Genomic DNA, 55,714 nt, shown 5'->3' with positions numbered 1-55,714 from the left:
AAGCAGGGAAGTTGAAGGTATATATATGTTTGTACTAAACAAGAGCCTTAGGAAAGGCTGCGTGCACGAGAGACAGGCAACACAATGGGGCAATAAATAATCAGTTTTTGTGTTTTGGTATTGGGACTAAATGTCTGTAAAAGAACTATGATTATATGGATCTCTTAAAGCTTTTATAAGAGCCGGGGATTTAAAGTGCACATGTAAATAATAGGCATAATGTAGGTAAGTTAAGAAAAAATCAAAGCAGCCATCGAACTAAATTGAACACACGTAAAATAGGCTGTAAAAGGTAAGAGGTTGTGAAAATACAGGTACATGCCATTTGGTTCTATTATTTCCTAAGTGTACAAATACTTTAGGACTGTATGCCAGAAGGACTAACTGAATTAATAGATACGATTGAAGTTTACTTCAAGCAAATAATAAAGTAACAATTAATAGATTTAACAATAAGATAATGCCAACGACGAGAAAAGGCTGGAAAAACTACTTTATATGTGTGCCCAATATTTACACAAACTGTGTGAACTAAAAACAACATGCATCTATATGATGTGGCAAGGGATCAGACAACTATAACTTGTCTAAGCGTGATTTACACGCCAACAGGACGTACGGGAGACATGTAAAGGTACCTAACCAGCGTAAATGTTAAACATTATAAAGATATAAATAGTAGGAACAATGAGGGAAATTGAATATACGAATTAACACAGAAATCTACAATAGCGCTAGTCATTACGGCTGCGTATCTACCATTTGGTATAATGAATGCTGTAGTTACCTGAAGGAGACATAAACGAAAGGTATCAATGAATATGTGGTAGATTCATAATTTCAATAACGGCTATAAATACGGTTCCAGTTCTTTGACTAGCGATAGGCTGAGGAGTACTAAAATTTCAAAATTGTTCGTCTTGTTAGTTAAGGTCCTTATATGAGCCTCATCTGCGCTCAAAGGCACCTAAATGATTTTGACTCATGGGAGACAGGAGCATCGCCTCATTCGATCGAAGAGGAATGCACAAATGCACAAATGGTAGCTAAGTGCTTCCAGCTATTATCAGTTCCAGGACACTTACGCAAATTAGACGAAGTAGATTCCGTTAAAACGTATTGATCCTGCAGCAGAAAATGTAATTTGCTAAAAATGAAATGAGTTTATTTCTATTGTATAGATCATATGTTCATTAATAAAGCCATAAATGTGGCGCGTGGTGTACACATCGAATATGGGGTTGATGGGGCAAATGTTCCACAAGTGTCTCAATGTCAATAAAGTACTTGTGTATATGATCCATTTGTTGCAACAGGCACCATTATTAATTTTTCTCCTAATAAATCGCTATTTTCAACTAATGGATGTCATTTACTGATCAGTTTGTTTCCTTAATATCTTAGCTATAATAACAATAATTACTAATTATTATAATAACAATAATTAGCTATAATATAATAACAACGACAATACGGTGTTGTTTAAAAAAGATTGATCGTATACCTATTTATATGGTCTCAAAAATCGCGTACGTCAGGTAGTGTGAATCGCCTCAGGTCGATGCTGAAATATCATCTGAAAGGTAATATCTGCGCTATAATAGAGCGCTAAAATTGTTAGAATGCCTTCGTTGAGAATGAATAAAAAACTGCAAAAATTCTTTATATATTACACTTCTATAACGATAAAGATAACAATGCTGCCCGGGCCTATAAAAATATTTTCCTGATTTGCGATCGAGATGCGTTGTTAGAACAAACGACCTAAAGATGATTCTGTGACTGTCGTTCTAGAATTTTCGATGTGAAAGATGTGCCTCATAATGATCGACCAGTTACCAAAAAAGCTGATGAAATTATTGCGAACGTTAAGTATTGGACTAAACATCTATTTGAAGAAAGCTGGCTAAAAAAAAGGTTTGATGTCTGAGTGCTACACAGATTGATACAAGCAAATTTACTGGACCGTATGTTCGCCTGAAAAACCTTCTCTCTCACTCTCTCTATATATACATATGTGTGCTATATGTATAAATATAGCGAAATAGAATAGATGGGAGTTGGATCACAATATATCGTGCAAATAGAAAATAATGTCCTATTTAATCTAAAGTAAAGCTAGTTGTGTTGTCTTACGTATCTGGTACAACTGTTAAAACTTGCAAAAGTTAAAGGAACTTATATGGAAAATTTTAATGCATTAACCGTATATCCCCGACCTGGCATTAGCAGACTACCACCTGTATCAGTTTTTGCAAAGCTCGCTTAATTTAGTTTTGACAGGGAGATGCAAAAATCATACGCTGCAATCTTTCGCTTATAATACACAAAAGCTTTACAGTGATAGGACTATCACTCTGTTACCGACAGAAGGTCATCGATCAATGATGGCGCATACTTAGTTTACTGGTATCACTTTATAATGTAACAAATATTTGCTTCACTGTTGACTTTGAAAGAGTCAATACTTTTTCAATACAATAATAGTTAAAACAAGGGCATATATCTAATTTCTTAGGATCACACCAGCACTGATGCATGATTAGTTATATATTCGTAAGCGCAGAAACAGCTTTCATCTGTATAATATTCTGGGTGAATGTCATATTTTGTATTTCATGCCTAAATTCTTTACGGTGGATTCTATTGTCAAATATTTCTTCATAGCTAGAAATATATATACGAGTCATTCAAATCCGATCTTTTTTTGGTCTAACGCATACCCAGTTTGTCTCTGCTGGCAAATATGCATTTTAAATACATAAAGCTTTTTGCTGTTCTGTTTGAATAGTGAAATGGTGTTTAATTTTGGTACCAAGGTTCTTGGCGAAACTCCCAATAAGCGTCCGCGTTTATCTGGTGTTACCTGTTTTGCTATACCAAATGTGGAATCTGATACAGTCATAGGATTAATTTTTAGTTGAAGATAAGAAGCCGTTTAAGCTAGGCCCGCCCCAAAGGGCAGATGCAATATGACAGTCGTTTATAGCTTATACAGCTTTATTGAATAGCCTATACTGTTCGACGTTCAACGCCTAATCAAGAATGAAAAATCAAATAGCTAAGCGCTGAGTGACTAGTTCAAGTGTTCCGTCTGATTATACGCGTAGCAGCTCTAAAAAAGTTACCTGATTTCTCTAACATCAAACATATTTTTCCATTGTTTTGGATAGTGGCCGAAGGCAACGCGTTTCAGCGCAGAAAATTCGCCAAGCCGACGCCCATTTTTCTTGCTCATATTCAACATAACTCACTTTTCTATGTAAACGTTGCGGAATTTACAGCATAATTACGATCTGCTAATCGCCTAGCTCCTGTTTCGCAGTCGCTACTAAAATCGAGTCGCTTTCTTTAGTTACTGTACACAATGTTCCTGTCAGTTGATGCTTCGTTGTGTCTTAATAAATGTATTGTTTGCTAGGAAATTTTAAAAAAAAAAACGAGGTTGTGCTTTATGTAGCGTCGATCTGAAATAGGTGCCGTCTTATTGTCGATTCTGCTCGACAGTGTTGATTGGGCATTCCAGCTTGCCGAACCCTGAGAACTAGTAACAGCTAAATTTACTAGTCGAAAAAGCTCCTTACGGCTTAAAGAGATCCTGAAGTATTTTCTATTCTGGACGATTGACTTGTCCAGTAAACTGCTGGCTTTACAAGAGGTGCGCGAACCTTAATGAAAGCATCCATCACATCGGAAAATTGCCCGTGTAAAGCTGCAGGTTTTTGCCAGGGCAACACTGATGGGTAAATTGAAGTTGGATAGAGTTGCGTTACCGAAAACATCGCGTCCTTCGCTTGGGGTGAAAAGGGCTTTCGTGTAATCAGTTTAGGCTTCCCATTTTATGGCAATGATAGTCTAGGGCCTATGTGAGCGAAGGAAGATTGAAGAAAACGGAGTATTTTGTATTCACTAGACTTACGAAGATTAATCGTTGTTCTTTATGTTATTATTTATCATTAATGACGTGGACGCGGTTATGTTATAAACGTAGTTTGGCGAAGAGCGCATATCAATACGGCAAATGTATTGCGTATATGAGTTTGCAGCGTTAACTTGAAAACAAAACATAGATTTAACATCGTGTCAACCACGTAAGCGTTGTGATTTATTGAAAGCTCCGCGCAGAGAATTGACCGTACTTGATTTACGGCTGGTTGTGAGCATGTATAGCGTTGTGCAAGCAATTTGGTAGGTAAGGCATAGAGATAAAAACAAGATATAGTACGGTTTATTTTACGATCTGCGATAGAGATGAATTCCGTGAGTTGTGCTTACAGATCTATTAAAATAAATATTTTCAAAAAACAAGTGAATAAATGAGAACAAACTGTGCTACATATAATTGTCATATCTAACATTTGTAACTTAGCGTTAAGCCTGATTTCGCCCAAAAAGTTCAATTTAGAAAAACGAAATACTGTCTAAGATAATTTTTACTTGAAAAGTGTACTATAAATAATTATAATTCACACATTATAACGGTACCATTTACTCGTTCGAAGACGTTATCCACCATGCATTTTTTCACACTATGAATATTTCGACACGTGGTATTCAGATATTCGAGTTTGACATATAGTTTCCTGCACCTGAGATCTAAAGCAGGCCTGGTTTTACCTGAGTTCGGGATCAGGTTTTTATTTTAGTCTTCTTCCAAAATCTTCGTTTCATTGTACCGTCATGATTTTCATTTTCTGCGTACAAACAGTTAATCGTCAGTAGAATCTAGATCTGTTTTTTAGCACTAACTAGCTAAACCACAGCATTTGGTATTTGCTTACTCAAAATTTGCGTACTTGCGCAAAATTTGCGTGATTGCTCAGATGGCGGTTTGGCTCAATTTTCTATTAGTGGCCAAGTTCGTGAGCTGCTTGCCCTGCGTCAGCAGTAAATAATTATTTCCATTCAGATCTATTATCGATTCATAAAATGGGTAACAGTTTTTAGAGATGCTTGGAAAAAGTCGACGCTATCTCCAAAAAATTCTGGTCGTGTACAAACTGAATTGTGGTTGAAACGGTACCACAGCAGCCTTCCCCAGCTCTTGAATAATATAATCGTGCAGAGAGCGTCATGCTCAACACCTCACCTAACGAGTTACCCAATTATTAGTTATGCGTTACACAGTTTATTCACGTTTACGTCAAATTGCTCGGCACAGTGTTTTACGAGTAAGTTGTTGAAGAGGCTGTGATTGAATGGGAAAGTAGGACAGCATGGCCGAGATAAAAGTATTCCAACTGTTAGAAGCTCTTACAACTTAAAACTTGAAAGGAGTTGAAGCTGTGCGATATCCTCAGTGTCCACAGGGTTTAGTTACCATCTGCGCGATTCTATCCCTGAACTTACATCTGCGATGCAAGTTCTGGAATAGAATTTTCACCTTTGTTCCATCATTTCCAGTTATGTTATTCTGTCAAATAAAATATATTTTATTATATCTGACCTAGGAACAAATATTGGAAGATGTAGAGAAGCTTTTCTTTCGAATTAATACAGTAAAACACCTCAGTGGATCTTATTTGGTAGTGTCTAATAACATTCCTCCGAAGATAACAGCTCGCATTATTTCAGGCCATCCACGAGAAAGAGTTCTTTAGACCCAGCTATTTCATTGCAAACGTCTAGACAATATAGCTGTTAGGTATTTTGATGCCACTAAATTTACGATACAATGAAGATTGCTAGTTCGTTAGTTTTCCAGACATGTTGTTATGATCGGTCGACGCTTTAAGACTGATGATTAATTATCAGTGTGCCGCCAATACCATAACGACATACTTAGTGCTTTCTCGAATATTTGAAATATATGGTCAGGTAAACCTTATTGGACGAGGCTATATGGCCACTTGTGAGTCGCCACAAAAGCATCTGTTATCCAACGATGGCAGTACAAGAAACAGCTCGGGTATTCCATGTATAGCGATTGAATTCATGACGTCTCATATCTCAGTGTTTTGCTTGTTCCTTATATTACATTCTATTTCTTCGTAAACCAACCGGTTAAAATGCCGCCTCGGGATCGAGTTGCCCGAAGTCACATTTCTTATAGTTACGCTAATTGACTGATATGGCTTGTCGAACTCACGAGACTAGTTGAATCCTGCTATCAATCTGGTTAGTTTATGTAGGCGAGCTGTCTCTGTGGGGTGCAAGATCAGCAGCGAATCGAGATGGACAACTAGCTAAGATTTAGAGCATGACTGTGTTGAATTTTAGCACTTAGCTTGCATTGAAAAAAAAGGACTGCACTTTGCTACCCTAGTTCGCTACCCTGGGTCAAATTTATAACTGATAGCGGTAATCGCTAAACAGTTAGCTAGTGCATATCAATATTGCTTTAATAGTTGGATAGAACGTGATGAGTCCTACTCTTTTTAAGAGTTCAGTCGACCTATCATTACGTTAGGGCAATTGCTTAACAGGTTTAGCGCCTTCAGAGCCCATAAGCATTTTTTGATGAGTTTTGCCGTCTTTGTACGTCTAGGCTTGTCGATCATATGTTTCACAGCTGAGATACGCAAAGGGAATGCATCTTGAAGGAAAGCAGATTTTCTTGTAATTCTTTCCCTCAAATTTTATATACAATATTGTTTCTCTGATATGCAGCTATTTATTCAAGTAACGGTTTTAATTTGCGATTTACTCCGATTAATGACATTTTCCTGCAACGTCCGTAAAACGAACATATAACGATAGGCTATATAATTTACGATATAAATTGAGTTAGTGGGTTTATAAACTACAATCGTTACTTATAAACTACAATAATTGCTGGCGTAAAATCCTCTACTGTTCGATTGTAGAAAAGTAGATGAGCCAGTACGTCCGCGCACTACAGCTGTGATGAGTAAGTTACAACATCTTCAGAGGAAAAGTTGAAATTAACCCGCGAAAATTGTATTATTTTACGTACCGTTAAATGGCTCGCAACTCTCTAAATATCGGTCACGTTTGACGAAACTGTTTGACAACCCTCAGCGGAATTCTCTATTATCAACAAAAAGATCGAAAACGTACATATTATATTTTTAGAGTAAATTGGTTCCTTTAAAAACTCGAGTGGTCCGCTTACCAACATTGTCTTAAATTAAGCAAGCTACGTATCATCAAGGGTGGTCTACTTGTTGTCTTGTATAATCTAGGCTGTCAATTTAGGTTAGCAAAGGCTGCCAAATTACGCTACCCTTAGCTAGTTAGTAGTTAATTAACCTTTGACATCTTCATCTTAACTTATAAACGAACTTTTTTATTAGTGGCGCTAATACTAAAGGGATGATAGTTTGTATCCCAAAGAGATCATATTAATCAATCGCACTTTTTTCAGAAAAGAAGGACGCAACTTTTCGCATACTACCCGCACCGTGGTCCGTTTCTTTGCTACACGAATCAATATGTACAGTATACAACGCTTCGGAAAAGACGCGCGAGATTTTAAATTAAGTTTCTACTGCAAAACTGCATGCAGAGGTCGTCTACACGCATCCATTATACTGCTGACGCGGCAGCGCTTGGCGCTTACAAATGCTGTTACATTTCTGGGCTGAATTAGTAGACCAAAAATAAGATCACTAATTACGAATACATAGACAATGATAGCGTTGTCAATATGTTGTTTAGCTAACAATCTGATCGAATTTTCCTACACCACTATACATTAAACGAAGCTTTTGATAATTAAGATTACGAATAAACGTAAAAAACGACAAGCAAAAACATGGGCCATTAGATAATGATGTCAGATGTCGCACGTAGACATCTATACCCGGTCATCATAGAATAGGCATGATCATAATTTTTATTCAAGAATTGGTTTTGTTAACTTTTATATACGATGAACATATTTTACCGATTCGCTGTCCTAACTGTTAAATTCGGAAATTCAGAAATCAATTCGAATTTATAATTGTTTGAATACATTTATTTGAGAATTACTACCATTAAGGAGCACCCAAGGACAATCCTATTCCAAAAATAATTAACCCTAATATTTACCAACGTCTGCAAACTTTCTAGACGCGTACATCATGTCAAGCAAAATATAATCGAAACTTAATCTCGTTATTTTGTTTTACTCAAAACGACAGAAATCTTGTTCTCACGAACAATTGCATTAGAGGTTTCACTGTTCATTGAGAAGTTGTTGACGATGAATCTCTTTATTTACCCACACAAACGACAGTAAATGTGCAATGATCTATTAAGCTACTTTCTAAAATTTATAATTTATATAAAAATACTTACTTAAGTTCCGTGCTTTGGAGCATGCACAAATCGAAAGATTAGTTATTCAAAACACTTGTTGCGGTAACTATAAAATCTTGGTCGTGAAGAGACTGATTTTCGATACTGTGTGAACAAGCCAACTTTTCTTTTTAATATCTAGCTTATTTTTATTAACGTTGTTTGCATCTAATTACTTGTGGTTTGACAGATCAGCTTCGTTGGTTAATAGCAGATGGTAACTTAAACAGTTACGGCTCTAAGTATAGAACAGCTTCACTGTATTGACGGAGGTGAAGAGCGCATGTATCTTAGGTCAACGTACTTTACATCATGCTGACTTGCTTGTCGTTCATAGTCTGTTCTCTGGTAAGCCAAGCACTCGTTGAAACAGACCTGAATTAGTGGTACACAAATTCAACGGATCCATAATATGTGCATAGAAACTGACTCTACATAAGTGGACTGATATATGTCAAATATGCGCTCCTGCGCAGATATATTTCGCTACTATTAAGTAGAAAACGTAGACGAAATGATTCTTGAATGTAGCCGCTTCCATTATCGTTCCACGTCTAGTGGAAGGAAGCGGCGAAAGGGATATAGTCTAATTTAAAAAAATACTTGCTGCTTTAGGAGCTTTAGGGAAAGCTAATTGGCACTTGTTAGTTCGGGTTTGGCGATAAGAGCTTCATAATATTGATGCCTATCAAAATGTTGAATTTTACCAATTTTTGTAAATCTTGAATCTCTAGTTTTAAGCGCACAGCTTAGCAACGGGAATGCCCTTAGAGACGGGTAAGATCTTCGAGCCGACTTTCTCTCCTGTCATCATTTTTGTATACTTCTTTTCAGCATGTGAGGTTGAATCAAGTCAATACCAGTTATGTAGTTTTCTTCTAAAAACTATATGAAATTTGTGAAAATTTCCAAATATCAATTTACAAGCTTTCGCCGTGAAAATTCTATCGTATTTGCTCTTCGAACACTGACTAAATAATTGCTACCGCAATTTGATTCATAATTTTTCCAGAGTACAATGAACAATGTCTTTTTTTTCAACCAGTTCGTTGCATCTTCTTTGCACTTTTTGCTGCATTTTGCCACTACATATTAAAACTGCATGTTCTTTTACACTCTTACTAATAGATTCTAGAAGAATAGGTAAGCTTAGTATATACGCGGTGCAACATACCGAGCCATTATCAACTGGTCCGCTTGAATTAGGATTTTTAAATGGACGATTTAAGCTGACATCGATTTTACTAGTGTTTTAGACGATGCGCTTAACGTACTGTCTGGGAACAGTTGCAGGTTCCCCCGCCGCTGATCACCGCATGAAAAAATGCAGAAAAAAGTTGATATCTATTATCGTGTGCCGGAAAGAAAAATCTTGCTTTCTTTTTTGTCTGTAGAAAACAGCAGATAGGACTTTATCACCGTTAAGAACTAGCCGAGCTAAAGGAACTGGCCAGGATATCGATGTTGAAGTCAGACACACTCAGCTCCACTGATGATGGTGACATTAAAGAATGTTATCCTAGACAGCTGAGCAAACCGTTGGAATAAGTTTTTTTGGTGGTCCATCACGACAACGAGCAGACGCGATATTCTAGCTGTTGTTTTTTTATTACACAGTAAAATGGTTGTAACAGTACTATCCCGCTTGCGTGCATAGTTTTAATTAGGTTCCATAGGTTTCTACATAGATCAGTAATTAATAGCTATTATTTTTATCAAATTGATGTACTGACTGTACAGCCTGTTCCCACAACACTTCAAAGGAAGAAAAATTTTGTTGTTATATTATCTACTCATTCAGCACTACGATGCGATTAGCCTATCGTTCACCCGGTCCTGTGTGAAAAAAAATTTTTGAGAACTTTCTGTATTAGGCAGACGAACACGTTGATCAAAAGCTTAAAACTGTTGTACTAACAATACAGGATGTGCATATAGATGTACTTAAAGTCATCAAATAAATTTATCAAATTTGCTTTATATATTAATAACGACAAAACACGATTCAATTGTTGTCAATTTTCATACAGACGTTCATCAGAAACACCTCCTGCTAATCTGATGCAAAACAAGAAACACTCGAATCAAAACTTCGAAACTTCGACTTCGAAAACGAGAAATTTTTGTCGTATTAATGCTTGATCATTTATTCAAATTCCATATTTGATATGCCGATACTTTCATTATTAACAACTCGGCCCTCGGGAATTATGGCCCGGACTCCGATAAACGAATTCACCACGCTCGCCTTTGCCCCGATGACACATCCGCGACAAATAATCGAATTAATCACCATTGCGTCATCGCTAATTTTGACATCATCATGCAAAACAGATGACGTAACCTAAATAGCGAAACGGGCGACAGCATAATTGGAAAACAAAATCGTAAGGTAAAAGGTTACACCTGTTAGCTTCATGTTCGAACAATTGACAACAGTTGGAAGCCTAGTATAGCATATAAGCTTCACCTAGAGCTGCCTATTGTTAGCTGTCTGAGATTTAAAAACAAATAAGAAACTGTGTGTAGTAATGAAATGTTGAAAATGTAAATAGAAATTACATTAAAACTAAAAATAAATGGATTCTGGCTTATCCCTAATCAATTCTCTAGTGTGACAAGATACAATTTAGTATCAGAATCGAGGGTCAACGTCTGTGGTCGTGTGTAATGAAATCCTTAAGCAAAACCAGTACAAACCTTACAGCCCTGGCCAATCGTCACTCTTGCACCCAGCACATTCTTATTCACTTTATCTCTAGGCCATGGTTGGGCCTCATCCTTCGATACATTCGCGCCCGGGCGGTATAGCTCCTTGAAGATATTCTGCACCTCGCCATTGGCAACCTTGTACGCTTGCAGGTTGTTAACCCTTAGAGCGAAACATTTCGATACTAGAGCATAACACCTATAAAAGGATAGCAAACAAAGAGATTACAAGATTTTTCGATATTGTGTTGATTCCGGGCGCCTATCATGCATCAACTAAAATAATCTAGCAGTAAAATGTATACGGCACACAAAGCGTAACCACATATATTGAAGCCAAAATATATTATTATTCCTATTGATAACTTGCGTGGGTATACAAATAAAGCCTGATAATCTGCTGGCTGACGAAGTGCCGTTTTGCAAAAAAAAAAATTATATTCTATTACATTTTAAATATGCCAGGGACTTTCTTAGCATACGCCGGAGTCACCACATTGACACAGCTTTCATAAAGTACCCACCTTAAACTGTCGAAATTATCTCCATCGGGCCGGTTCTGCTCCTTAAGGTCCTTCTTACTAAACTGCTTCAGCACGAGTTTTGGCAATACCTCGCCCTTAAATGTTGCCAGCAATTTATTCGTCATAATAAACTCTACAGCCCGAGGGTGAAGGGCATATACGTGACAATCGAGGAGGTCGGAGTGTACCTGTTATACGACGATCATACATATATGTAAAAATATGAGACATGAGATATCAGTGATAAGCGCCAACTAAGAAGCGATCCATCTTGCGCCAATCGTATTTCACTCGGCTTCGAGGGAGGGTTAATTTAGATATGCACGGAACGTGCATGTTATAGGTGTGTGCAATGTAAATGTTTCCGTTAAAAACTATATTTCTGCAGTCGATGGTCAATCAAGTAATCTCAAATAAACTCTATCAAATAATTTAAACTTTAAGCGTCGACTGAGCAGTACTAATACGAGACATTTTCAAGCATATTCTGTCATATGAAAGCGGAATTGTTCTCCTCACATGTCGATAAAACATTTTAAAATCGGTGTCAATGGATGTGGAATAGTTGCGAGCATCAGTATCTCCTTTTGCATCGATAACTGCCACCACTTTTTCGGGTATCCTTCTGAGGCAGTTTTTCGCTGTCTCAGCTAGGAGCAAATCTTACTAACACACGTTAATGATTTTCCCACGGAAATCTGAATCATTATTTCTTGTCCTTTCCGAGCCTATGATTTTAAGATTTTTCTGAGATTGAGGTCTGCAAAATTAGCAGGCCACGGCAGAGTTTGAATGTTAAGAGACAGTAAGTGGTTCATGAGTATTCCAAGCTCTGTCACAAGTCGCTTTGTCGAGCATGAAGATATAGCCACCGTCTAGGAACCATACGAGTACTTGAGGCAACATTTTGCTCTTGGCAACCTCAACATACCGTATTCCTTTTATGAAATGTATCATCCCAGTGCCTTACCAGAAATTTGTTTGAGCCTATTTGAGTGACCGTAAATCTTGTCACTATTCTAACCTCGTGGAATCATGTTTTACTCTGTTAGACAATGCTGTTCTATAGGTCAAACAAAGTCGAAAAATATAAACTTTATTGTTATTGATAGCAACAAACGGAACCTTATAGCAATAATGGAAGCAATTGTTTTCCTACAAACCTGCATATTGGGAAACTGGCGCAGAATCCTCATGCAAAAGGGAATCCGCTCTGAGTAATCTGCCACCGCCCCGAATTGTAGAAGACGGTTAGTTTCCGTTTCAAGAGCTACAATGTCTCGTTCAGGTTGGTATTTCTTCCGAGTTCCTAATGAGCGTAAAAGCAATATGAGATACTTGAAATCAACATGTTTTTTTCGTCAAATCTTTCTTTTTTGCTATTATATGCATTTACGAATATATATGGTAAGACAAAGAGACGCCTTTTGAACACTCAGTTTCCCATAGAGGCATTGCACATAGCGTAAGTTCGAAAGATCGGTTAATGTACCCAAGATCATAACTCTGCTACTCAAACGTTAACCTGGTAACACTTACCAGGCACGCTGCTCTGCGAAAGTTGTGGAGGCAGGGGTGCTAGTAAGGCTGTCAAAAGGGCATCACTGACCCGTTGACGTACGCAGAGTTCGCTAAGATCAATATTCGTCACTAGATCACACGTCACCTAGAAAAATGTGCGCAACAGGATGCGTGAAAACATAGCTTGATAATACGTTGGTTTCAAATATTTATGTACTTCTATAATTTACCTATGAGAAATTGAATATTGTGTTGGACAATTTCTAACGAATTCTTTATCGATTAGGAGGTTGTCGCTTAAATTGATCGTAGTTAAAAGTAGCGTCTGGACTTTGTTTCAAATGGATGGCAATCTGCCCCTATTAGTTTATCGAAAAATGATTTCATTGCGAAGGAAGGTATGGTTGAGACATTTTTTTGCCAGCAAAGAAAGGTATTGAATACATGTGGATTTAAGGAACCGATACATACAAGCAATATATGCCTATTCGGCTTAATTTTGTCCCTAATTAGTCGCACACTTTCCGCCGTGCCTTGTTCCTCGGTGTCGATGTTCACGTAAACGTAATCAATTTTTAACTGCAACTCACCTATAGCGCATTAAAAGAGCAGTTAGATACAACATGCTGTAATGTATTCTCATCGAAATAGATTAATATATGTTTGTTTTTTACATGTTAAGAAATGGCCGCCATTCCTTACGCACATATTGTAAAAGAATAATACCATAATACGACACACTAAATTGGATAATATGAATACGTTAATTACCAGCTATTGTATCGTCGGGTTTATACTTTGTTGGCACGATTACGGTTACTTCGGTGAAGCCTGCGTTCTGAAGATTCCGCAATGGGTAAAACAACTAAATGTGGCATCACAGAAAAAGAAAAAGCAGTAGCAACCACGCTATTAGAAGACGGTTTTAAGGCTAGTGAAGTTCTTCTGATACCTCTTAATCTTCAGCTTTAAACAAACTGCCCGAAATAATTGACACTTTTTCCTTTACTCGACTCTGTATGCACCACATTTGCTGCCACCTACAGAACGATGCAAAAACTCCCAACAAAAACTTCAATCTGGAAAGACTCGTTCCTATTCTATTATGTACAGACCATTCATTTTATACCCACATTAGAACGACCCTCCGTTTTTAATGATAACAAGATAATAATTATCCTATGATTCATTAGAAAATCGAACGAAAAAAAGCCCATGAAAAGTAGTATTCGATGTTACACAGGTTGTACAAATCATAATGCTATCACACAGAGTGAGTTTCAGCTTTTTTTTTTTTTTTTTCTGTTTTCTGTCTGGTCGAATACCATCTAAAATGTACTTTGAACATTGCAACATTTTTCTTGTAATTCTACTTAATCATAATATAACAAGTGCTCAAGACAAAACCAGTAATTGGATTTTCTTCAATTTGTAGAATCAGAGTTGCTGGAAGCTTTGCTTTCGTATACGATCAGTTATTGAATAGAGTTTTGGGCTTGGTGTGGTCTGGGTCTTTTTTTGGCGTATTCTTCAAGTAGTTCTGGGTTTATTTTTTTTTAACTTTTTTTTTGCATGCCAACTTCGACTGTTTGTATTCTTTTTACCCATTTGTTGCAAGTTACTGGTGATTTTTTCTTGACAACACCTCCTTAAATTATGCTTGTTTTCCGATTTGTCAATGCTCTTTTTTTGTGTTTAAAACAGCTGAAATAGGGTGACGGAAACAATTATATATCAAATGCTTCAAAAAAACTTCAGCTTCAACGTAATCTTCAGTCCATTTTTACTTGCTATTCAGGTTTCGATAAAGTAAAGGTTCCTATGCTCTTTCATCATACAGGCACATCTTTGATTATATGGATTAAATTTATGATTACGATGTAACGCGCTCAGTCCTAAATATTATATAACATAGAAAAAACCATAAGACGTTTTGAAGATGACGATCCTTATACTTTCGAAAAATGCTACGGAAACGTTTTTTCTAGCTATGCGGCATTGAAAAAATCAATACTGTGGTATTGTTGACTCAGTCGTTACCATTGGTTTGTTTGCAATTTGGATACTGCATTTAAATTCGTCGCTGGCCACTAGATCTGTTATGCGACTGCCTTTGCCCGCTGCAAGCACCACGGCTTGAAAGTCCAACATATTCTTAGTCGTCGTATTTACTCTTGTATGGCACTATTTTACCAAAAACACTATTTAAGAATTCTCTCGCTTAGAAAGCACCAACGGGCTTTCTTGTCATATCACCCATCATAGGCGAATTTCATATGATAGTGCAAACATATGGGATCCGACACCGAAGAACGATACGTTCGTTTGCGACTTTTATCCTTTGTCGTCAGGTTCAACTAAATCGGTACTGAGTTTACAAATGCAACATTGACTAGCAAAAGCTATAGAGGCCGATTTCTTCTATTTTTTTTTCTAAAGCTCAGCCATCTATCACTTCAAACAACACCACACGATGCCTGTACATAATACGCGAACTCGTTCGCGAACAGCTTGCTTGTTTATGCAACTTTTCAACACCTTTCAACGACAAACTGAGGTATTAAAACATTGCTGATGAAATGCGCTGGCTGGACGGCGGTAAAATTCAAATTTCCCAACAGGTTACGCGCTGATCGTCGTTCCCTGTCGTTTTGCTTTAATACCAGGTATCTGTTATTGGACGAAGAGCGCAAGGAAAAGGGTGAGAGGGAGAGAGAGTGCGAAATAAGGAGAGAGGAGAGAAAAAAGCACACACACACACAATCATTTGGTTGCACAGGTTCACAGATAGCCCAACGAGTATCATGATTCCACGAAATAAACTTGTAGTAGCGAACTGCTCATACAGCATCACACTAAAGAGACAATAATTGGTTAGGTTAGCTAAGGCGAAACTCAATCCCAGCCAAGCGCGCCTTGTTCCACTAGGGTTGAATCCGGCCAGGAGAGAGGGCAGCACACTTTGCATCAGTCAGAAAGTCACAGTTAACCAAGTAAACATTAGTGTGCAGTAATGGAAGGTACCCGCTTTCATCGCTGTTAAAACGATATTCTTGTATGATTATGTGGCTGGTCAGAAGCTTCAAGATCTTGTGAACATGACAAGTAGAGCTAACGCCAACAGCAGCGGCTGCTGGTAGCTAACCTGAACAGCTGTTGATTTCACGCTACACAGGCGCTAGCTAGTGGCCGCTCCAGGGAGAGAGTGTCAACTCTACAAACATGCTTTACACGATCATATCGTGTCCCTACATACATCCATGGCACAGTTGGTTCTGCATGCGGCTCGCTTTCGATGTATCTATGTCTACTTACGTAGATGTATGACATGAGATTCTAGCTAGGAATATGAATATTTGCGTAATGCATTTTTTCGCGGTCGTGCTTTGTAATTCCGTCTTTTTAGCTACTAGCAGTCATTAGGTGTTAACATCTGGAGAATCACTTTTAGGTCGTGGCAATGAAACCTTCCTTACTCTCGTTAGTGGTCAGCCACACGCATATAACCTGAGCGGGAGAATTACGGAGACGTTAGACAGGCTGGATTAGGTGCTCTCGTGAGAAGCGAAACCCGTTGCGTTTGTGTCGAATACTATCTATTCCTTTTGTTGACATCCAGCTCAGGTGAGTGCTGCCATGTCACGAGTGCGGCTGACTGATTATTCATGGTCAATTTTCGAGCTTACGAGCTTGATATCCATATGAAACATAACAATAACGATAATAATAGTGAAAATGGGGTCAGCTGTTGCTTTGCAGTGCAGTGTAATGTGCAAAAATAAAGCAACGTCGGGTCCTATGAGCGTGTCATGTTTTTGTAAACAGACAAAAGCTGTCATTGTTGTCAAAATGACTAAGAGTTTGGACATAAATATTTATTTTTTGTGTGCTGCAAAACAAGGAAATAAACCCTGAAAATATTTGTATCTTAGGGTATAGAAGAGATAATTTCTTAACTTTGTTGTGTTCTTAATTTCAATAGGGAGATCTACCTAACACCGAGGCCGTTAGAGATAAACGATATTGGTGGCAGCGAAAAGTACGAAAAAAAAACACTTCGAATACACTCAAATTTACTTTGCACTTTACTTTCTGTATACGTATATACATGATTAAAATTAAAGCAAAAAAGAAAGAACATTACAATGTTTGTTCATGCCCTCAAATTTTATACTAGCTAGAAATACACCGGCTCTGTATTATGTCGAGCAGTAGTAGACACATATATGTTAAAAAAAATATTTAACAAACTTTACTAGTAAATTCATTAAAAATTCAGATTAATCAATAATCCCCGCCTTAATAGGATACCTTCAGTGCAAACAGCACTTCTTAGATAATGTTAATTTCTGGTGCACGATTTTTCTTTTTATTTTTACAATATAAACGAAACATTAATATGGCATTCAGAAATAATCGGATAGAATGGTTTTCGGTATAAGAATCGGCTATTTCAAATGACAGACAAACTGCCTTGTCAGATGACTTCTTACCCCGAATTGTTCGTTCCCTTTATCATTACCTTAGGAAAAACAAAAAAATACAAAGAAAATTGTGTAGCGGAACACCACAGAACATATTACCTTGTGCCCACCCATTACCATTGCTACAGACATCGATGCACCGACCTATCGGGTTAGCGCATGCAAAACACTAGTCCCGTTTTGATTATTTTCTGTGCATGGTATATTATTGTCCGAACATGTACAGCAGAAGCACAAGTTCGCAGACGATCAAACAGGGGAGGGTTGGTAATAATGTTGTTATCGGCCTGAAAACAGAACGCAGAGATTGGAAATTTCTCTCTATTAGTCATAGAGCTCTTCTGCTATCAACCGTCACTGGGTATCACTAATCGTAATCACTGCACAATGTAGCAAACTAAATTATTTAATCTGTTACAGTTAAGCGGCTATTCCATTTAAGTTACATATAACTAAGCGATACCGTCCATCAGTGTTTGCAGTCGATTCTAGAATAATGTAGCCGCTAAAAAAATGTACCGATTTTATTTTGCTCTATATCTAAAAATTTTTAGCAGATGGATGGTTTAGTCAGAGATCGTGCCGGATCAACGTGCGCCTGCATTACTAGTTGAGCATGCTGTGCTCGTAGTTTAACTTCTGCCTGCCCGATGGCATTCTCGATTTTAGCATATTTTCAGTATAGATGTAACAGTTATAATACTTGACCTGCAGATCTTGACAGCCAACTTGCTAAGCGATATGAGGTGGATCAATTTGTGCTTTTTTTTAAGTTTACGCAGTTCGTATGCTTTGTCATATTCATTACATGGTTTCAAAATTGATGGCAGCTTTCTCTTTCGTGCTCTAAAAAAAAGCAAACTGTGTATATATATTCTTCTTTTTAATTTTTGAGGGAGAAACCAGTTCGTGCAAATACAGCCACATGTCATTTACAGTTAGAGCGTCTAGTTCACTTACGACAGAAAGAATATATAAATATGCATGTGTAGTTAAGTGCTAGTAAATAAAATACTAACAGATAACGTGCGTCTTCAATCTGCACTAATTTACAGAAAGGTTAATTACCGTATTATCTCTTGTCTTTTTGGTTAGGTGTTAAACAGTTTCTAGCGAAAACAACACAGAAAAATGTGTGATACATTACTAGCAAGTTATCAGGGCCGGGACGGGTTAATCAAAACGATTGGTTATACATGCATGCTGGCCGGAGGCTTGACCGAAGGTGGCATACAAAGACGGTAAGTTCTTACTGGTCCATGCTGTTTCGAGATTAATTTTTATATGACAGGAATGCGAAAATGCGCAATCACATATTCCGAAATAACATTTTTCACTTTTTCCGATATCAATGGTCAACGGTTCTTTCGTCATATAACAGTCATGATGTCATGTGTCGAGTAAATGTAGCTAACGTTTGTGTATCGTTTATGTAGTGATTAACTTTAAAGACATGTGCTGGTCTTGATCTGAAATCGGATGCAGACACAGTTTGGTTCGTGGTGAAAGGCAGGTATCTAAAGCAATGGTTAGCGGCATTATCGGAACATTTTTTTGAATATCGTGCATTTTCTGAAGGCAATATACTTTGTTGTTTTAAGATTTCAGACGATGTCGAGGGAGATGTCACAGTGTCGGGTAGTTTTACGAATGCTGGATGACTGGCCTATGCTGAAATACTCGATGCAATATGGGCTTGGCAAATCTGAAGAAGATCAGGTTAGAGAAAGCTAGGGAAAGCGGAGTTCGCAAGTGACGACCAAATATCTACTAAATCAAGTCAAATTACTAAAAGTGCATTTTCAGCGTTATTTTTATCTCCTTCTTAAGTGAAAACTAATCTGGTAATTAAACTAGGAGCTAGAGGCTACACTTAATTAATACTAGTGGAAATAGCGCATGTTCATAGATCCACAGTTTGCTCTCGACATACTGTCGAGTGCCTCGGATCGGTCGTGTGGGTGGACACATTACCGGCGTCGAACATTCACCCTCGTATATTTTTGCTATGAGACCCAGGCCAGGAAATGTGATGCTACGCAGAGTCAACTCGGCTGTTATAACAGGATAGGAAATATTTTCGATTAAACGACTTGCCAACGACTAATGTAGCTGTTATCAGAACAAAAATTCTGTTGTCCAAATTATATCTTTTTGTTTCGTATAGTCATCGTATTTTGTAAGCTAACATGTCACGCGTTGGATAGAGCTTAGCAGTTATAAGCAGTTCTGTCTATGAAATGGTGTTTGTAAGCAAACTGAACTGAACGAGTGCTCTATATAAATAGAGATAGAAAACGAATGATCCACGATTTTGGATTTTACATCGAACTATCGACACTTACTATATTTAACTTCATTGTGAATTCGACAGTGGATGCCTTCTGCGCTTTAGTAACTTGCAAAAAACGATTCGGTGCTAGGTTATTTTTTGATATTTAGATAGCTTATGAACATTGATGGGTAGTTTGTTTTCAAAAGCAAACTTTTCAAATGAGCAGAATTATCGCATTACTATTGGAAAATACTTGCCCAGCGAAGGCTAAACTTCACTTGAATAGGTACTCGAATTGAGAGATTTTGAACTTGTCAGAGATATTTTTGTAAGTTGTATCTGAAGTTGTCATACAGTAACACCACAAAGCTTCAATTGAAGTACGTTACGTATTGTTAAATTCTCCTAGTACGTATTGTTTAGAACTAAAACAAGGAAGTTTTTGAAGAGAATCATGTGTTCCCTAAACAATTATTTCCAACCGCTATTACTCTTCTAGCGGACTCCTTTCGTTTCCCGAGAAACGGAACGAAGGTCACACTCTGCTCAAAGCTATTTTGTAGCCTATCAGTGGCCATTAAAACGGCTGTAGCCGAAACAGCAGAGAATAGAGCCCAGTGGATTGACACTAGTAAGACTAGCGAAATTTTTTAGCCATTTGTCGCAACGTGGTACATTTAACACTTAGAGGCAGTGGCCTGGTGTGTAGGTATTACATCGCTTTCCAAGCATTTGGTTTGCCTAGGAAAATCAGGTTCGACCAAAATTTCAACTCACGAACTCTAGAACAGACAGCTCTCCAACGCCAGAAATTCAACGCGGGCGGCCGAAATGAAAGGCACGGACGCTGGTCACTGGACCGTATCTGATACGCATATCAAAATACACAGTCACTAGATATGAAATACTTAAAACGTTAATGTTCTTCTTTGAAGTTCGTTTTGTCCGGTAAGTCATAAACTGATGAGGTTTTTGGCAAACAGCACTTCTGCGTTGATGATGAAAGTGATTTTAGGTAAACAGAGAAACAAATTTGAAGGAGAGTCTATAGATGGGAATCAATGGTATAGGCGCTTCAAGACAACTAAATGGTACCGTGATACACATATAAAAAGGTTTTGTGTAAGTGAAATTATGGAATTGGTAATGTTTCAATTAAACGTATTGCTAGTTCTAAAAAGTTTATAACTAAAAAATATCGAGTTTTGCCGAAATTTCGAAATGTGACTTCTAGAATTTGAAACGTAAAGTGTCCTATATCGGGAATCGAACCCGTTCGCCTAAAAACCAGCTGTCCTAGCCACTAGACCTGTCGTACGACGTCCATTAGATAACTTTCTTAAGGTTTAGATGTGCCGTTGAAACGTTCGCTCACAGAGATGAAGTGTTGCACATTTGTAATGAAATAACATTTAACTCACGGCTTCATGAAAATGTAATCAGGCTTTTAGTAAATCATTGGTAAATTACTGAAACGTGTCTATTCATAGTTAGGACCGTTAAGTGATTATTTTATGGAACTATTTGTAAATTAAATGAGTAGGAGGCCTATAAGATTCGCCATGAACTGCTGGAGTGCCACGTTTATTAGACGCTCCATAAAAAACAATAATTTTTGTAAGCATTGTTGCTTCATGAAGAACCGAATATTTACAGTGCAGCGATTTCTACTTAATTCACGTCTTTCTCGGATTTACTGTCCTCTCTTCACTTAAAGTATGTCTAGCTTACTTTTGACCTATATAAGTATGATGTTGAAGCTGAAAGAGATAAAAAGCGATATAGCGACTTCCGTTTCACAAAAAGTGCCTGTAAAAAGTCAATTTAATATTTAAATTGATAATTTGGTTTTTATAAAGCAAGCGCTTTTTTTGGGAAAGTGAAGCCTGTTAATCAACGCATTGCACGGCAATGTGAAATAGATTTGATCAGTTCTGTTTTTACTGTCGTTAGAACCAGCCGAATGCTGGAAAAATCTAGGAGGTGGGTGGATAAGTTAAACGGTCACAATTTATGCATTGTCAGAAGCTTCGCCAAGATACGTTTAGCGATTCCGTCTAAAGGCTAAATAACGGGGATCTATATGAAGAGAAAACACCGTAGTCGTCGTACGACAATGATTAGCTAAGTCACCCAAAGCTATTGTTTCTTGTCACTAGATAAACACCTTTGATGAAATTTCTATATTAGGTGACCCCGAGCCATTTTATTGTCTTGATCAAATCATGCCGCCATATACGAATTTTTGTTTATATTTGGGCCTTAGTTTATACTTAATTAACGATTCAAAAAGTATGCTCACAACAGTGAAAAAAATAAAGGTACACAGAATTAAAACGTGTAATCAATAAAAAGCAGAGATTTTTGTTTCGCTGGCAGCTGGAAGGCAATACTTTTTAATTATCAGTGATAACAACGAAGCGCCACGTCGTCTGTATTGTCATGCAACCCTATAAAAGCAAACTGCTAAAGAGATTGGCATTTATTGTTCTTGCAAAGGCAAGTCGTTAGGTAAGTGTGCGTGAAATGATTATTTTTACTTTTTTTTAAAACCTGCTTTACGGTTGATGTTATGCTGACTAAACTTAGGAATCGAAATCAACGAATACGGTCATTGGTTAGCTACAAATGAAGCCTTTAGATTCTCAAGAGACGCAACACTTATGATAGTGCTGTACTTCCACAACAAAGTATTGTGGAAATTAACAATCTGTTATGTTATGTATTCGGATACAACAAGTATCACGACAACTGGGAGTTGGAAGTTACATAGTGTCGGAAGCGACGTAGGTATATAGTGTATAGAATGCGGCGGTAAAGTGAACTGGCTTTTTTAGCATTTAGCTTTGAAATAGTTAACTTTTAGGGCAGATGGCATCCACTCGACTATCTGTTGGCTTTAGACAAAACAATCGGATCTTGATTCAACGACTTCAGTAACATCATTTTAAATTTCGTATGGACAGTATGTGTCCACTTTTGCCTTACCGTCCAGTTGAATTAAGGTGCCTACGTTGTATTATTTCGCACGTACAATAGGAAATGTTCCGTAATCGAAATATGTAACTCAATTTCGTATCTGTGACCCTTAGCTGCTGCGATTTGTAAGTATCGTAAAAAACATTGCGGATCAGGTATTCTTTCTTGTCGAACATATGGCCTGGCTGAGTGACAAACGTGTAATACGGTTTCGTGACACTAACCGGCTATGGACAACCAGCAAGTTCCTGTGGGCGTTTTCACTGTACTGTGGCTGCATAAAAGCTATAAGGTCACTTAAGAAACTCGGCCAACAGCAGGATGCGCTTCGGAACGAAACGTAAGTTCAATTAGCACGTCATGCTAATAACTAACGACGATAAAGAAAAAAGCGCAATAGCCTCCACGTACTGGTCTCTTGAAAAAATGGTTTTTAAAAAATTGCGTATGAGTCGTGTAACGGATGCGTGACTCGCCGAAACTTAAACGACAGTTTTCAATTTTTTTTTCATATTCCTCGAAGTACTCGTTGATCTAAGGAAGATTCTGTTAAAACACTACACATAAAATCACCGCGTATCAAAATAAATAGGTGTACGAGCGTATTATTTGGTGTTTTGTCATCTACAGAAGACAATCCGAGAGGACAATGGAATTGTTTGGCTTTGCATAGACTAACGTAGAATTTTCAATGTGTTTAATGTTTTCATCGACTGCTGTTTTTAAGGACGGAAATTCGCCGCGCGAAAGCCCAACACGTAGTCGCTCTGCTAATTTCATCCCTCAATCTGATCAACGCGATTTCCTGGCTGCCGAAAGGCGTTCTATGGGCCGGAAAGCTAAAAACATGGCACAATGGAGCGATTGGGCTGGCCGCTTCATTCCTTAGCCTAGTACAATTGCTCACAAGCATGAACTAATGATTTTTCGATTAGTCAATCTATTACCTAAAGCTAATGCATGAAATGATTGTCTGTATATTAATGTTGACCTGAACGATGGACAGTGGCATATAGCAATTATTGTATTTGATTTTCTTATTAATTGACCCTACTAAATTGGAATCGGCGCTTCAATACGGGGATTTGTAATACAGTGGTTAAAAAAGTTTTTAGAAAACTTTTTTAACCACTGTATAAACTAGCTGCGTCGCGTTCAGTTTAGCAGAACGAACAACATTTGGTTTTGCTAAATCTTTCCTGAAGTGTGCGGCCATAATACTCGATGGATACAGCGATAATTTATGCGAGTCATTTTTATGTCAACTATAATAATTTGTTATCGAATCATAAATTATATCTTTTAAAAAAGTACTAATTTTTGCCTGATCCGACGATCGATCGATTGAGGAAAATATAATATCTATATCTACCATTGGGCAATAATGCGTCCAGTTCGTGCATGGAAATGTTACATATGGACTAAAATTCACAACAAAGCTAGCACGGCTACTCAGTCTTTTAGTGGTATAAGTCCTATATGAAAGCGACGTCCTATATTTCATTTTTGCATAAGATCAGCCCATTCACGAACCTACAGAAGCAGAAGGCTTAAGTTGTAACATTACGTTTTGGTATACTTACATTCGATTACGTCCGTTCTGCCCAATACATCTTCCAAGTAGAAGACAAATGGTTTAATTTAAAGCCTAGGTAGAAAGCCGTATCAACCTTTACGATAATAAGATAATGCATTAATGAACAAAACCCTATATTTTTAATAAAAGCTTAACTTTTGACTGGCGCAAAGGCTAAAAGTAAGTCATATTTTTTAGAAAACTGGACAACAACGATAGCCAAAACAGCCCTTATGTACTTTTAAGTGTTGTCTTATGCTCGTTGTTGACCCTACGATCACGTCTGTAACAATGATTATTTATACATTTACGACAATGAAAAAAATATATGGAAATACAAAGCTAATTGTAAATACCATGTGCCTAGATGCCTTTAGTAGAAATAGATTTATATATTGTAATTATCTACGAATTTACTCAAATTCTGTAATCTGCACATGATAACATATTCAAATACCTAAATAATAAAAGATGTGACAAAAATAGTACCACTTACAATTATTGATGAACAATGTCGGCTACACCAAGATAGTATTCCTTCCAACAATTCAAAAGTTTATCTACAAAGCAGAATTTCTGCATATACGCTTTACTGCCCATTGTTTTTCGAATACTACGAAAGTTATCGAATGCAGACTTAAAGCAAAAATGTACTTTACACAATAACTGTAGCATCAGTCGATTTCGTACAATTCAAACACCATGCATATTCAGGTGTCACATTCATAGTAAAAAAAAAAATTAGGGGTAAAATAGATTATGCTTTAGGCCGCGCAGCAAGAGCAACAGCATTTTGAGCGTTCCATCTAGGTAACCGTCAAAACAAAATACAATATAAACGTTAAGCCCCAAGAAATCGTCTAGTTTGCGTCTGCTTATGGTGTGGCTGAAATCCTTTCAGCCGCAATTATGCACTGACAACTACCCGATGAAGGACACTCTAGCATATACGGTTCGCGGAAATCCACTCTGCCTTCGGTTCACGGAGTTTCATATACAAGTTATCATATCTGGCATATTTTGTCACCGCTATCCGATACGTAAATCTGATCTATCTTCGTAGGGGGTATGTCTCATACATAAATGTCTAACTATCTGAGTCGTCATACGCAGAATTGATGTGTTTGATCAGTATTTGTATTTACAGTGTATCGGTAGCATGGGAACTTTTATTGATCATAATGATACCAGCTTACAGGCCCGACTAATCGTTCATACATGTGTTCAATCTCGCAAACCTTCTCCCACCGATAGCCCGAATCGACAACAGTCCATAGAAGAACCCGAATACAATGCATGGTGTCTTCGACGAGGTAGGCTTCCATATCGGATATGAACAGATGGTATGATTTTACCTGTAAAGCGAAACATGAATACAGGATTATATTGACGTGGTACGGACCCAATTGATGGCACTTCATGTTTCAATTAATAACGCGCAGAACTTTTCTTCTTGAAGTATTCAACGCAGTCTCTGATGACAGTAGTGGTATATAAAGCAGAGTCACGAAGTATACCTAATCTTTGAGGTTCTGATTTGTAAACGGTTTGCATATAAAGTTTGGGTATTACATTTCATTTTTCCAAAAAGCTCAATGTAATGTTGTAAATAGTTAAAATACGGCTATTCGCGGGAGATTTTTTATTTTTAGCCACGTTTGACATTGGTTCAGACTACATCAAAAGTGGCAAGATGTTCGGAGCGTTAAACATAGTGGAATCAAAACGTTTACTTCTGCTCTCGTACACTAATGGCTGTACGGGTACAAAGAAGCGACCAGTTGAGGGCGCTCGGATCAAACTCAAACGTCGTAAATTCTTCAGTGTCGCGTCCGTGTACCAAGAGTTGTCCAGAAGGCAATGCTACAGCCTCGCAGTCCAGCCAGTCCGCCTCGGGATTCGCGCACAGACACTCTGGGCGGGTTGTGTTCTTGAATAGTTATCACATGAAGATGATTATTATAATTATAGCTACGATCTTATTTTGAGCTAAGCAAAAAAAACTACCGATCTGCGAAATAATTCATGACAAATAATAACTGGAACGTTTTGGTTTTGAAAACAAGGTCGAGAGTCTATTGCACATTTTAATAGTTGAATACACAAGTAGAAGATTAGCCGAAATTCTCTTGTGCTTAGCCTTGACGGAAAACAAACACCAAAAAACATAGACGTACGTTGGTGAGATTTATACGGGTGAGACTGCCTTCTCGTCCGAGAATGTATATGACATCGGTGGTCGTATGGATAATGCGGTAAGCGTCATTATCTAACGAGAGAAATGTTTGCCAACGAAATAACGAATTAAGAAACATTTGTAGCTCCACCGAACCCCCGGATTGCACTCGGACGATGCAGTATAGAATATCCTGAACAGGCGCCATGTGAACAATAAAGATGTTCCTGAAAAAGAAATTCAGTTTTTCTATTGTTTATCTTATCGAACAGAACTAGCCATTCTGTAAAACTCATAAAACCATATTCTAGAGTAAGGTAGGAGTAAACATTCGGGGCGTTCATTACATTCGGGTTCATTTCAGCGTATACTGAAATTAAAAAGCGACTCGCTTTCGCAAATGATCAAATATAATGAAAGTTTACGATAAACTCTAAACCACTTCTGCCCTCGCATGAAATAATACTAAAGCACAAAAGACCCGATTTCCTTCCCCGAAGAAACAGATATCTTCTCATTTTAAAGGTTCATAGTGACTTCCTCATATATGGCAATCTGTCACCTCACCGTCTAATAGCTTTATGCCCGATCATTTTTCGCGTATTATAATTGTATCGATAAAGATGTTGATTGTTGGAGATCAACCAAAGTGTCCTATCGCTCAACGTTGCGCAGAACGCAATGTGAAAGTCTTCATCACATTCCCTGTACTCGGTCGGCAGCTTCGCTACACGGAAGAACTGCTGACCATTGTCACAGCTACAATGAATATACAAGTCTGCCAGATCCAAGGTACCCTGTAATATCATTTGCACATGTTGCCTCGAATACCTGCAAGTGGGAATACATCGGACCGCCATATAAGCATTTAGGTTTCGAAACTCGACGAGAACATTGGACGGCTGATCTTCAAACAACAGTCATACAAAACAAATTCTTATTCCATTCCAAATCAATTTTCTACAGTGCGGGAATCTTGTACAGAATTTTCCTACTTCTACTATTATGTGCGCAATATGCAGACCTCCGCGGAATCTGCCGAGCAGGTGGAGCTCCAACTCCCTTTAGGAGATCCTTATAGTCGTCAAAGATTCGTTTAGACAGGTAGTTAGTACGGGTATGTGCAAGAATATCCCTGTGCTCAGGATGCCGCTCGGTCCACTGTAATAGCATGAGTAAAATTGTGTCCTCGCTGCAAACCTAACCAAAAAGAAAACGAAATTATTACTGGTATAATTTATGAAACAGCTTCCTGTAGTTTGCAGCTCGTAGAGACAACTGAATTACTTTCCGTTATCGCTTAGTAGTTCAATAAATGCAAATATCGATTGTAATTCAGAGATTCGTAAGCTCTTTTTGAGCAAAATAATTATATAACAAACCGCAACTATAAGATGAGGAACATGAGAAAGAAGTTCGAAAAAAGTTTAGACATACTCGCAAATAATCAGACGAGATGACTTCTTCCATCGTTTCGCGAGAGACCGCTAGCCACTCTTCGGAATTCAATTTGACCATCTCCTCAAAATTGTTCTGCATAAATTGAAGACACTGTGCCCTAAAACGAATAAAACATACGATTTCTGTTATTTTTTCCGAATGTAACGAACTAAAAGAATCCAAAATAAGAATCTAAAGAGAGAAAGAAGATATCTAAAAACATAACGTCATCATACCAAAATAAAGCTACGATCACAGGAATGAAAAAAAAAGGTTGCACCAACATTAGCTTGCATAGGCATTATAGATATGTCCCCACTACTACATCTCAGTATAGGCCTGCCGGCGCATAAACTTCGACTAATAAGTTCCTACTTTAAAGTTTCATAGATCCCTTTGCGTTGCTTATACCCTCTAAATTCGTTTCTCAAGTAATGTTTAAAAGTAGAGCTTCAACGGCATAAAAACATCATAGATAAAAAAAAAGCAGCATATAATACGTGCAAAATGTGTTTTTTTTTTAACTTTTCATAGATCAAAAATTATGAACGCATTCATTTTAAGCTCGCTGACCTGAGATTTTTCAAGTTATGACCCACTGCAAATGCGTAAATGTTCAATACATTATCACATCCCAGTGCGTTGTCAATAAAGTTACTGCAATGCCGACAAAGGGCCGTTGAGTCACAACGAATTGCCCAGGAAAATAGTTCGAGGATGTTATCACACGAGATGCCTGATGGTGTCTCGGCAGTATAGAAGAACTCGATGAGGATGGACAAAACTTCATAGCGACAATCTGACAAAGAAATGGATTCCGCCCTGGACTCCTGCATACCTGCAATAGTTCATAGTTACGAGAAGGTATAGGAAAGTAATGCGCGCTGTATACACATCTGGTGATGTATTACATATAACAAGTAACAAGTATGGATGGAAAATGAACTGATATTGCATGATGATACTTAAGAGATTGTTACAATTTTCCCAATTGAATAAGATACGAAGATAAACCTACCACAATCTCATAAAATATATATGCTTATCTACAGGTTGTGTTTTGTTCGCCATTCACTTAAAAGTTACCGAACTTACATACAGAAATTATAATTATAAATATAGTTTTTTTTTCTTAACCATACCGGGCCTTAAGCCATTGTATAATATGCTCGATACTGATTACATATGTATTACTAATTATATCATGATAAATAAGTAATAATATAATAACAATAAATTTAATGTTAATGATAAGTAGACCACTGAAAAAAATGGACAATATTTGAAAAAGTGCGACTATCCTACATATATACATCTAAGCACACAAATGCATCGGGCAAATTACCGGACCTTATTCACGGTATGAAAACTGTGTCACAACTTTTAATAAATTATCCATCTCGCCATTTATTACAATGATAATCACTTTCTTTAGGAATTACAATAGATTCAAATATTTCATTCAGAAATCATTCGTAAAAAGTACAAAAAACAAAACTTTTAATATCGAGTCGCCTGGGTATATGCCAAGAGCCTTAGCCACTAGACTATACCCTACACACTCACGAATTACGACCCGACACATTAAGCGTAAAGGCGTACTTGCTGCAACAGCGGAGTCAAATCTACATCGCATTCGAAAAAGCCGTCAACAAACATTATCTATTCCGAATCACTCACAGCGTGCCTATGTAAAAGTTATATCAAGGTAGTTTATAATACGCGTCATAAAAATCCACTAACTTTTCTCAATGACATCGCCTGTACCTACTGATATCAACAAGCGGGCCGCGTTCAATGCATGACGATGTGACGGCAACACAAAAATCGTTAGTTCAATTGTGATGAGGCAAGTATAAGACTAGTTATGTTTACCTACATGATAGGTATATACATAGAGGAATTTATTCGCTCTGGTTCGTCTTGTACTTGTCAGCTGACTAACAATGCTAGTAAAAAAAATGCTGTTACCTTAAACATATTGGCTTCAAACAAAACAGACATTTAAAACATATCTCAGAGCATCTCCTAACCTATGCTTGCTCTATTGACATAGACGCTGTGTGTATTTGTGCTTTAGAGAAATTAGGGTCATGGTTGGTAAATAGCTACAAAGGTAAAACAAGCCGAGCATTCGTGTTGTGTTACTGTCTTTAGTCTATATCTGATCGTATAGAACGCCGAATATATATAGCCGTATACATCCGTACGATACAAATAAAAATATTTTTATGATGTGGGCGCCGTGATGCTGTAAGAGTTTACGCAGGTGATTTTTTCTGTATCCAGGTTTGGTTAAATGGCGCTATTCTCCAACAAAATACGAAATTATACAGAACCGACCCATCAACTTGCATGCAGTGTGCTGGGCAGCTGTAGACTTCTCGGGTGTACACTTGGTCATGTATATGTACACATCGAATGAAACCGGCTAGGTAAGATAACGACGGAGCCCAACAGATGAATTAGTTCTTTCGGTAGTTAGTAACGAAAATGGACGTGCTTCACCGTAGATTGTGCAGCAAACGGAAGCTAGTACTGTGTGCATAATTATACTATATTACAAAATGTTGGGTATTCTCTCAAATTCGAATTCTCCGTTTTTAATAGGTTATCTAGTTTTTTTCTCGTCGTCTCGATTTGCCTTCGGCCGACATATCACTCGAATCTGTTATCGGAATGTAAATGGAAAGGTTTATACATGTAGCTGCACAAATAGAACTAAAGAAGAGCTATTTCCTGTTAGCACGGTGAATGATGCATTGAACTAACCAGTAACCGAAGCGATCTATTTGTCTATCTTATTTTCAGAAAACTACCCTAAACATTTAATTAAGTGTGAGCAATTTATTGACTACGCGGTTTTTCATTAAGCACTTAAAAATACTATACCCTACATTAGAAGCAGCACGGCGAACACTTATTGCTTAAGTGTGAGAAATTTGTAGCTCTTGAAACCCCTGCCATTTCTAGGCCTGATTTGCCCTTGCTTGATTGTAATATCGACGTCAATCCACTTAGTTCGGGATAAAATTTATATACAGTTATGAAACAAACGATGTTCTTGTCTATGCAGTTCCAATAATTGAGTTTTGAGATTGCTTTCAGGTTTTCAACATTTTGAAGTGAAGTTGTCCTTGACATTGTTAAGAAACCTAGCTAAACAAAGATAATATATGTATTAAATGGCAGCACGAGCTGCTAAAATGTCGCCGTACATCTACTGGAAATGGGTTCAATAAGAGCGGTGTAACACTTACCACACGATAGCATTTTGTAGAAATAATCGCTGGAAGCCATTAACACGAGTTTATGGCATTTGACGACGACATCCGAGTCACAGGCGACCAAATCAAGATCACAGAGCTGTCCACCATTTAGCCGAAAATCATTCAACCGTTGCCCAAGGTTCGTCATAGCTTACAGGCGTTCTAAAGGTTGAGATGGGTATCGCTTAACGTGTTATACGTCAAGCTAAATACTGATATTATTAATTACTAGTAATTAAGTTAGTTCTTTTGTCTTAGACACAACTTCGAAGTTCAACAAATGATGCACTGGGGGTTTGCAACAGCGGCGATCCGTTTCATTCAGTATATTCCGAGACGAGCAATTGATTTTAGGTAGGCAAACCACTTCGCTACAGACTGGAAGACTAGAAGAAGAAGAAACAATTTTTACTTAAATATAATTCATGAATTAGCTAGAACGTTCCAATCCGCATTTTTATCGAACATCTTCTAGTCTAACTTCCTCTTCTATTTTCTTTCTAAACTTCTGCTTAAACTCTATTTTCTTCTTCTATTTCCACAAATTTTATTTTGTATCTGCAGAAAGTTGTTTAACCTAGGCAACATACGATTCAGCTTCAGTTTCAAACATACCGCAACTGAGCAGATATAGGACGCCTTTTGTATTAGAATAAGGTCGTAAAGGTGGCCATCGCAAAAATCTCAAGGCCGGCCTGTAGATTGTTGTATTCATTGGAGGCAATGGTATTATAGAAGCGTATTAACACCCCCCAAGGAAGCAAAATTTATATTAGCTGCTTATAGACAGTATACAGTTCAGAGTAACATCGACAGTGCCCATTAGTTCATTTCTGTTAGCAATCAAGCTTCATCATCCAAAATTATGCTAATAAACTGATACATGCAAGACAACTTTAATCCAATAAAACAGCTTTATTTCTTGCTAGTTGTGCAAGCGTAGAGAGCGCGAAGCCCGAACGGATCTGCTTATTTCTCTAAAAACACAGGTGGGAGACATCGGCCTGAGATAAATAACAATAGGATCGTAACTATCTCAACGTAAACAACGGCACTTCCATCAAATCATTATAATATCGATGCTTCAGTGTTAACGCGTTTGCTGATTAGTCTAATGCGAAGTTTAGGTTGGAAACGGCGTGTAGACACACTTCTTTATATAGCAACAAGAGCCACCAGCTATGTGAGATAGTAACCGGCATCTAGCTTGAACCATTCATCTAATATTGTCGGTAGGAAGCCAATTCACTGACGTGATTCATATAGAAGGAGTGGGACTTGCTAGAATCTTGGCCTCACCTGCGTTTATTCTTGTTCATCCAGCTTCCCTTGATGAAATTTAGTGATTTGCCTCTCTAGAATGCGTCTATCGTGAGTTAACTCATGTAAGACGACCCAGACGATTGAGAGTTCAGCAGCGGGCGCGATAGCAATAGTAAAAGTAACCACAGTTCAAACCACCTAAAATCCATCGTTAACCACTGTGAAACAAATAGCAGCCAGTTCTGTGAAACTTGTGATTAAAGAGTACCTGCACTGGCGTTAGGTCGTCGAAGCCAACATGACTATGTAGACAGTTTGTTGCTGCTGTTTCTTCACATTTGTCACAGCTCTTTGTTTACACCTTTTTAATGGATGGAAAAGATTTGACTTTACGTGCCGAAAAAAAATTATGATAGGCGCGGAAAAGTTTTGAAAGGTTCATATATTTTCGAGCAGTAATGTGTGCTACGACATTACAATAAATGCGACTCTTCGTTTAAATGTCAGATACTCATAGTTTGTCCGATTCATCATAACATTGATAAATAAACAAAAAAAATTAGATTAGGACTTGAGATCATTCGACAAACTAGGGATTTACAGGCAAAGGTGTTTGAACTGAACAGATAAAGAGACGTTTCAGTTGTATCTCTTTTTTTTAGAAAATGACTGAATTAATCGGCAGACAATTCGAATTAACAGCTGATTTAGTTGAGAGAAAAGGCATTTGTAAACATTACATGCACTTAATTCCTCTCTGTGTATTTTGGGTGGCCGGGACGTTGATGCCTTTAGCGAGTAGCGGCGAGCGGAGAATGGTCCTAACAGAGACACGAACGGGGTCAAGAGTTCCGGAGAACCACAAATTAAAGACCTAAACGAAAAAACATATTTTTTGTGAATGCAAAGTAAAATAAAACTGTATTTTTTTTTGTCACTGTACGATGAAGTATTATAGTGCGTTTCGTTAAAAGAAGATTTTAGCTAATTCAAAGCTTAAAAAAGCAGTATGCTTGCAACTGGCCAACTTGTACAAACGCCAATAAACAGAAATTAGCTTGGATTTGGATAAAGTAAGCATTTTTATTCAACTCTTTTCTTATGAAAATGACATTGCTAACCAACCACTAAAGCTATCATTGTCTAAATGCAGATATCCAGACATACTTATTATTTATTTAGTAAAGCTTCAAATGTCTCCTTCGTCTGCGCTGGTCCTATCGAAAAATATTGATCCATAAATATCTTGAAATAAATATAATTTAAGGTTTAATCGAATCGCCTGACGCTAGTGGACTTTAGGAATAAGTCGAGTGAGTCCTTCTCCGAACGTACTATTTGTTCTTGTGTCAAGTCTTCTATTATTAAAAAAAAAACATTACAGCAAGCTCCAAATGATACAACCAGAAACGTACGCTTGTTTCTACCTCAATCTTGCCCCCCTTGCTGCTTTTAACAGCAATACTATTGCGCCATTTACCGGTGTTTTGCCGCATATGTAATACGATAAAGATTGCAAAACATATTTCAGTTTTGTAGCTGAATAAACACTCGGTACGATCTTCAAATGACTCGCAAATCAACAAAGGTACCGTGGCACATTCATTGGTTATTATAATCCAGTTGTGACTGACGTAAGACTAGCTAGTTTAAATCCGAAAAGTCGAAATAAAGATCGTAAGTCAATACTATAGATAGCATAGAGTTTTTGATTGTTGAAATAATGTTGTAGATGTTTCTAAATAAAATTAAAAGTTTATCCCACCTGTATAAATAAACATATATTTTAAGTATAATACAAGAATGTTGAATAATAGAATGCCATATGCAATGTACGTATAACGATATATGTACTCTTGCCAAGATTGTCGGTGTAATGTTAATCCATATCGATCAGAACCATGTGAGTATATGTATAAATGCACACATAACGTCTTTAGGAGGTAAAGAGATAAAGATGCAATGAAATAGAGCCAAAGATGTTTTGACTGATGTGGAGTACTGATTTATGCACAATAACTAATTCGCATAGTTTACGCGATTTACGAATCCTTGCAAGTACAATTATACTTCGCCGCCCGCCTTGTAACGATATATGAAACGTTTACTCCATCCCGTACAAATGAACGTATTATACGAAATTGTATTTCTCTAATATAATAATAGTTATAATAGTTCAGTTATAGAAGACAACAAAATAGTTCAATCTGAGTGGAACTTGAAAAAATCTTTTTCTTAGACAATCCGCCTTTAAGCTAAATTTCACTAGGTAATTTCTTTCTCGATTAATGAAAACAATTCGACGTTGTATTCGTAGAAAATCTCCGTATTTTTTCTGCATCCTTATTCATAGTAAATATATATATGAATATTATATGTCGTCACATAGCTGGAGTGTTTGCAAGCGAAAGTTCACTACAGCAGCAGAATTTTTAGCCCTTTTCTTTCTCCCAAATACTCATTTGTTTTATTTACTGAAACCGAGTTAGCCTACAGGCTATCATCCTGTCCGTGTATATATACCTATGCATACGTGAATTAATGCGCTCATCATATATATATATATATATATATATATTAGTTCATGTTAGCCAATGTTCTTATTAACCGGTAACCATCTTTATTTCTATATTGCGCCTAACTGAACCTTCTGAAATCAGCAACATCGTCACAACCGCGCGGAAAACGTCGTTCGAAATCGGGGTCGAGGTCGGGCCCGCCCAATTCAAATGACTTGTTCCTATAGATTGTACTGTGTGCTTGCATTGTGCTGCTCAGCCATAAACAGATATAACAGTTCAGACACTATCGTAAAGTCCATCTCAGCCATTATAATTAAGTTCGCGAGCTGCTGATAACCCTTTAACGGCCGATAACCCGCTAGCTGCCATTAACCCGCTAGCTGTCAACAACCCGCTAGCAGCCCGCTAGAACCCGCTAAGATTCCAGATGCGATATTTCACATAATTTTGGAGCTGTTAACATTGACAAGTGCTGTACGTTGTTGTGTGCGAACAAAACTGTGTTCGAAGTGTTGCATGATTAAAAAAATAGTGCGTGAGAGGTTTTTCCGGCTAAGTACACGCGGATCAAACAGTCTTGCGACGCAGGACCAACAGTAAACTGGGAATAAGCCGGTTAGTGAACTTACATTTTTTGATTACTGAAACGAAAATGTAAATGCTACCTGGAGAATTAATTAGTTCTGCAGCATTTATGACACTCTGTAACATGACTTGATGTGATATGACGAAATGTTGACATAGTAGTGGTGTTTGTACATGGTTAATTGTTCGCTGTCCAGCTTTTTTTGTGTGTTAAGGATACGTCCACGTTCGAACATATCCAAGCTTCAAGTTGCTATTTTTTTTGTTTTAAATGAATTTGAGTGCTCAAAACTTGGTATTGTTGTTGGTGGCTTTCCAAAGAACAGCTTGTTAATTAGCAGGTAGCCCGCTCAGTGTTGTTTGTGTTACTTTACAGGTTAAACCTAAAACCACGTGTTCCTGAAGGGCTATCAATTTGATTATGATATATTCATATTCAGATATCAATGGTAAGGATTAGGGTAGATGTGTGGTGTAATGGTCCCGAAAGATCTTTAAACCATGGATTGTTTTGCGTATGACTTTTCGGGGTTGCGTGATTTTTTGCGATTCAGTTATTTCATAGTAAAAAAAGTGCTTTTATGTTCGAAATGCACTTTATTATTTATCTCAAGTCATGCGCTTAAAAGCTTGTGGTCAATCATAAGGCTTAAAATGCAGTGGGGATAACTAATACACCGCGGGGTTCGGAATATCATTTATTGATTTGTAGGAACGTTCATATCTGCATTTTTATCCGATATCTTTGTGTCTAAACCATTGTAAAAACAGATAATTTCAAAGTATATTCCAAAAATGTTGAATGACAGATTATCAAATGCAATGTATCTGTAACGATGTAAATATCTACGCTAAGCTTGTGGACGTCAAATGTAAATCAGATGAACCGCACAAGTCTATGTATATACTTATAACAGTACATATTATGTCTCTAGAAGATATAGAAATACAGATGCAATGAAATAAAACAAAAGCTGTCCTGACTACTCCGGAGTACTGGTTTATATATCACAACTTATTAGCATAGCTTACATGACTTAAAAATCCTCGCAAGTACGATTATGCTTATTATATGTAGCATTTCATACACTGTAACATATACTGTAACAGTATATGAAATGCTTACACCATCCCATACAAATGTACGCATTACGCGAAATAGCATTTCTCTAAAATAATAATAATGTAAAGGGAAACGTAGTTCAATTAATTAAATGGGATAGGTGAGAGAATCTTTTTTTGAGAAAATCTGCTTTATAGCTATATTTTACTATGTCATTTTTTCTTGACCACTTACTATATATACATAATAGGTAATCACCTCTGCATTGCACCTGGCTATTCAATGGCCTGACCTACTCTCACATAGGGTGGTCATTAATGTGCATATATATATATTGTAACTGTAAACAATTATTATATTATATATATTATAATATATTATTTACAATTACAATAAAGCTAATATTAAGTTAAATACATATACATATAAATGAGAATAATTGTAAATAACATTATATATATATATATATATATATTACAATAAACTTAATATTAAATTAACAAAAAACTAAAATATTTTAATCCCTATATTGATTATTAAATTATTCTCATTTATATGTATATGTGTATATATACAAACGACCGCCTTATGTCAGAGTAGGACAGGCCATTGAAAAAACAGGCAAAATTGCCACTGGCCAGTAAGAACCTCGGCTATATTATTACTGAACCTATTAGGTTACATATATGTATGTATATATATATACACACGCATATATATATACATATATATATATATTGCGCCTGTCTACTCAATGGCCTGTCCCACTCTAACATGCGGCAGTCATTATTATGTGCCAACCCGGCCTATTGATTTGGCTATTTTAGTCCTAGGTTTTCGAGCCCCGACGCTGTTAACCGGATCGCTTTCCGCGTTCTGCTCATGCGTCATTGCCATGCAAAGCAAGAAAGCTCGCGGTATACTATTCCGAGCCCTTTGAGCCGTGGGTGTCCGACAAACTGTTTATTGGTTCGGACTGTCTTATTAAACCAACCAAAAATTTTGTCGAGCTGCTCAACGTTGCAAGCGCAGCAAAATGACCTAGCGTCAAACAACACCAGACCATAGGGGAAGGCAGTGTGAACACAAACACCCAGAAAAATCGCATACAAGCGCGTGGTGTGGCTTTTAAACAGAAGCGGCAACGACAGCAATGGCTGTCCTACCGAATTTGGCGTCACCATCACCCTGCGGGTTGGTCGTCGAACGTTGACTGAACCGTCTGGAATCAGCAATATCGTCTCAAGCCGTGGCAGCAGCAGCCGCGCGGGCAGAATCGTTCAAAATCGGGGTTGAGGTCAGACCCACCCGAATCAAATAGCTCATTCCTATTGACTCTGCTGTGTGCTTGCCTTGTGGTGCTCTACCATTAGCAGATATAACATACTTCAGATAATATAGCAAAGTCTGCATTAGCCGAGACTGTTGTTAATGCTGCTGGCCTAGCTTTCGCCGCATTCAGGCCATTTTGGCCTAGCTCAGCCGAGGTTTGCTATAGTAATACCCAGGCCGTAGACGCAGGCACAACACGGCATTGTCACTACGCGACTCGTTTCTTGCGTTCCGCCGCTAGTTACGCTACAGCCGCTATGCATACCGCAACCGCCAACACACAAAATGAATATAAATCCGTGTAATTCGACTGAATCTACTAATGAGAAAAAAAAAAAAAAAAAAAAATATATATATATATATATATATATATATATATATATACACGGATAATTATATATAATTATCCGTAAGTTATGGTGACCATTGGGGAAAAGTTAATCATGACTTAGCGGCAACCTGTGGCTGGTGCGCGGTTCTTCGGCGATCTTTGTTGGCTATAGCTTAGAAAAAGCTCGTTTGCTGCATAAATATAAGTAGGCTTACCCAGGATGACGTACGATGTACGAATGACAACATAGCTGCTCTTTATGTTCCATCGATACAAGCCAGATAGGATCGGCCGTCCGGCAGCCGTTACTGTCCGTCAAGTTGTCATCGGCAAGGCCCAGCGCTCAGGCTTTGCCTGTAAAAGCCCTCAGTGCAGCAGTCACACCAGCAATAGTGCCCATCAGCCATAAGCTCATAGCTACACTGTGGTCCTACAAGATATCAGCAAGAGCATCAGAAGTAGCAATAGGCGCTGCCGTCATTCAGAATTAAATGGACGGAACTTGCTGGAACAATATTTGCTATCTTCCTCTCGCAGTCCTCAAAAAAGTTTCTTTTGAGTATACACATATGTATCAAAGGACTCTTACTTCATCCTAAATACTATATACTGCGTAGAATATATGTGGATAAGCCAAAGGAACAATCAAAGACATCCTTGTAGTGCCCTAGTGTATGGATTGCTTATGATTACATGCATAGCACAGTGCCGCCAACCGCAGCAGCGGGTTGTGTTGCCAGTACCCGTCACTATCACTGCAAGGACAGCCTCTGCCCCATTGTCACAACTGCGATGCCAGCCAAGGAGGGAATAATATCACCACGAACGTAAACATCGTCATAATACTCGTCACAATAATCATTCGATGCTGGTTAATCACTGATTGGTCAGTGAACGAGTCGTTTACTCAGCCATCCTCCCGCACTAACCCTATGTGAACAAACGAACGTATGTGTCATTCTTACGGTGCAAAGGAACATTCTCGCTGTTTCCATTCCTTCCGGACTGTTCGAGTAGTCACCAGATAGCGCCACAGTCGCTATATAACTCGGTGCACCGTGGCCATTGAACATATACACGGCTGAAGACGTAGAGGCTTTTGGGTACGGCACCATGAATTGCGTGTGCTACTGAGAGCTAAAAATTGAGTCTAAGGCGACTTTGTGGCTGAGTGGACACTGAATTAGTGGAGTCCTGTAACGGCGAAGGGTGCAGATAGCGTTTGTTAGAGAGGACGACGGCAAACGAGCACCGAAGATTTTCAGCGATTGTGAATTAGCACGAGAAAATCTGTGCGATTTTCTCTTCGCTTGTTGAGACGAAGGTTTGAAAAGGTGCTACGGCATTCGTGGCCCGGCGGGAGGTTTAGCTCCTTCCCGTTTCTGTTGCTAGTGGTGGTGTTCCAATAGGAACAGATTGTGGTTGTTAGCTGTTTGCTGCGTAGTTCCGTTGGTGTCACAAGTTAGGCCTACGACCACGTACCAACATGCCGAAAGCTCCAGCAATTGGTATTGATTTGGGTACGACCTATTCATGTGTAGGAGTATTTCGACATGGTAAAGTGGAAATAATTGCTAATGATCAGGGTAATCGTACAACGCCTTCATATGTTGCGTTCACTGATACCGAACGTCTAATTGGCGATGCTGCCAAAAACCAGGTGGCCATGAACCCGACCAACACGGTATTCGATGCGAAGCGTTTGATCGGACGTCGCTTCGATGATCAGGCCGTTCAGAGCGACATGAAACATTGGTCATTCCAAGTCGTGAATGAGAATGGCCGACCAAAAATCCGAGTGGAGTTTAAAGGTGAGACGAAGGCGTTCTTTCCTGAGGAGATCTCTTCGATGGTGCTTGTAAAAATGAAAGAAACTGCTGAGGCCTACTTGGGCGGAACCGTGCGGGATGCAGTGATCACGGTGCCGGCCTACTTTAATGACTCTCAGCGGCAGGCTACCAAGGACGCTGGTGTCATCGCTGGCCTGAACGTTTTGCGAATCATCAATGAGCCTACGGCCGCTGCCATTGCCTACGGCCTAGACAAAAAGGGTTCAGGTGCTAAAGGAGAGCGAAATGTGCTGATTTTTGATTTGGGCGGTGGTACTTTTGATGTGTCAATCTTGTCAATTGACGACGGAGTGTTTGAAGTCAAGTCCACCGCTGGGGACACCCATCTTGGCGGTGAGGACTTCGACAATCGGATGGTCAATCACTTTGTCGAGGAGTTTAAACGAAAACACAAGAAGGACTTGTCATCAAACAAACGCGCATTGCGCCGGCTTCGTACAGCGTGCGAGCGCGCGAAGAGGACGCTATCCTCTTCGACGCAGGCGTCGATTGAGATCGACTCATTATTTGAAGGTATCGACTTCTACTCATCGATTACTAGAGCCCGCTTCGAGGAGCTGTGTTCGGATCTGTTCCGTTCAACGCTGGAGCCCGTGGAGAAGGCTCTCCGAGACGCAAAAATGGACAAAGCGACGGTAAATGACATCGTTCTTGTTGGCGGCTCAACCCGAATTCCTCGAATTCAGAAACTGCTTCAGGATTTTTTCAACGGCAAAGAGTTAAATAAGTCCATCAATCCTGACGAGGCTGTTGCCTACGGAGCAGCGGTGCAGGCCGCCATTTTGACTGGTGATACTTCACAAGCCGTTCAGGACCTCCTGTTGCTGGATGTTGCTCCACTTTCTCTCGGCTTGGAGACAGCTGGCGGAGTCATGACGGCATTGATTAAACGAAATACCACCATCCCGACGCGGCAGACCCAGACGTTCACCACATATTCGGACAATCAGCCCGCCGTCACCATCCAGGTCTACGAGGGTGAACGTGCAATGACAAAAGACAATAATCTGCTCGGAAAGTTTGACTTAAGCGGTATCCCACCCGCTCCTCGTGGAGTCCCTCAGATCGAAGTAACCTTTGACATTGATGCGAACGGTATTCTTAACGTCTCGGCCGTGGACAAGTCTACCGGCAAACAAAACAAAATTACCATAACAAATGACAAGGGCCGACTATCCAAAGAGGATATCGAGCGCATGGTACAGGATGCTGAAAAATATAAGGATGAGGATGACAAACAAAAAGGTCGTATTGCAGCGAAAAACGCTCTTGAAAGTTACTGCTTCGGTATCAAATCCGCCCTCGAAGGTCCGGGATCGGAGAAACTACCCGATTCTGACAAGAAGCTCATTCTCGACAAGATCAACGACACTATTAACTGGCTTGATGCTAATCAGCTGGCTGAGGCGGAAGAATATGATGATCGTCGCAAGGAATTGGAACAGGCCGCAAAGCCTATTATGATGAAGATGCACGGTGCCGCTCCTGGTGCCGGAGCGGCCGGTGGAGGTACTGCTGGTCAAGGACCCACAGTCGAAGAAGTAGACTAAACAGAAGATATGTCTATGCTGTTTATAAAGCAAGACCTATCGATCCTTCACCTGCCGAGCCTTTAATTAATACGCATATATGGCGGCAGACGGCTTTTTCGGTGTACTATGTACATAATGGCCCTGACACGGCGAGATCCAACCCGTTGGCTACTAAGCTCTCGATGTTCCATTCCTACTTAATACTATATACATAATAACAAAAGATAAACGAAAGCTTTTTATTTATCATATTACGTTGTTTCTGGTTAATGGCATTACATGGCGCTTGCTTTGTCCCTCGAGAAAACAGAGGTTACAACTCATTATCGGTGTCCTGAGGATAATTAACTAATAAGTACAACACTGATAAAAGCAAAGTTAATTCATATTAGAGACAAAAAGAAAATAAGCCGAATAATAAGCTTACGCGCTAAATAGTAACGACTGCGATAACGATCATTGATTGTGAAGTGAATTAATTTATTTAAACACTGTTTGTTTCTTCAACAAAACCAAAATACATACTGCTGTGTGTTTTATTGGCTTAATATTATAAAAGGGTCAAACAAACAACAATTAAGAGACAGCAAATGTTATTGAGTTTAGACAAAGCAAAAGGTATATATAATAGAAGATAAAGGGCAGAAATAAAATCAAACGCATATCGCGAAATGATAATGGAGAATGGAAGAGCTTATTTCTTTATTTAGATAGAAGGTTCTCTCACAAAAGAAATTACCTTTAAACAAGTTTTTTAATCTTATGAATCAATTAACTCTTGGTGTTACGCTCTTCTTAAAACTTAATCAGTTTGTGTAACGAATTTTAATTATAAATTTATTACACTCTCGCCTTATCTCTAATATAACGAGTTATAAATCAGCTGGAGTGACATAAGGTTTAGGCAGTAATAAATCTAAAGCTTGTTTTTCTGTGTAATGCAAAATCGATCCTCATCTGTAGTAATACTATGATAATTAATAATAATAATGAACCCTATTTACATCTATCGGTTATCACTATAATTCAAGCCACGTTTTACGTAACGAGTTTGGTTGGCAAACGCACTGCCTTAGGTATTAGGATAATATAGCTTTCTTTGATTCCCAGTCTCCTACAATAGTGCGCTGCTCATACTGCTATAGCATGACTCGAGAGAGTGAAATTTGCTTGTTAATCGTTTCTATATGCTGGGCATCGAACAGTTCGGCTCAGCGTACTTAATGAGTTCACAAATTTCGTAGAATAATAACGGGATAACATATGTTATGTTCTGCGTTGGGCGTTAATTAGCACCATATATAATTCGCTTCATGCTTACTTGATTTCCTTTTGCTAGCGATTATGCTTACTATTGCCATCTACTTACCAAAGACATATCAGGTACGCGAATATCGGTGTAGGGCTTTGTTAACTCCTTAACTAAATTAGACGGAAATGATGACAATAATTAATTTAACACCTTGTTTTATGAAATGTCTGTGGAAATATGCTGTTCTTGCTCTAAGCTTAAGAGAATATAAATACATTTTATTTTTGTTTATGATTATTGACATTCGCGTCAATATCCGGAGTGAACTCGGCAGAAGTCAAAGGCCATGTGTACAGGAAGAAACCAACAAACAGATTAGAAGTTGAAAAAGAAACCGTAGGAAACATACTGATTTATTTGACTTTCTATGATTTTTTTTATTATAAAAGAAATGCTGAACGCAACCACTTCAGTAATATGTTTGCTTTAAATATACAAGATATTCCAATTGCGACTCGTCTCAGCATACTGAAAACAAACTTCCTTAGTTCAATCCAATTGGTCCAATCGAAGTGTCTAGGACGGCAACTGCCCTTCAGCGCGTCCGATGTAAGGCTTTGCAAGAAAATGGTTCATTCGAAGTAGTTTTATGTACATTAGAGATGAAATTTTATCTCTGGTTAGGTCCCTTGTTCTTTTATGACTAATTTTTCTTATTTTTATGTATGTTGTTGCAGGAAATAAGAATTATTAGATTTGCCTCACTCGCTACGGTAAATTCACCCAGGCTTGGCACAATCAAAAACGGCATCATGTTGATGGAAAAGGTAAGTATAAAAATATAAATATAAAAACCGTGCTGTGAATGGTTATCCAAATTTTTTTATTTGATATTTTCTATTTCGTGCTTAACAGCATGAGCATTTGAATGGCATGACATTCCTAAAGATTTGTCTATACTTTGCATGATCGGAATGAGATAATTGCATGTTTACCCTCTATGTAGTCTAATTATGCACTCTAACAGGGATGCAAATGCATCTACTCATAATTTTATACTACAACTATCTCACAACTGAGTTAACCAGTGGAATTATATCACCATTACGGGAAGAAGGACACCTTGAACAGATATGTATTGAAGATTTAGTGGGTTCGTAACAAGAAATTTTGTTTGTAGCTCCTAGCTTAAATAATCATGTTGACCCGCTAACAACTCATAGCAGACGGATAGAGGCTCGCGTCCGCAGCGCTGTGTTTGTTTGCTTTGCCCTAGCAGTCGAATCATGGAACACCTCTTGTGCCATCTGCAACGCAGTCGCGCTAACAGTAGGCGCTATCCGTGCAGTGTTTGTGGATGTATCTGTGTGTGTGTGTGTGTAATTTTATGGTGTACGCCCGCCGTCTCAAAAAAGGGCGAACATCCGCTTGGTACTCAGTGAGAGAGGTGAGTAAATTTAGATGTTCGTTAGTGGAGATAACGAATTAGATGAGCGCGGTCTTGATCGAACGGCCAGTCTCATCGACACATGAAAATATATCGATTATTATTCCTACGATAGTTGCTTAAGAGCAATGTATGGTTTGCCAAAAGCGTCCAGTAGGGGTTATGGTTACGCCGCATATGAACACCTTATTTGGTGCGCGATTCATTACTATTTGAGAAACGATTGAATGTTTTTCAAATCATTGAGTGCCGGCTTTGTCAGCTCAGATAATCTAGTTTCCTATGATTTTCATCATATTGAAAAGCACAGTACTCCAGTTAGAGATGTTGTTTCAGACATGTGTTCATATAGAGAACACATACTGGATATCCATCCCATATGGTTAAAGCGAACATCGAAAATTCTCTTCTTGGCATAAATACAAGGAAATACATTGTCTCAGGTGTCCATATAGTTGACAAAACGGTCCGGGTTCAATGATCCACTCATGCAGCTGGTCAAAGCCCTGACACAAGCTAGCAAGTGGTCCTAAGAACCTACAGCCGTAGTCTTTTAGCGTGACTAATACTAGTCACGCGTGTTTAAAAGAACATAGGAAATTATATTTATGGGGTCGATGTTATTTATCTCTGTACGTTCCGATGTGTTTTGCGGTGTTTCGGTTGTTATGGTTTAATGACAACCCCAGTTTCTATGAACTGCCATTGTAATTTTCTTTGAATTCTGCAAGAGTTCATTGATTAGCCGATAAATGTTAAAATAAAAAAAAGCCGATAAAAAGTCTTTGACGATAACAAAAAGCTTTTAGATAATATGCTTTACGTGTCGTATTATGCTGGCTTAGTTATTGCTTACTCTTGTATTCTGCCATCTTTATTGAATCTTGATCTTTATTGTCGGGCATTAATTCCATCTAAAGTCAGATTTTTGCTATTGCAAGGAGTTAAATTATGTCAGTTTATTTAATGATATTAGTTACTAAAAGCCTGATTTGTAATATATTTCTCGTTTCGATGAGTCAGACCAGTCTGGGAGAAGGGTATAGAGAAGAGAAAATCATGTATTTTAAGAAGTAGCACTATTTATCAACAAGATACGCGTTTTGTGGCCAGAAGCAAACTGAGATTTGTCTCAGAAAGTAGAGGTTCGAATTAACCTGCATCTATATATTATCAATTTATGTAAAATACACCAGAGTATAAGCTAAACGAAGTCAGCGTTACTGAGACCAATTCCATATTTAATGCTATCCGTCTTTCAATCAATGATAATAGTTTTTCTAGACTTGATTTTTGACAAACACTTTTGGCGTCAGGGATGTCCACCCATGTAAATCATGTCAAAGGTAGATCATGCCCTGACGCCTTCCGTCAGTGCATCCGTGTGTTGCGTCTTATAGCGTCATCATGGCGTTTGCCCGTATATTCTCTTGTGTTTGTCTACGCCGCATTTAACTCACTCAATTGCTTTGTATCGGCCTACTACTGTCATGGCTGGCGTTCTGCTATGCCGTCACAATAGTGCAACTTCTCTTACGAGCAATCTTTCCTATCCTTACCCCCGAACAAGCCAACAAATAGCGGGGCTAATTTGACGTCTGGCCAGCGTTTATTGCTCTCATCTGTGGTGATACGGAACAGACAGAGTTACGGATCTGCTCCGTAGTACTTAGTCGAATTTTTTCAGCATCAGGCAAATAAGCGGCGAACGTATGTAACAACGAATTAAAAAAGCAAGCGAGTAACGGCCATTTCGCTGCAACAATCCGACTCCATACCATTGTACATCGGCAACTTCCCCACTTCTGCTACTGTTGCTTCTGCAAAAGTTACAGCAGCGTTAATAGCAGTTGCTGAACCGTAGAAGTTCGCCCTTGCCGCGGCACTTCTTGAAGCGCTGTTTCGCTCCGTTACAGCTGCTGTTACTCGGTGACGCTTTACGTCTTTCTTGTTGGTTGGCGAGCAGCCATTGACTCTCGCCAAACAGCGAGTGTCGCCCAGTCGCGATGATTGACGGCGAGAAACAACTCTTCTGCGCGGACGCCGCCGCTGCCGCTCAGCCCCGCTGCAGTTCTCGATTACGAACAAGTACCGGCAAATGATTTCGCGGGTGCTGGTTGATCATTTACTTTATACGTGTCCGTCAAGGTAGGCAGATCGGAACAGCTGGCTGCAACAGCTACAGAAATACACATCAGGCAGACGGTGCCTAGCCTGCGTGTTTTTCTGTTGATTTTATTGGATCTTCCGCTACTGATCTGGCAGTAACACCCAGCCTTGTGCTGCTGTTTTCATAGTTGATCGTGGTAGCTGATGTCTTAAATTTCTTTTGGGATAAAATGTCGTTTAGGCTTGTGTAAGCGTTAAAGGCGCTTATTTAATTCTGTCGTGTAGATTTGAATGCTTGTGTGTATGTGTGATTTTTAGTGGTGTGACGTTGTATTTGGTGCCTTGGGTGTTATTTACTATTAAGGTAAATATATTAAGACGGTAGGATAGGCTTATATTAATTCAATGCAGCGCTGTTGTGATCGCAAGCGTTAATACATAAGTTTATGGTGTTACGGAGTGTTTCTAATAAGGCATGTTAGGTAGAACGTTAATCGTATGAAATTTTAGAAAGCATAAGGGTTTTCACCGCTGTCGTTGTCTAGGTGAGCCTGATGAAGATTTGGTGATAGAAAATTTCATACGCACAACAGGCAGTCTTCAAGCAAATCTCCTTGCAACTAATTTTGATCTGTTCTATTCGTGTAATGATATCACCTTCAGTCAGTCGGTCTCTTTATGTCCAATCATATGTACTTGAGCAATATTTACTTCTAGCGCTTCTCTGGATAAAATAGTTTATTGCCATTTTTTTTGTATCCGAGATAATTCCATTATTCACATCTACCTAACATGCTTTATTGGAAACAGTCGCTTAATATCTTCAACGTATCAAATGGAGATCAAGGTGTAGCAAATTGTTTATTATAAGCTTAGGTCATCAATTTTTGTACGCCCATTTCTCACGTTATCTTTCATTGTATTCTATGAAATCGAGCAAAGCAACATTAACCCGATTTGTTTTCTCGAAAGTTCGGCGCTCGTCTCATTGGCAGCCTTTGGCCGGTTGTTGGACAAAAGTTTATCTAAGACACCACGTTTGCCGTAGGCAGCTCGATTGGTATCTACGGGCCCGTCGGCATTTTCTGTGTTACCTGTATAGGTAATTTAGTGCCAGTACTAACTCGTGTAGAAAAAGCGTTTCAACTAGTAAGCGGTAGGAATTTGCTTTCGCAACTGCAAGATAAGCGCGCAGACAATTATGCAGAAAATAATTTTCGCATTCGCTTGAATGATAAGCATGGGAGCAATGTGGAGAGAAGCGCACTAACTTAGTTATATTACAACCGTATGTATTATTACCCTTGAATTAATAACTTGAGCTGGTAAGTATACTCTGGTAAGTTTTTAAATGTATGCACATCTGAAATCTAAGTATATATAGCCCAGAAAACATGCATAAAGACGATAATTTGATAAAACACGTATATATAGTCTATAAGCGTTTAGACGTTTGCTTTTGATAGATTTTTTCCTCAGAAGTCGAGAAAATTAACATGCTGAAATGGTTTCCGTTCTTAACATTTCTTCACAGGAAAAATTGTGTAGGCAAAATCAATCTAACGCTCTATACCATTATGCCGTGCCCATTCGTTAGCCGTTTAACCACAGCCTACGTTAAGAAGTATGCATCACCCCTCATTAGCATGTATCAGCGGCAATGTCCGTACCTAGCGCGATCGGTCAGTATCGCAACAGCTTGCAGCCAACAGGCCAGTGTGGAAAGCCTGAAGCAGTCGGAGCCGTTCACCTGTCCTGTGGATGAGGTGAATCGCTGCAACCGATGCCCGTTTTTGGCAGCTAATAAAACGGCGATTAAGTCTGTTTCATGCCCTGATGCCGTTGAATTCGCCGAGAAACCTGTGCTAGATGTTGATATCGCTACCGATAAGCTTGACTTCAACTATGAAAGTCACTTCCAGTCGATGATCGCTAAGAAGAAAATGGACCATTCCTATCGCGTTTTCAAAAAGGTCAACCGATTGGCTAAGCAGTTTCCCAAGGCAACTGAGCACACAGAAATGGCTGACAGCTCAAAACCAATCACGGTATGGTGTTCCAACGACTACCTGGGCATGTCACGACACCCAAAAGTTAAGGCGGCTGTACAGGAGGCACTCGAAAAACATGGAGCGGGGGCTGGTGGCACTCGAAACATCTCCGGCAATTCGTTGATGCATGAGAATCTCGAAAAGGATCTGGCTAAACTACATCAAAAGCAGGCCGCTTTATTATTCACTTCGTGCTTTGTGGCGAACGATACAACTTTATTTACCCTAGGAAAACTCGTTCCGGGTATGCACATCTTTTCCGATGCTGGAAATCATGCCTCCATGATTCAAGGCATTAAAAACTGTGGAGCGCCAAAACATATATTTCGCCATAATGACGTTGCCCACTTGGCCGAACTGCTCAGTCAAGTACCGAAGTGGGTACCGAAGATTGTTGCGTTCGAGAGCGTGCATTCGATGACTGGTGATATTTCACCGATGGAGGAGATTTGCGACTTGGCTCATAAACATGGAGCCATGACGTTTATTGACGAGGTACATGCCGTTGGACTGTATGGTGACCATGGCGCGGGCGTAGGTGAACAGCGCGGAATCCTCGCTAAGATGGATGTCATTTCGGGAACCCTAGGAAAGGCTTTCGGTAACATCGGTGGCTATATAGCGTCGACCTCAAATTTCGTCGACTTCATACGATCGTACGGCGCAGGTTTCATTTTCACAACATCGCTACCACCAACAGTTCTTTGTGGTGCTCGGGCCTCGATTGAAATCCTGGGTGAGGATGAGGGACGATTACTGCGACGCCGCCATCAACAAGTGGTCGGATATACCCGGGAACGACTTAGAGCTGTTGGCTTGCCTGTTTTCAACTCGAAGTCGCATATCATTCCGGTACACGTAGGAGATCCGGCAGCGTGCACACGAGTCAGCAACGAACTCATGCGGTTTGGACATTATGTGCAGGTACCGTTTAAGACGAAACATTAGTTTTGTATTTTAATGTTGAAATATACGTAATAATAGATATCACTGCTACTCGTTGGCTGTATGTCCACTTTTAATATTTTAAGCATTTATCGCTTTCAAAGTACCTACGAAATTTATTTTGCAATCTTTTGCCAAAAAGATCACAAATCGAGGCAATCGCAGTCGAGGTTTCAGTATCGCACAATTATTTTTATCGAAAACGCATCGGGGCGATTTCATTACAAAAAGTAAAACAAAAGATTAAAGATAGTTGAATCGGCGTAATATGAACAATGAATCCCACTGGACAGTACGTCAATGTAGGGAATTTGTTTAAATTTTCTAACAAAATACTTCTCTAAATATTTTAACATTTTTGTCTCACTTAGGCCTATAATAATCTTTGTTCATGTATTCTCTTTTGATAATGGTATGATAATTCTAGGCAATTAATTATCCGACAGTTTCCCGCGGCGAGGAACGACTACGTCTAGCGCCGACACCTTTTCACGACAAAGCAATGGTCGACCAATTTGTTCTGGACCTGTGTGAGGCCTGGCATATTGCCGGGTTGGGTCTCATGCCTCCACAGCAATCTGTTCAGCAATCTTAACAGTTTTGGAACTTAATAAAAACTAAGTTAATTTTACTTCACAGGACTAGTGTTCTTCTAGTAATATTATATATATATATACCTTTCTCCATAAATGGAGTTGAAGTTCATGAAATAATGCCACTTAATTTATGAGCCGAGCCCTTTAAAATTTATTTGCCTTTGAGAGCAGAAGTTGAGCAAAAGATTGTTTAATGGTCCAGCGATGTTGACATTGTAAAATAGTAGATTGTACCGTGCATACAGCACACGCCTGCGTGTATACTTTGTTGTTTAATATGTAGGAGATGGTCATTAATCGAAAACACATGTTATAAGGAGTATTCTTAGGCTGACCGTATCCCTAATCGACAGAAACAAACTTTGCGTTATACAAAAAATGTGTTTCACTTACAATAAGCCAGTAGACTTATAGCTCAAAATATTAGCATTAGTATCGATGAAAGCAGTAGAATTTGTATCAGTTCTGAGTAGCGGTTTTTTAATAGTTGGGAAAGAGACGGGAAAGAGAAATATGGCTTAATAGTGACTTCAAATCTAGGATTTTATAATGTGTTATCTGAAGTGCAAGTTCGTAAGTGGTGAGTATTAGATCAACGTAATGTACAATACACTGGATAGCCAACATATGTCTATACATATGTCTATACAACAAGTCATATGTCTATACAGAAGAAATGAAAGAAGACATATTTAATGAAGATTACTGTATTGCACCGTAGACGCACATTATTTAGGCGTAATACTCCCATAAAAATATTTGACGATGATTAGTTTAAAAGCAAACAATACTAATTTTCATCGAAAAGATCGCCATTAAACAATAACTACTATAACGGAAAACAACTCAATAAGTGGTTTCAGTAATGTTCCATTAGTTTTTTTCACTGATAGCAGACCGTAAAATGCGGCAGATAGTTCCTGTGAAATTCCGAATGACGAGTAATACCACTAAAAGCTCGAAGTCGTGAGTTATTTTGCGAACGCATAATTTTTCAAAAACTATAAAATTTCCAATATGAATAGTATTTTTAGCTAACAAATCAAAAACTGCAGGTGAGCGAGGAAATAGCATTGTTTGCTCTCGAAAAACTGTAAGCCGATATCAGCTATTTTGTCCTCATAGGACTCGATAAATCTTTTGTATACCCTGATCATGCAACAACAATTACAATACCACATCAGGTTATATGTTCCCAACCAGATTATTACCGAAGATATTTTGGTTCCAAGACACCCGTGTCACTGCCAACTCCGTTCCGCTAGTGTTTATTGCGGTGAAAATGGTTGTTTCTGTATCTTTTTGTTTTAAGTATACTGTGAAAGATTCATTGATTTTATTATTTGTTCTGTTTATGACAGCTTTCAATTTTGCGTGCTTTTGATCGTCTTGGGTTAAACGGCAAGCCTATAAAATGCAAGACTTAAAATGAAAGAAGCGTATTGAAAACGGCGTCTTTACAGTATCACCAATCAGCATTGCAGATCCAGTTCGATGTATAAAATAGCCAAAAATGATTGACTGAAGTGGTCCTTCGAAAAGCTGGTGAGTGATATTAGTTTTCTTTATCTTAACAGTAAGGCCTGGCAGTACATGATGAAGGTTGTTAAGACTATTCTGCAAAAATCGGGCTTTGGGTTGACGGATTGCCACTTTTTACTATCACGGGCAGATGAAATCCGTAACAGTACATCTGAAAATATAGCGGGCCCAAAAGACTGCCTGTGGAACATTGTCGACAACAGACCCGAAAATCTCTGGCTAGACAAACTGATTAATTCGTTAAAAAAAATGGAAGACAACCGCGGAAAGTGCAGGAATTTATCACCTTGTAAACAGATTGTTTAACTTATACAGTTTTTGTATTGACTGTTTCAAGGGTCCTTCTTCCTCGTTGCATGTATCATCGAAAATATCGCGTTCAATTTGAATTAACTTCTCATTACAAACTAAGAATTTTATAAATTTCCCGTTCACCTTTCTCTGAGATACTTGTGCTAGTTCTGCCATTTCAGTTTCTTCCTTTCATTATGCCGCTGGTTGTTACTGTAACCATACTTCCTGGAATGAGTTCCTTACAGAGTGAATCGATGTTCCATTTCGTACTACTACTACTCTTGAACTCCGACATATAAAAAATTAAATATTTTTTCCTTAACTGAAATGTTAATAAAAGCAGTACTAATTTACGCAAATTTTCAATATTATAGTGTTCGACTTTATCTTTGCTTTTTCAGGTCGTATTGTCCTCTTCGATTTCTGAAACCGACTATGAGTTGGTTAAGAATGAAGTGCTGACATCAGCGACCGGAAACCAATACGAAGTCCTTGAATTCCTTGGCAAGGGCACCTATGGCCAAGTTGTAAGATGCCAACAGAAGGGGACAACCAGAAATGTCGCAATAAAAGTACTCGAAAATGATCCGCGAAATTCAAAAAAACGCGACAACGAAGTATCAATAATTCAGCAACTGTCGGTTGAAAACCCTGCATACAATTTTGTGCAAGCCTTTGAGTTTTTCGAACACAAGCAGCACAAATGCATTGTTTTTGAAATGCTTCGACAAAGTCTCTTCGACTATGTCGTGGAGAGAGAATCCCATTGTTTACCACTGAAGCATATTCGCCCTATCGTACAGCAGCTGTTAACAGCACTAGACAAGCTAAAGACGCTTGGGCTGATACATGCCGACTTAAAGCCGGCGAACATTATGCTTGTCGATCCAATACGTCAGCCTTTCCGGATCAAGGTAAGAAATGTCTAATGTCTAATAACGTTGTCGGCAAATATATGTTTGTAAAACCGCTAGTTTAACTATATTCAAATCCAACTAATTTTAAATCATGTACCTCACCAAAGCCCAACTGCAATAAAAATAAAATGTTACTAATATTTCCGTTATTGCTTGCGAATATGTTTTTAGGTGATCGATTTTGGTTTGTCAATAAGCGTAAGTGAGGCGGCTATCGACTCGTGTGTTCAGTCGAGGTAAGTCATGTAGATTTAAGAGTTGAATAACTTAGTTGAGGTTAAACCGAAGTACTTTGATTTCACGTCCTGAATCCACTAGCGACAAATAATTCGTAAGCATTTAGCTAATAATATATCAACAGCATAATCAAACCATTGATATTTGCGCAACGATAACTTTTTCGATTATGTTTTATGTTGGAAACTCCGTAACTTTTGTTGGGAAGAATTTACGCCGATCATCCCATAGCATTACCTAAGGTTATAGTTTATATTCCCTGTTATTATGCAATAAAAATTTATATGATAATCAAGAACAAACTGGAAGCATATACAATGCATATTATATAATCACGACTGCCTTTGACTCTAGTCAACCGAGGTGAGCATCGTGTGGTACCACACATAAATACATCGTTGAGAGTGGGCTGCTTATTAATTAATAACACATAATAGGTGTTATAGATGTTATGTGTTTCTTTCCTCGCGTAGCTTTAAATCAATAAGTTTAAAAAATAGCCAGATGAGATTTTTATGCCGAGCCAAATCAATAAGCTAAGAAGATAGTTGCTTAATCAAATACAATGGCTTTTACAGGTTCTATCGTGCCCCGGAGGTACTTTTAGGCTTTCCGTTCAATGAAGCAATTGATATGTGGAGTTTGGGCTGCCTCATGGCCGAACTCTTTCTCGGATGGCCGCTGTACCCTGGGAGATCGGAATACGACCAAATCAGGTTAGTATTTTTCTACATCTATATATGGAGCCGGTTGTAGATACTTGTGATGGTGTAGTTGTAACGTGTTACGTTACCTGTGAATCTTTAGGGCATATGAGCAGTGCATAATGGTAGTATCGGAGAAGCTTGTCTAGTTTTATTTTGATATTTATGTTTAGGGCAAATCAAGCAAGCGGGGACCAAGCAAGCGAACTGCATATTCGGAATTATTGAAAGCGTAAAGGTCCTCTAGAGACTAATAAGATTGCTTCTGCGAATTGATCGTTTGCAGGTACATTGTAGAAACTCAGGGTCTCCCAGCCTCAAATGTACTGAATTCGGGTGCCCGTACAAGGCAGTTCTTTGTCCCAGTAAGAACGCCTTTGCTGAAATCTCATTTCTGGAGGCTCAAAAGCCGACACGAGTTTGAGGCTGAAACACGAATTCGTTCATGCGAGAACAGAATATATATCTTCGATTCCCTGAGAGACCTAGCAAAGGTATGAATAATGCAATGAGAAGGAGTTCAATTGGTTGTTAGTTAGATTTCTCTTGATGATTCCTTATGCGAATAGTCAACTTGTCGAGTACACAGTTTGGGCCTAGGCTGTCGATATATCTTTTGTTCAAAATAATTTTTACCTTGAAAACCTTGAAGAATCGTTCTTGCATGTGTTTAATTTTACGCAATTCTTTTCCGTTGTTTGTTGTTTAGGTGAATCCGCCAATGGGTCTAGAACTAGACAATACAGAAGCATTGGCGGAAAAAGCAGATCGACGCCAGTTCACTGATTTGGTCGAACGAATGCTGTCTCTTGATCCGGATACTCGCATTACACCAAAAGATGCCGCCAATCACAATTTCATGAAGCTAAAACACCTCGACAGATATGATTTCTGCAGGCATGTCAGGCACTCAGTTGAGGTAACCTTCTGCTTCTGCGAATTCATTTTTCTGAAATTCATGATAAATAGACTACTTTAATTCATAAATTGCTGCGTAGATCAAAAGTTTATACAGATAATATTTGAATAATAGGAAATATTTTTTCTAACCAAACCTATACTAAAATTAAGAATAATGATAATACTGATTCTAATTCAAAATGTTCGTTCATTTCGTTGTTTTAGATAATGGAAGAGTTGTCTGACCGAGCTATGCATTTCCGCGCGGCCGCGCAGGCCGCTGCATACGCTTCCATGTACCAACAACCGATTGCTGTCGCCACCGCCATGCTTAATTAGGCATCGACAGCAAAAAATATTGGTTGGATAAAAAACAAAAATACAAGGTGATAAGCCTGAAGCTTTAAGCTTCAGAAGCATATGGATTCATCTGCTCAACTCGTCCTAGTCATCGATACTTCGAATTATTGTGATACCATTGAAATATGTATTTTACTATAACGGGTGATATACATCTATAAGATGCAAATTATTACTGTTATATTATTACTAAAAAAACACATACGAATTTATTTAGTGAGAGGTCACATGCAGATATATATTGCACATACGTTTTTTTACATAGATAAAACATGTTAAAACATGAAAAATATATGCGAAGATACCACTTATTCTGCCATACGTTGACAAGCAACAGCTTGTATGCATTTGGTAATTGGCAAATAATTGGTATCTTCTTGATCTCTGAAAAGCATATATGAATTTATTTAGTCAGAGATCGCATGCAGATACATATTGCATGTACATTTTTTATATAAATAAAAAAAATGTTAAAACATGAAAAGTATATGCGAAGATACCACTTATTCTGCCATACGTTGACAAGCAACAGCTTGTATGTATTTGGTAATTGGCAAACAATTGGTATCTTCTTGATCTCTGAAAAACACATATGAATTTATTTAATCAGAGATCACATGCAAATACATATTGCGCATACATTTTTTATATAAATAAAAAATGTTAAAACATGAAAAATATATGC

The 55,714-nt window shown here is 38.4% G+C and overlaps 6 protein-coding genes and 1 long non-coding RNA gene across 22 annotated transcripts; 5 read left to right on the top strand and 2 right to left on the bottom strand.

Annotated features, from left to right (window-relative positions):
* Positions 1–10,343: 10,343 nt before the first annotated feature.
* eIF2Bgamma (eukaryotic translation initiation factor 2B subunit gamma) lies at positions 10,344–15,673 on the bottom strand. The gene is made up of 8 exons (XM_022853931.2): positions 15,039–15,673; positions 13,770–13,863; positions 13,470–13,588; positions 13,017–13,143; positions 12,641–12,786; positions 11,478–11,665; positions 10,945–11,152; positions 10,344–10,588 (listed from the first exon to the last, which is right to left on the bottom strand). The coding sequence occupies exons 1-8, from the start codon at positions 15,147–15,149 to the stop codon at positions 10,391–10,393; spliced, it is 1,191 nt and encodes a 396-aa protein (XP_022709666.1). The 5' UTR covers positions 15,150–15,673; the 3' UTR covers positions 10,344–10,390.
* A 254-nt stretch (positions 15,674–15,927) lies between these two features.
* On the top strand, positions 15,928–24,492 carry LOC111272470 (peroxisomal membrane protein 11C). 11 transcript variants are annotated; one of them, XM_022853936.2, is made up of 6 exons: positions 15,928–16,018; positions 16,450–16,622; positions 18,578–18,723; positions 19,084–19,201; positions 22,850–23,076; positions 23,464–24,492. In XM_022853936.2, exons 3-6 carry the CDS (start codon positions 18,614–18,616, stop codon positions 23,654–23,656), a joined length of 648 nt encoding a protein of 215 aa, XP_022709671.1. In that variant the 5' UTR covers positions 15,928–16,018; positions 16,450–16,622; positions 18,578–18,613; the 3' UTR covers positions 23,657–24,492. The 11 variants fall into 11 exon arrangements, with proteins under 11 accessions (XP_022709671.1, XP_022709674.1, XP_022709672.1 ...); XM_022853935.2 differs by lacking the exon at positions 15,928–16,018 and adding an exon at positions 16,042–16,266; XM_022853933.2 differs by lacking the exon at positions 15,928–16,018 and adding an exon at positions 16,042–16,295.
* A 299-nt stretch (positions 24,493–24,791) lies between these two features.
* Positions 24,792–39,266, bottom strand: LOC111272468 (uncharacterized). 4 transcript variants are annotated; one of them, XM_022853925.2, is made up of 11 exons: positions 38,509–39,266; positions 33,201–33,334; positions 32,497–32,658; positions 31,189–31,583; positions 28,502–28,766; positions 27,926–28,046; positions 27,513–27,688; positions 27,056–27,319; positions 26,490–26,715; positions 26,060–26,242; positions 24,792–25,667 (listed from the first exon to the last, which is right to left on the bottom strand). In XM_022853925.2, exons 4-11 carry the CDS (start codon positions 31,343–31,345, stop codon positions 25,482–25,484), a joined length of 1,578 nt encoding a protein of 525 aa, XP_022709660.1. In that variant the 5' UTR covers positions 31,346–31,583; positions 32,497–32,658; positions 33,201–33,334; positions 38,509–39,266; the 3' UTR covers positions 24,792–25,481. The 4 variants fall into 4 exon arrangements, with proteins under 4 accessions (XP_022709660.1, XP_086829414.1, XP_022709662.1 ...); XM_086973288.1 differs by lacking the exons at positions 32,497–32,658; positions 33,201–33,334; XM_022853927.2 differs by lacking the exons at positions 33,201–33,334; positions 38,509–39,266 and having other exon boundaries at positions 31,189–31,359; positions 32,497–33,173.
* Positions 28,785–31,182, top strand: LOC147751856 (uncharacterized). Its single transcript, XR_015315747.1, has 3 exons — positions 28,785–29,777; positions 30,218–30,363; positions 30,740–31,182. It is a non-coding gene; the product is annotated as an uncharacterized LOC147751856 (long non-coding RNA).
* Alas (5-aminolevulinate synthase) lies at positions 35,421–50,115 on the top strand. 3 transcript variants are annotated; one of them, XM_022853922.2, is made up of 4 exons: positions 35,421–35,597; positions 43,665–43,754; positions 48,018–49,458; positions 49,907–50,115. In XM_022853922.2, exons 3-4 carry the CDS (start codon positions 48,061–48,063, stop codon positions 50,072–50,074), a joined length of 1,566 nt encoding a protein of 521 aa, XP_022709657.1. In that variant the 5' UTR covers positions 35,421–35,597; positions 43,665–43,754; positions 48,018–48,060; the 3' UTR covers positions 50,075–50,115. The 3 variants fall into 3 exon arrangements, with proteins under 3 accessions (XP_022709657.1, XP_022709659.1, XP_086829416.1); XM_022853924.2 differs by lacking the exons at positions 35,421–35,597; positions 43,665–43,754 and adding an exon at positions 44,224–44,374; XM_086973290.1 differs by lacking the exons at positions 35,421–35,597; positions 43,665–43,754 and adding an exon at positions 46,554–46,847.
* Positions 39,391–42,360, top strand: LOC111272466 (heat shock 70 kDa protein 1-like). Its single transcript, XM_022853920.2, has one exon. The coding sequence runs from the start codon at positions 39,780–39,782 to the stop codon at positions 41,691–41,693; it is 1,914 nt and encodes a 637-aa protein (XP_022709655.1). The 5' UTR covers positions 39,391–39,779; the 3' UTR covers positions 41,694–42,360.
* Positions 50,116–52,105: 1,990 nt separating the features above from the next.
* Positions 52,106–55,420, top strand: LOC111272465 (homeodomain-interacting protein kinase 1). The gene is made up of 7 exons (XM_022853919.2): positions 52,106–52,123; positions 52,313–52,825; positions 53,000–53,064; positions 53,644–53,781; positions 54,056–54,263; positions 54,479–54,688; positions 54,895–55,420. The coding sequence occupies exons 1-7, from the start codon at positions 52,106–52,108 to the stop codon at positions 55,006–55,008; spliced, it is 1,266 nt and encodes a 421-aa protein (XP_022709654.1). The 3' UTR covers positions 55,009–55,420.
* The last annotated feature ends 294 nt before the right edge of the window (positions 55,421–55,714 follow it).

Source organism: Varroa jacobsoni, unplaced genomic scaffold (assembly GCF_002532875.2).
Source record: "Varroa jacobsoni isolate VJ856 unplaced genomic scaffold, vjacob_1.0 contig02328, whole genome shotgun sequence".
Taxonomy (NCBI): domain Eukaryota; kingdom Metazoa; phylum Arthropoda; class Arachnida; order Mesostigmata; family Varroidae; genus Varroa; species Varroa jacobsoni.
This window is presented reverse-complemented; position numbering and strand designations above follow the sequence as displayed.

Excerpts from the sequence above, each read along its gene's own strand:
- eIF2Bgamma (XM_022853931.2), bottom strand. The coding sequence starts at position 15,149 with ATGTTGGACTTTCAAGCCGTGGTGCTTGCAGCGGGCAAAGGCAGTCGC. Across the intron at positions 11,666-12,640 it reads GCCAGTTTCCCAATATGCAG|GTACACTCCGACCTCCTCGA; the intron begins GTTTGTAGGAAA and ends GTCGTATAACAG. Across the intron at positions 10,589-10,944 it reads CGATTGGCCAGGGCTGTAAG|GTTACGTCATCTGTTTTGCA; the intron begins GTTTGTACTGGT and ends TTCGCTATTTAG.
- LOC111272466 (XM_022853920.2), top strand. The coding sequence starts at position 39,780 with ATGCCGAAAGCTCCAGCAATTGGTATTGATTTGGGTACGACCTATTCA.
- LOC111272468 (XM_022853925.2), bottom strand. The coding sequence starts at position 31,345 with ATGACGAACCTTGGGCAACGGTTGAATGATTTTCGGCTAAATGGTGGA. Across the intron at positions 27,689-27,925 it reads TCTCGTCTGATTATTTGCGA|GTTTGCAGCGAGGACACAAT; the intron begins GTATGTCTAAAC and ends CTTTTTGGTTAG. Across the intron at positions 26,243-26,489 it reads CCCGTATAAATCTCACCAAC|AACACAACCCGCCCAGAGTG; the intron begins GTACGTCTATGT and ends TAACTATTCAAG.
- Alas (XM_022853922.2), top strand. The coding sequence starts at position 48,061 with ATGCCGTGCCCATTCGTTAGCCGTTTAACCACAGCCTACGTTAAGAAG. Across the intron at positions 49,459-49,906 it reads GGTTTGGACATTATGTGCAG|GCAATTAATTATCCGACAGT; the intron begins GTACCGTTTAAG and ends TGATAATTCTAG.
- LOC111272465 (XM_022853919.2), top strand. Across the intron at positions 52,826-52,999 it reads GTCAGCCTTTCCGGATCAAG|GTGATCGATTTTGGTTTGTC; the intron begins GTAAGAAATGTC and ends ATATGTTTTTAG. Across the intron at positions 54,689-54,894 it reads ATGTCAGGCACTCAGTTGAG|ATAATGGAAGAGTTGTCTGA; the intron begins GTAACCTTCTGC and ends TCGTTGTTTTAG.
- LOC111272470 (XM_022853936.2), top strand. The coding sequence starts at position 18,614 with ATGTGTGATACATTACTAGCAAGTTATCAGGGCCGGGACGGGTTAATC. Across the intron at positions 18,724-19,083 it reads GAAGGTGGCATACAAAGACG|ATTTCAGACGATGTCGAGGG; the intron begins GTAAGTTCTTAC and ends TGTTGTTTTAAG. Across the intron at positions 19,202-22,849 it reads GCAAATCTGAAGAAGATCAG|CTGCTGCGATTTGTAAGTAT; the intron begins GTTAGAGAAAGC and ends TGTGACCCTTAG.